The following is a 72,089-nucleotide window of genomic DNA, read 5'->3' as shown; positions in this document are numbered from 1 at the left end:
AATACAGCCAGACACATGAGGTGGCACAAAGAAGGGGTACGTGAGAATCCAAATGTCATGGCGCACCCAGCTGATACAGATGCATGGAAGGCACTAGATACTTTTGATTCCAGCTTTGCTGATGAAGTGTGGAATGTCCGCTTCGGTTTGGCAACAGATGGTTTCTCGCCATTCAATCTAACTGCAACGTCCTACTCATGTTGGCCCGTCTTTCCTGTTCCATACAACCTTCCACCAGCTCTTTGCATGAAATATGAATTTATTTTCTTGTGTCTTGTAATACCTGGTCCAGATCATCCTGGAACAAAGATCGATGTGATGATGAGACCCCTGATTAAAGAATTGAAAATTTTGTGGGAAGGAGTCGAGGCGTAAGATTGTTACAAGAAATAGAAGTTCAACCTGAGAGCCACGTTTTTGTGGTCTATTCATGATTTTATGTCTTATGGTATCTTTGCTGGATGGAGTTGTCATGGGATTTTGACATGTCCGATATGCGTTGAAGACACTTTATGCTTTCGACTAAAGTTTGGTGGAAAGATATGTTACTTCAATTGCCATAGATGTTTTTTGCCAGAGGATCACCCATTCAAGTTCGATAGGAACGCTTTTAAAAAGGACACGATTGTGACGAGGGGACCACCCAAGCGTCTTAGTGGTCCAGAGATTCTCACGAGACTTAATGATTTGAAACTAAACGAACATGGAAATCGTTTTGAAGGTTATGGAACCGAGCATAATTGGACTCACAAATGTGGTCTAGGGGAACTCCCTTGTATGAAAGCCTTGATTCTAATGCATAACATTGATGTGATGCACCAGGAACAAAATATGGGTGAAAGCATTATCAGCACTTGCATGAATATCACTGACAAAACAAAAGACAACCCTAAGGCTAGAAAAGACTTGGCCTTAATCTGTAGAAGACCAACAATGGAGATAGGAGAGAACCAGAAGAAGCCACGTGCTCCTTTTAGTATTAAACCTAAAAGGAAGAAACAATTGATGAAATGTTTGAAAAACTTAAAGTTCCCAGATGGTTACGCCGTGGGCTTTAGAAGGTCTGTGAATTTGAAGACGGGCAAGTTTTCCGGGTTGAAGAGTCATGACTACCACATAATAATGGAAAGACTTCTTCCAGTTATGTTTCGTGGTTTTGTAAAAAATGATGTCTGGAAAGCATTAGCAGAGCTAAGCTACTTTTATAGACATCTTTGTGCTAAAGAAATAAAGAAAGAGATGATGGAGAAGCTTGAGCAACAAATACCGATTTTGGTATGCAAACTTGAAAAAATATTTCCACCAGGTTTCTTCAATCCGATGCAACATCTACTTTTTCACCTACCATACGAAGCTAAGGTAGGAGGTCCTGTGCAGTATAGATGGATGTATCACATCGAAAGGACACTAAAGAAGCTACGTGCAATGGATGGTAATAAGAGACGAGTTGAAGGGTTCATCGCTGAAGAATTCAAATACAAAGAGATAGCATCGTTCACGGGCCTGTACTTTGTAGATGAACACAATGTCAATGCCCCTGCGTTACGGTATCATGTCGACGAGGCCCCTATCAGTGATATTGAAATTTTTCAATGGAGGGGCAAAACTGTAGGACCCAGCACAACATACTGTTTCACCAATGACGAATGGAAGACTGCTTTACTCTACATGTATAACAACATGGAAGAGATGAGTCAGTTTCTCCGATAAGTGTAAACTTAATTTTAGTCATTGCATTTCAATTTTTGTTGTTATACTAAAAGGTTTGTTTCCTTGTACTAACAGTGGATTTGATTCTCAAAATTGCATCTCTGGCTGTGAACGTGACGAGATTCGTCGAGAGGGAAAAGATGGGGGACCTAATTTCTTGTGTTGGTTTCGAGATTATGTAGATAAAAGTGACAATATACACCCGGACCTTCGACAATTATCCCTAGGGGCAGTAACTGCTAGACATTATGGTCGGTATGATGTCAACGGTTTTGGATTCCGTTCTACAAGGTTCGAAGATGATCATCCTCTAGCAGCCACGACAAATTCCAAAGTTGTAACTAGAGCTATCGATGATGAAGGGAAGGTGACTAATTATTATGGAGTCATTAATGATATACTCAAGTACAAGTTTTTTGGAGATAAACAACTCAAAGTGGTGTTCTTCGATTGTGATTGGTTTTCTCCAAATACAACGCGAGAAAACCAATATGGCATGGTGGAAGTCAAACACAACGATCGATTAAAAGGCCATGACACTATAATCCTTGCCCACCAATGCGAGAAGGTGTATTATATGACATATCCATCTAAGAAAAATGGTTTGGTTGATTGGAGGGTAGTGTATAAAGTTAATCCTCGTGAACGACTATATGCTCCTAGTGATGCTGGTTATGTTGAAAGTCAAATCGAGCAGGAAGTGGGAGCTGCTGAGATTTTCCAAGACGACGAACTTACCAACACATTTAATGTACAAACTAAAATGTTGGAAGAATCTTTATTAGGTGATCAAAATGATGTAGAGGTTCCTCCAAAAAGAAAACGAGTGATGAGAAAGAACAAAGCTACTTGGCGTCCATTGAATCAACGAAAGCAACTAGATCCTGATTTTGATTACGATTACGATTACGATTAACGAGTATGGATCATGATTTTATTGAATATTTTATATATATTTTTCATTTGTTCATTATTTTATTGTTGATTTGTGAACTAACTTGTTTTTGTTAAAATAGGATGTCAAAGAAAATGAGGTCTATTGCTCGTAGTTTGCTTGGGGCGAGGAGTAGCTCGAGGAGCAGCTCGAGGGGTGAGGATTCAGTTTTTTAGGGCACAGGTTCTACCATGAGCAGACGCAGAGCGCTGGCAGAACATTTGCCTCCACACGATGTAAGTTAGTTGTTAATTTACATTATTTGAGTTACTTAATATTGTATGATGTAAGTTACTTGTTTCATAGGATGCTGAAATTGAGGAACCAGTGGTAGATGATCATGCGAGAGATGATGATGAAGATGATGTGGGAGATGATGCTGGATACGATGCTGGTGGGTATTCCGCAGGCATGGATTCTAGGGCTAGTGGAGATTCAGCAGCTGGGTCTGGAACTTCTTGAGTTAGGAGACCGAGGAAGCTGCATTTTGTTGGACCACCTCCAGAGCTTCCACCCGAATCTCGGGTTTTGATAAAGCCTAGTGGAAAGTGAGTGACATATCTTTGCTTAATTGTTATTGAAAATTTATGTTTTCATTTCTACATTGTTTTCTGTTTGCAGGACTTGGATAGACGACTCGTTCACAGGCACAAGACACTACAGGCAGGTGAACATGGTCCTTGGTAATCTTGTTCGTCTGCACTGGCCTGGTCTTGTGACTTTGCTTAATGGCGAGTCTGTCCCCGCCACCACTTGGGAGCATTATCGCTATGGTGTCTGTAGAATGTTTGGCAACACACAGGCACTAGTTTGGGATGCATTCTGGGTATGAATTGTTTATACTAATTTAGTTATCCCATATATGGTTGCTTTTATGATAACACTATTTTTTGCAGAAACAGCACAAGTTGCCGGATGATGGATCATATGATATGAACGCTCGTTACATGTTTGAGTATAACGCGAACGATGTCGTTGCAGATGCAATGTACTATGCACGAATTTAGGCTATAAAGGCATGGTACAGAGCAAGTGCTTATGATCGACCGATGCCAAGTACCAAGGCCGAGTGGTCATCAATTTACCTTACGGAGGAGCAATACCTTGAGGTAAACAAGTTGTTGCATCTCATATCGCACGAATCCATGTATTTGCTTTATTGAAAAAAATTCATGTAGGTGTTGGTGCCGTGGATGGCCACCCGATCAGAGGGTTATCGGGGCTTGTGCAGATGGTGGGCTTCCCCTGAGTTTCGTGCCTTTTCCGAAAGGAACATGGGAATCCGTGGGACTGAGTCGTTCCACAACTACGGCGGCGATGGACATGTGCGCTTGGCTAAGCGAATGGTATGTCAAAGTATGTTGTAACTTTGAATTACATAGAAATGTTTCATTCTAACTTGTATGTACATGAAGTCAAATCCGGTCGTACGCCCACCGATGTTGAGGTGTATATGCAAGGGCATAGGGGTTCTGCTCCTCAGAATCCTTATGTTTTATGCACTCAGACGGCCACCGACCGTCTAGTGAGTTTTTGGTACTCTATTATGTGTTTGTCCATCAATTTGGTGATGCACTTATATTTGATATTGTTTGGCTTCAGGCTTCGTATGGGCAGGAGATGGTTCAACGACATGGACAGGAGTACGATTGGAGGAGCCAGCCAATCGACCCTCAGGCAGCATATGCTAGCGCAGGAGGACAAGCCCATGGACGGTGAGATTATTTGATTTGGATTTCAAAATTATCCTCATATGCTTGCGATTCAACTGAGCCCATGATTTACTATATAGGTGCATGGTTCACTCTTGTAGGTTGGGTATTTTTGATTCTACGATTGATTCTAGGGAGCTGAGATACCGTGGACGACAGTCCACATCGTCGTCTTCACAGTCGTCCCGTTCACGATCATCCGCCTAGGAGATAGAGCTTGCAGTATTGTGTCAATAGGCAGAGTATCGTCAATCAGTTTTGAGGGAACAATTAGAGTACCAGAGGCAACAAACTGAGTACCAGAGACAACAAGCTGAGTACCAGAAGAAGGACGACTATTATGCAAACCTCCAGGCCCAAAATCAAGCTCTTCTCTCGGTAAGTTGAAGTAACATTTTGTACATTATTTTGCAAAACACATGATGTGTATCTTATTTTCTCAACAATGGTTTGTATATAATTTTTAGCAACTAGCCCAACAAGCGGGCGTCCCGATGCCGATATATGGGATGCCGCCTCCGGACTTTGCACTGCCAATGCCAATGTTGGCGCCTCCACCTCTGCCTCTGTCACAATTCTCTATGGTATGTACACATATGCGTGTGTGTCATGTTCATAGATGTCTTATGTGTTTAAATGAACAACTGAGTGGTTACTATTTCATGTACTTGTGTTATAGGGATTTCAGACACTACCTGCTTCAGTTGCTGCACCTGGAGATGGGTCTTGTCAAGACGATGCATCACATTCTTGGGTGAACAACCTTTTCAACACGCAGAGTCCAGCAGGAGGAAGTGGCGATGGATGTGAGTGATAGTGATGTAAAACACTTGTTGCAACCATTCATGTGAAAGACTATCCGCTGAACAATGTCAGTTTGGATTTTGGACCTATATGTTGATGTAAAACACTTGTTGCAACCATTTGGAACTATATGTCGTTATGTTAAATTTGTGAATGTGAATACTTATGTGAGTATATTTGTGATTGTGAATACTTATGTGAGTATATTTGTGATTGTGAATGTGTATATGTGCATGAAATCTGTTTGTTTTTGCAAATGTCAGATTTTTTAAAATACAGAATTTTGCGCAATTTCTGGAATTTGTTATGTCTGACGGCCTAGCGTAAGCCGTCGGACATAAGGGCTTGTTATGTCCGACGGTTTATATTTAGGTCGTCGGACATAAGGGATTGTTATGTCCGACCGCCTAGCGTAAGCCGTCGGACATAATCGATGTGGGTCCCACAGTCGACAGGTAAAACGGTTGCCAACCGTTATCTCCGACGGTTGGTTGCGGCCGTCGGAGATACGTTATGTCCAACGGCGGTCGTCGGACATAACACTATTTCCGACGCATTACGTCCGGCGGCTAGAAACCGTCGGACATAACTAGAAGCCATCGGACATAAGCTACGTCCGACGGCTTAAGGCTTATGTCCAACGGCTTTGGCCGTCGGAAGTTAATTCGTTTACTGTAGTGGTTAGAGTTCCTAATATATAGGATATGGTTGTAACAGATAAGTACCAGATTAGATCTATCATGTAACCACCCACCTCCCAGCCTATATAAATACATGCCACCATAATACATCAAGCCATCAATCATAAACTTATCTTCTCTATAGCCTCGTGGCAGCACCGCTGCAATCCAAGCCACAGCAGCCCACCGATAGCTAAGCTCACAGCCATAAGCTGCTATGACCATCTCGTCGAAGTTTGAGTCCCGCCCAAACTCTAACGATAACTCTAGCAAGGAATTTCTCTCTGTCCGTTCATCTTCTCGGGCAACCCAGAACATCGTCGGTACCAGCTCGGAGAGAGCTTCGTCGTCGTGCTTCCGGTTCGTCGATCAGATCTTTGGTTCATCGTTAAAAAACCGAGATGACCAACAGCAATGCGTGATTAAAGGTCTTGATTAGAAGGTAACTTAGTGGTAGGTTAGGGGTCTTTCTCGCTTGATAAGTTTGATGCTTCCCACATGATAGATAACAACCACCATATTCCCTTTTACATGCAAGATTGCCATACAACACAAATTTAACGATAGGTACAATCATGATAAGTTGGCAACAGATAGGTCATGCATTTGTAAACAAACTTTTCCCATCTTTAACAAACTTAACTAACCAATCAGATTGCATCATGTCATCTATTTCTGTGCAGCCCTATTAATTTATTAAAAATGTAAAATCTTCTAGGTCAAATAATTTGTTTTAATCTGTTCAAGTTGTGTTAGGTTCATATTAATTTATACACACGTAGTAATAACATTGTTTTAATTATGCAACATGTTTTAATTAATTACTTACTTACTTATTTAATTAATGTTAATTAACTTGATAATCTAGTTAATCTAATTTATAGTTCTAACCTACGCATTTTATAAATAATTGTTAATGATTAATACCAACTCAAATATTTTAATTTAATACCTGCTTAATTTAAATGCAATATCTGTAAGATCCCATCTATTAGATTTATTACGTCTAAAATATCATTTTATCCATAAATTCTTTGTTTTAGCTCCGATTTTAATGGTTCTCGAACCTACGATCTCGTAGCGACGCGTAGGATATTCTTACGTTGTTTGTTCATATGCTTTGGTGTAATATTATCATACCCATTATTTGCTTGATTGTATGTATTGCTATGCATAGAAGTGAGGTCACAAGAAATCTGAAGACTAATTTGGTGAAGTACCTGGGAATCTCGAGTCTATGGCAAGTTGTGCCCTTGATCACTTTTCTCTACCTAATAATGTTCTTTGGTAATCACTATGACATGCTCTGGTTAATTTGATGGGACCTAATAGGTTTCCCTAGACTTGTTTATCTCACACCTTGTTTACCACTGAACTTTTGGGTAGTTATGCTATTGCTCTATCTGGTTTTGGGATTGATATTACATTATGATCATTTTCTAATTATACTGTTGTTTTAATTATTGTTCATGATAAGATCATTTTGTTAATTGGAACAGGTGCTTAACTTGAAAAACATGTGCTACCACACGTGGAATGTGACGCCCTTGGCTGACTAATTAGGAAAGCTAGTGGAGGACTACCTTACTCGAAAGGGGCAAGGGCAGTAGGGGAGTTGCGTATAGGGAGGTTATCGGGTCGATCTTGCTGTGATGGCTTTTCGGATGAGGAATTCCTATATTGCCCTTCCTACAAACTGTAGCGGGTTTTCTGAAGCTAGTGGAAATTTGTAAAGGCCTCGTAGTGGATCCCTAGCCATTCACCTCAGAAGTGTTTAAGGGTCTAGCTAACCCTAGCTAAACGGGATACATGACTTGTAGGTAAAGGGTGCAACCTCTGGAGAGTGTAAAACTGGTATATCAGTCGTGCTCGCGGTCATGAGCAGCTCAGGACTCTCGCATGATTAATTTATGGAAGTAAACTTAATCTGTCATATGCATTGCATCGCGGGTGTTATTATCAATTTTGAGCTCTTACTTAATTGGGTTGGTATCTACTTATACTTAGTAACTGCTAATAAAGTTTTGACCAACTTTAAAAGCAATGATCAGCTTTAACCATCTCCTTTGGTAAGCCTTACACTTCACATGAGCTCCCACCTTTTCTCATAAGATAACCAACTCCCCCTTTCTGATAAGATAACCATTCACACATAGGAGAGTTTTATGCAATGATAGGGCTCCTCTTTGTTATCAAGAGGGTTTTGATGAAAAAGATAATTTTAAAGGCTTAAAACTTTTTAGAACTAGTAGTGGTTGATCCAGTTGCTTTGGCCTTAAATTTCTACCCCTTTGGAATAAGAACCAAAATAGAGAAACTAATGACCTAACCTCATTGCCTCACAAAAAAATCTAATTAAAACCAAAGGCAATGAAGAACCAAGTGAATTTAAGACAAAGTATAATGATACCCTTTTAGCAGTGGAAGCGTCTTCCTTTGTCCAAATTGATATTTTCGCTTTGAATCCTCCTTTGAGACTACATAAACTCAACTCAAACAAAAGCATTAGTTCAAAGGGTCAAGTTGTAGCATATGCTCCCCCTCAGCAAATGCATCAATGCACAATGATTTGTGAGGTCAGGGGGATGACATTCTACCACTTGAACACCACATAAGCAATAATTATGAATTAAAGCATAAAGAACATGATCGAAGGCATAAAAGAGATGTATGCTATTGATCAATCGAAGTTTCGGGAATCTAAGACATTACTACATAGCTCACAAAACCTCCTCTCATCTGAAGGCTTGGTGAAGATATCAGATAGCTGGTGATCGGTGCTATCATGGCATATATCGATGTCTCCCCTTCGCTGGTGGTCTCTCAGAAAGTGATGCTAGATATTTATGTGCTTCGTATGGCTATGCTCAATAGTATTATCCACCAAGCGGATTGCACTCTCATTGTTACATAGGAGTGGGACATGCTCAGATTGTAGCCAAAGTCCCTGAGAGTTTGCCTCATTCAAAGTAATTGCTCACAACACTAGCATGTGGCAATATACTCGGCCTCGATGGTGGATAGGGCAGCAAAAGTTTATTTCTTTGAGCTCCAAGACACCAGAGACCTCCCTGAAAACTAACATGTTCATGATGTGCTTTTCTTATCTACCTTGCATCCGGCAAAGTCAGAATCGGAGTACCTAGACCCCTTTGGATACAGAGTTCGAGGTGAGGCGTGTGAACCAAATATCTCAAAATTCGCTTCACGGTCATAAGATGACATTCCTTGGGGTCGAATTAAAATCTAGCGCACATGCAAACAGAAAGCATGATATCTGGTCTACTTGCACATAAATAAAGCAAAGAACATATCTTAAACTGATATACCTTTTGATCTATGGACTTATTGTAACACCATGTCCACACCCGGACCGGCGGTACTTACTCCTAGTAGCTCTCTAGGATCATATATTGTCCCCACAGACCAACACAAGTCTTTTGTGCGCACTTTGTCCTGACTCATGCGTACCCGAGAAAACTTCCCGGTCAGTCACCCATCACAAATTACTCCAAGCCAAGCACACTTAACTTGGAGGTTTTTTTGAGATAGGCTTCCGAAAAACAAGATGCACCTTGTTGGTATGGATACTCTATTAATTCTATTAAGCCTTGGGCCAGGATATCATCATCCCAGGGGCCAGGATATTACAACCCACCCCCTTAGAAGACCGACGTCCTCGTCGGTCAACCCCAATCTAAGAACCTCCCCTCTTAGCCACATCTATGTGTCCAGTGTTGTCATATGCTATGCCATGTGACCACTCTAGGCCCACATGTGCCATGTGTCATATACCCGAACCTCTAACCAACACACGCCTGTGAAACCGCGAGGGTCAGCTCTGATACCACTTGTAACACCCCATCCACTCCTGGACCGGTGGTACTTACTCCTGGCAGCTCTCTAGGATCATATATTGTCCCCACAGACCAACATGAGTCTTTTGTGCGCACTTTGTCCTCCCTCATGCGCACCCGAGAAAACTTCCTGGTCGGTCACCCATCCCAAATTGCTCCAAGCCAAGCATGCTTAACTTGGAGGTTCTTTTGATATAGGTTTCCGAAAAAGAAGGTGCACCTTGTAAGTATGGATACTCTATTAATTCTATTAAGCCTTGGGCCAGAATATCACCTTCCCAGGGGCCAGGATATCACAACCCACCCCCTTAGAAGACCGATATCCTCGTCGGTCAACCGCAATCCAAGAACCTCCCCTCTTAGCCACGTCTGTGTGTCTAGTGTCATCATATGCCATGCCATATGACCACTCTGGGCCCACATGCGTCATGCGCCATATACTCGAACCCATAACCCACACATGCCTGTGAAACCGCGAGGGTCAGCTCTGATACCACTTGTAACACCACATCCACTACCGGACCGACGGTACTTACTCCTGGCATCTCTCTAGGATCATATATTGTCCCCACAGACCAACACTAGTCTTTTGTGCACACTTTGTCCTCACTCATGCACACCCGAGAAAACTTCCCGGTTGGTCACCCATCCCAAATTGCTCCAAGCCAAGCATGCTTAACTTGGAGGTTCTTTCGATATAGGTTTCCAAAAAAGAAGATGCACCTTGTTAGTATGGATACTCTATTAATTCAATTAAGCCTTGGGCCAGGATATCACCATCCCAGGGGCCATAATATCACACTTATCTCCCGCGTCGAGGTTCAAGTGTCTGTTTGTTCCCATCGGTGTCTTGATGGGCTTTGCATCCTTCATCCCGAACTTCTTGATGATGTCTTGCGTATACTTCATTTGGGATAAAAGGTGTCGTCCTTAAGCTGTTTTATTTAAAATCCGAGGAAGTAGGTCAGCTCGTCCATCATTGACATCTTGAATTTCTTCATCATCTTGATTAGTAGAACCAAATATAATATCATTGACATATATTTGACATATAAACAAATCACCATTACATGTCTTTGTAAAAAGAGTAGGATCAGCTTTCCCGACCTTGAAAGCAGTTGAAATGAGAAAATCTCTAAGGCATTCATACCATGCTCTTAGTACTTTCTTAAGCCCATAAAGCGCCTTAGAGAACTTGTAGACATGGTCAGGACATGTGTCGTCCTCGACACTAGGGGTTGCTCCACGTACACTTGCTCCTTGATTGGTAAGCGATTTTCACGTCTATTTGAAAAAGTTTAAACGAGTGGTGAGCAGCATAAACCACTAAAAGTCTATCTTTAATATCGGTCCATAGCTTGAACCGGTACTAAAATTTATCTTTAGTACTTGTTCAACTCTAACACCGGTACTAAAGTGAAATCTTTTAGTATTGGGTCATGCAACCATGACTAAAAGATTGACGCCTTTAATTTTGATTGTATAGTACCGTTTGGAATTTTGGTACCGTAGTCGGTTTTCAAATGGTACTGGTCGCATGTTCTTTAGTAGCGTATGGAAAGACATATGAAGGCATAAATTATTGTATGCGAATAATCCGGGTATGTTTCGGCCTTTCCTATGAAGCCAGTGATGATTAGTAAGATGACACGAAGGGAATAATTAACTTATTACGGATATTAAAAAGAAGTTGAGGCTGCATGGATATGAAAATATATTATATACTCTCTACGTTCTGAATTATTAGTCGTTTTGGTTTTCGTATAGACATAGATTCTGCTATACATGTATGTATACAGAAAACTACATACGTCACTACAGTAAACTAACAAACATCTGACAGAGACTGGAACCGATGTTAGGTGCCCTTGTAGCAAGTGTCGGAACATTAATTTCCTTGACAGGAGGACTATGTCGATACATATTTGCAAGAACGGTTATATGCCAGGCTATGAGGTGTGGGTGCACCACGGTGAGGACCCACCTCCTCGTATTGTATCGGAAGTTCAGTCACATGAAGAGGAGGACTACGATAGGATGGAAGAGATGCTTGACGATGTACGCCATGAGCTTCTAACCGTCGATTCCGAGAACCCCGGTCAACCCACCGAGTTTGAGGATCCAGCTACACCTGAGGTTCAGAAGTTCTTCGAGCTCCTTAAAGCTGCCGAAGAGCCGTTGCATGAGCACACAAAAGTGACCGTCCTTGTATTTGTGACTCGACTTATGGCTATTAAGTCTAAGTTTGCATTCTCAAACAACTGTTACAAGGAGCTTTTGAACTTGATCAGTGATGTACTTCCGGAGAATCACAAGATGCCAAAGGACATGTATCAGTCTAAAAAGTTGTTATCTAGGCTCGGTATGGACTACGAAAAAATCGATGTCTGTGAAAATAATTGTATGCTTTTCTGGAAGGAGACCACGGGTGAGAAGAAGTGTACTGTATGTGGTGAGCGTAGATTCGTTGAGGTTGAAAACGATGATGGTTTGACCGTGACTACGAAGATTGCACGTAAGCAGCTTCGTTACATGCCTCTCATACCTCGGTTGAAACGTTTGTTCATCTCCAAGAATACAGCCAGACACATGAGGTGGCACAAAGAAGGGGTACGTGAGAATCCAAATGTCATGGTGCACCCAGCTGATACAGATGCATGGAAGGCACTAGATGCTTTTGATTCCAGCTTTGCTGATGAAGTGCGGAATGTCCGCTTCGGTTTGGCAACAGATGGTTTCTCGCCATTTAATCTAACTGCAACGTCCTACTCATGTTGGCCCGTCTTTGATGTTCCATACAACCTTCCACCAGCTCTTCGCATGAAATATGAATTTATTTTCTTGTGTCTTGTAATACCTGGTCCGGATCATCCTGGAACAAAGATCGATGTGATGATGAGACCCCTGATTGAAGAATTGAAAATTTTGTGGGAAGGAGTCGAGGCATACGATTGTTACAAGAAACAGAAGTTCAACCTGAGAGCCTCGTTTTTATGGTCTATTCATGATTTTATGGCTTATGGTATCTTTGCTGGATGGAGTTGTCATGGGATTTTGACATGTCCGATATGTGTTGAAGACACTTTATGCTTTCGACTAAAGTTTGGTGGAAAGATTTGTTACTTCGATTGCCTTAGATGTTTTGTGCCAGAGGATCACCCGTTCAGGTTCGATAGGAGTATCAGAAGAAGAGGGATGAGTATTATGCAAGCCTCCAGGCCCAAAATCAAGATCTTCTCTCGGTAAGTTGAAGTAACATTTTGTAGCTTATTTTGCAAAACACATGATGTGTATCTTATTTGCTCAACAATGACTTGTATATAATTTGTAGCAACTAGCCCAACAAGCGGGCGTCCCGATGCCGACATATGGGATGCCGCCTCCGGACTTTGCACTGCCAATGCCAATGTTGGCGCCTCCACCTCCGCCTCCGCCTCCGTCACAATTCCCTATGGTATGTACACATATGCGTGTGTGACATGTTCATAGATGTCTTATGTGTTTAAATGAACAACTGAGTGGTTACTATTGCATGTGCTTGTGTTATAGGGATTTCAGACACCACCCGCTTCAGATGCCGCACCTGGAGATGGGTCTGGTCAAGACGACACAACACATTCGTGGGTGAACAACCTTTTCAATACGCATAGTCCAGCCGGAGGAGGTGGCGATGGATATGAGTGATAATGATGTAAAACACTTGTTGCAACCTTTCATGTGAAAGACTATCCGTCGAACAATGTTCATTTTGGATTTTGGACAACTATGTTGATGTAAACACTTGTTGCAACCATTTGGAACTATGTCGTTATGTTAAATTTGTGAATGTGATAACTTATGTGACTATATTTGTGAATGTGTATACTTATGTGAGTATATTTGTGATTGTGAATGTGTATATGTGTATGAAATCTGTTTTGTATTTGCAAATGTCAGATTTTTTAAAATTCAGAATTTTGTGCAATTTCTGAAATATGTTATGTTCGACGGCCTAGCGTAAGCCGTCGGACATAAGGTATATATTATGTCCGACGGCTTCAAACCGTCGGACGTAAGGTATGTGTTATGTCCGACGGCTTAAAACCGTTGGACATAACAGCAGTGGGCCCACAGGCGACGGTTAAAACGGTTGCCACGCCTTACCGTCGGAGATAGCTTATGTCCGACGGCCGCCGTTGGACATAACGCTATTTCCGACGCCTTATCCTCGACGGCTTAAAACCGTCAGAGATAGGTTAATACCGTCGGACATAACCTATCTCCGACGGTCGAAAACTTATGTCCGACGGCTTTAGCCGTCGGAAATTCTTCCGTTTACTGTAGTGCGTAGAAAACCGAAGCAACTTATAAATTGGAACAGAAAGTATCGATCCATTTAAAATTAATCATGGCGTGGAACTCGGCGAAATAAATGAAAACAACCGCTCAACTACATGGAAGCGTAAATCATTTTTGTGATACTTTTGGTTCAAATTTACACAGCATACATCATTAGCATATTAGACGCGCGCGTGACACATAGACTTGTCGTGTTTATATGGCAATCAATGATTGTGTGGCGAGAATCCCCAATACTGCAGCCATGCATGCATGCATATCATTTGTTTTGGAATGATTGCATACATGGCCAACAAATGGGCAAATTATATATTTGGACGTAAAGATGGAGTCAACACCTGTGACTACACGCAATTAATTATGCGAAATGGTTAATCATTGCACAAGTTACAACAACTGGTTAAGTCAATATTTTATTTTATTTTATTTATTTATTTCAGGAGGAAAATAAAACAATGTTGAATGTGATATATCCCTGTTGCTTGCTTGAAGGCACAATGCTGGTGTTTGTTAGTTGCTTGACAATAATTGTCATGATCACCACCTGCTGGTACTCATCTCTCTGGACACACCAAACATGTATCGTTGCCAAAAGTGAGGGGACACGACCACATGCTCAGATGATATGTTGTTCCAAATTAAAATCCTCAACTGTGCATCTGCTGCCTTTTCTCACAACATCACTACCCCTGCACCTATAGCCAAGACAATGACGTCACCTCTATATCACTGATCATAATATGTATGCACCATCATGACCTCCATCCTCCCACCACTTGTAGAGATGGCCCCGACAACGGACACGGTGCCCATTCATCGGTGCCTTGTTATTCCTGTACAGAACATGAATTACAAATACTTGCAAGTCATTTTAGTTATGTTTGGTTTGAGGTAAAAGTAGTATAATACATGGTGATACCGTCCCCTCAATTTTTTGGATAACGCCGCCACCAAAAAATTAATCTGATGTTTATCTCGTCCCCACGTGACTCTCATCCAAACACTATAAAAATTGTGACGTTTCCTTTCATCCATTTTTATACATCCAACCAAACATACTTAGTAAATGAATGTTAACCGGGAGAAGAGACCCCATCTGACTCGGCCATACCCTAATTGGGGAATGTCGATTCATAAGGTTGCAATTGTGACATGTGAACCCCCATCATTAAAAAGGTTGTTAGAATATGAGCTAACCACCAATGTCCCACATCAGACGCACCTTTCAACTGGCCCGATCTTTCAGAGTTCTATGTGGAAAGCAATTATGTGGTGTGTAAAGAGGGCAAGCCTTGCCAAGAACAAAAGGATGACGATATTGGGCGATGTTGGCAAATGTATGTGCTACTAGCAGTACTACTGCGGAAAAAGAAAAAGTTACTTGGGAGTCACCACGCACATCAGATCGGTGTGTGTCCGATCAAGTAGATGCGTCATGGGTGCGTAGGTGACACGAGGTGTGGGTGAGTGCAGTTGCCACAATCTTGGCCGCCACACATAGGGTCACCCGTACAAAACAGCTCTATGCCCGTGTTTGTTTCAATTGTTTACATGTCTGTCCACCAAAAGATACTGCTGACTATTAAATATTCAGCTTTTCAGCCAGTTTTTATAAAAATCGATTAGTTAAAAATCATCCAAAATCAACATAAACACATAATTCGTCAAGTCATTATATAGTAGGAATCCGTCAATTTCTAGATCATGAACCCTATAGATACATTCATCTCCTCCACAAGTAATCACAATGATAGTCAGATTCTCTCTTCAACCAGATTTTTTTCACAGCCAGATTCTCAGCAAAGCTAGTAAAAAAAGATGAACCAAACAAGCTCTATATGTATGCGGTGGTTCTGACTTTTAGACGCGGTTTCGATTATCAAACTCCGCGACACTTCTATCGACGATTTCTTATGAAAACTGCATGTAGAAATCATATTTCTAGTGACGGCAAATCCATGATTTCTACGAGCGGGTTTCTTAAGGAAGCGTCTATAGAATTTGATTTCTACATACGGTGGTTTTCTTAAAAACCGCCACTATAAATCATTTGTGTCTTGATTTTTTTCAGATTTTCAAATGACCTCGTATAGAAAAACCACCCAAAAAGGTGTAGATCTCTAAAAGTTATGAAACTTTGTAGTTGACAACTTTTTATTTGAAATCATGCATCTAAATTTGTCAAATTTAAAATGCAAATTTAGCAAATGAACTGGAATGGGAAAAGTGCCAAAATAAAAGTTATAGAACCTCAAAAGTTATGGAACTTTATAGTCGAAAACTTTTTTATTTGAATTCATTTATAGCCTCAAATAGTCAATTTATACTCGCATTATTCTAATATGTGGACAACAAAACTGTAATATAGATACAAAGTAAGTGATAGGTAGAGTGGTAGTGGGGTCTATATGTGAGGGTGGGGTCGGGGGTTTGATTCCCACCAACCGTGTAGCACGCGATTTTTGCATGAAAAAACTGCGACTTGCGACTTGACAGAGACAGACGGTGCCTGGGTGAGGCCTTGTCTAATTAAAATATTTTTTTGCTATTTTTAAAACATCTTTTATGTTTCCTGGAACAGACTGACAGTTGCCTTAACTGAACCATCATTAGAAATCGATTTTCACTAGTGATTCTTATTTACCCGTCTGTAAAAAATTATTTTCACGAGCGGTTTCGAAAAACATCAGTATAAATGGGTTTCGAACCACCTCTATGGAGCTTCTTTGTACTGGTGATGTTTGAAATAAGAAATAAGATAGGAGATTGAATATGAGAGTTGCGAATAGGGCTGGAAAAAAGCTCGAGCTCGACGAGCCAGCTCGGGCTCGCAGCTGCTTGGACCGGCTCGACGCTCAGAACGAGGCCGAGCCGAGAGCCTGTTTTTGTGGCTCGTGAAAAGAGCGAGCCAGCTCGGCTCGGCTCGCTGTAGCTCGCGAGCTGGCTCGTGGCTCGACGCAACAACAATTTGTTACATAAAATCTTAATTAACATATAATATTAGTGATGGTTAGACAATTCATTTATGTTATTTGAGATTACTTTACAAAAGTAATCTATTTTCTATATCATATTACTAATATATCAATTTCACTAATTTAAAATATATTATTTAAAATATTTTTAAGATTTTATATTATAATTTAGAGAGAAAATTCACGTTTATGGCTAGGCTCGTTGGCTCGGCGAGCCTGGAGCAAGCCGAGCCGAGCCGCTTTTTCAAGCTCGTAAAATGGATGAGCCGAGCCAAACTCGGCTCGTTGAGCTCGGCTCGTTTCCACCCTAGCTGCGGGAGAAGCCTTGAAAGGGAAATGTGCCCTTGGGCCATTTCTAAGTATTTTGGTGATTAAGTGCCAACACAAATGTTTAAGTGTTAAACAGTGCCAAATGGTGGATGAAGTGCGAATCAACACAAAGGTATGATTCTAGACTTAGTACATTGGTTTTTGTGTACTAACATATTTGTCTAAGTGCTAGAATCAGAGAAAAGACAAAAAGAAAATGACTTGGCTAAAGCAGCCAAGACTCTGCTCAGTCTGAGTGCGCCAGGCTGGCTTTGGTCAAACTGGCCGCTCTCGGGATTTCGTCAGCGGCGTACGGCTAAAAATCACCAGACTGTCCGGTGGTGCACCGGACTGTCCGGTGAGCCAACGGTCGGCTGCACAATCCGCGCGTGACGCGTGGCCGGGCCAACGGTCGGATGGGGGCACCGGACTGTCCGGTGTGCACCGGACAGTGTCCGGTGCGCCAACGGTTCTGAATCTTCAACGGTCGGCTGCGCCTATTTTGGAAGGCGATCTGCACCGGACAGTGAACAGTGCCTGTCCGGTGGTGCAACGGACTGTCCGGTGCGCCACCCGACAGAAGGCAAGAATTGCCTTCCCGGATTGCTTTCAACGGCTCCTAGCTGCCTTGGGGCTATAAAAGGGACCCCTAGGCACATGGAGGAGTACACCAAGCATAATCTAAGCATTCTTGATCATTCACACTCCGTCTTTGCGCACTCGATTGGCATTCTTAGTGATTTGAGCTCCGTTCTAGTGGTGAACCTTGTGTTATTCATTTGAGCTTAAGTCTTGGCTGTGTGTGTGTGAGTATTGCTGTGAATTTGTGTGTGTTGCTTACCTCTCTTACTCTAGTGCTTTCACTTTGATCCTTATTGTAAGGGCGAGAGACTCCAAGTTGTGGAGATTCCTCGCAAACGGGAAAGAGTAAAGAAAGAAGAACACCGTGGTATTCAAGTGGATCTTTGGATCACTTGAAAGGGGTTGAGTGCAACCCTCGTCCATTGGGATGCCACAACATGGACTAGGCAAGTGTTGGACTTGGCCGAACAACGGGATAAACCACTGTGTCTATCTGTGTTGATTTCTTTGTGGTTATCGTGTTTAGCAAGAACTCCTCTCTAGCCACTTGGCTTTATTGCTGTAACACTTAATCAAGTTTGTGGCTTTAAGTTTCAAGTTTTTACAGGATCACCTATTCACCCCCCCTCTAGGTGCTCTCAATTGGTATCAGACCCGTTCTCTTCACGAAAGGGACTAATCGCCCAAAGAGATGGATCCTAAGGGAAAGGGGATGGTGGTTAACGATAAAGAGAAGGAGTCCACCTTCAATGAGCCAAGAGACGATAAGCCCACTGACTCTGGCTCGAGTCACAAAAAGAAAGACGGGAAGAAGAAGAGGCTCATCAAAAAGATAGTCTACTACGACAGCGACGAGTCTTCTTCTTCCCAAAGAGACGACGACGACTGCGACGAGAAAAAGAAAAAGGTCAACTCAAACTTTTCTTTTGATTATTCTCGTATTCCGCATAACTCGAATGCTCATTTGCTTTTCATTCCTCTTGGTAAACCTCCACACTTTGATGGAGAGGACTACGGATTTTGGAGTCACAAAATGCGTAGTCACTTGTTCTCTCTTCATCCAAGTATATGGGAGATAGTAGAGAATGGAATGCATTTTGATAGTTCGGATAATCCCATGGTTATCATTGAACAAATTCACAAAAATGCACAAGCTACCACTGTTCTATTAGCATCCTTGTGCAGGGAAGAGTACCATAAGGTGAGCGGCTTGGATAACGCCAAGCAGATTTGGGACACCCTCAGGATCTCGCATGAGGGAAATGATGTCACCATGCTCACCAAGATGGAGTTGGTGGAGGGCGAACTGGGAAGATTCGCAATGATCAGGGGGGAGGAGCCAACCCAAACATACAATAGGCTCAAGACCCTGGTCAACAAAATAAGGAGTTATGGAAGCACGAGATGGACGGACCACGACGTCGTCCGGCTAATGCTAAGGTCCTTCACTGTCCTTGATCCTCATCTTGTAAACTCTATTCGTGAAAATCCTAGGTATACCAAGATGACACCCGAGGAAATACTTAGGAAGTTTGTAAGTGGGCGAATGATGATCAAGGAGGCGAGATATGTTGATGAGGCGCTAAATGGCCCAATGCCGATCCACGAGCCCCAAATCGTTGCTCTCAAAGCAACAAGTAGCAGGGAGGCACTACCTAGCAAGGTGGCACAAATTGAGGCGGTCGGGCTTAACGAGGAAGAAATGGCCCTCATCATCAAACGCTTCAAGACGACGCTAAAAGGTCGCAAGGAGCATCCTAACAAAAGCAAGATGAAGGAAAAACGCTCCTGCTTCAAGTGTGGTAAGTATGGTCATTTTATAGCAAATTGTCTCGACAATACTAATGACCAGGAGCAAGAGAAAGGCGGGAAGAAGGAAAAGAAGAAGGCCTACAAGAAGGCGAAGGGCGAGGCACACCTTGGCAAAGAGTGGGACTCTGATTGTTCGTCGTCCGACTCCGATGACGAAGGACTTGCCACCTCAGCCTTCAACAAGTCGTCGCTCTTCCCCAACGAGCGCCATACTTGTCTTATGGGAAAGGAAAAGAAGGTAATCACTAGAGAAACTCCTAAGTCCTCTACTTCTAGTGATGAGGAATCTAGTGATGATGAAATTGATTACATTAGCTTGTTTAAAGGATTAGATAGAGCAAAAGTAGAAAAGATCAATGAATTAATTGATGCTCTAAATGAGAAGGACAAACTTTTAGAAAAGCAAGAGGATCTTTTATATGAAGATCATGATAAATTTGTAAGTCTGCAAAAATCTCTTGCTTTAGAAGTTAAAAGGAATGAAATGCTTTCATGTGAATTATCTACTTGTCATGAGACTTTGGCTAGCTTAAGAAGTATTAATGATGATTTAAATGCTAAGCTAGAAGTAGCAAATAAATCTAGTTCTTGTGTTGAGCATGTTGGGATCTGCACTAGGTGTAAAGATTCTAATGTTGATGCTTGTAGTGAACATTTAATTTCTATTTCTAAATTAAATTATGAAGTAGCTAGTCTTAATGCCCAACTTAAGACTAGCAAAAATGATTTTGATAAACTAAAATTTGCAAGGGATGCCTACACGGTAGGCAGACATCCCTCAATTAAGGATGGGCTTGGCTTTCGAAGGGAAGCCAAGAACTTAACAAGTCAAAGGGCTCCTATCTCTGTCAAGGACAAAGGGAAGGCCCCTATGACTAATAGTGTTTAAAGGAATCATGCTTTCTTATATCATGATAGGAAATATTCTAGAAATGTTCATTATAATAGGAGTTATAATACTTTTGACTCTCATGCCATGATTGCTTCAAGTTCAAAATTTAATGGTAGATCTAGGAGAAATTTTGTGTCTCATGCTCCTAGGAAAGTGTATAATGGATCTACCACTGTTTTTCATTCTTGCAATGCTAAATTTGTTCTTTCATGTAAAAATGAAAAAGTGATTGCTAAAAAGGTGGGGGCCAAATGCAAAGGAGACAAGACTTGCATTTGGGTCCCTAAGGCTATTGTAACTAACCTTGTAGGACCCAACAAGAGTTGGGTACCTAAAACCCAAGCCTAATTTGCCTTGCAGGTTTATGCATCTGGGGGCTCAAGCTGGATTATCGACAGCAGATGCACAAACCACATGACAGGGGAGAAGAAGATGTTCACCTCCTACGTCAAGAACAAAGATTCCCAAGATTCAATCATATTCGGTGACGAGAATCAAGGCAAGGTTAAAGGTCTAGGCAAGATAGCTATTTCATCCGAGCACTCCATTTCTAATGTGTTTTTAGTAGAATCGCTCGGATATAACTTGTTATCCGTTAGTCAATTATGTAATATGGGTTACAATTGTTTATTTACAAACGTAGATGTGTCTGTCTTTAGAAGGAGTGATGGTTCATTAGCTTTTAAGGGTGTACTAGACGGCAAACTCTATTTAGTTGATTTTTCGAAGGAGGAGGCCGATCTAGATGCATGCTTAATCGCTAAGACTAGCATGGGCTGGCTGTGGCATCGTCGTCTAGCACATGTGGGGATGAAGAACCTTCACAAACTTCTAAAGGGAGAACATGTGTTAGGTCTAACAAATGTAACTTTCGAAAAAGATAGACCTTGTGCAGCTTGTCAAGCAGGTAAACAGGTGGGAAGCACTCATCACAACAAGAATGTGATGACTACATCAAGACCTCTGGAGCTACTACATATGGACATCTTCAGACCCGTCGCCTACCTTAGCATCGGGGGAAGTAAGTATGGTCTTGTTGTTGTTGATGATTTTCCCGCTTCACTTGGGTATTCTTTCTGCAGGATAAATCAGAAACCCAAGGGACCCTCAAGCGCTTTCTAAGGCGAGCTCAAAATGAATTTGAGCTCAAGGTGAAAAAGATTAGAAGCGACAACGGGTCCTAGTTCAAGAACCTTCAAGTGGAGGAGTACCTTGAGGAGGAAGGAATCAAGCATGAGTTCTCTGCTCCTTACACACCACAGCAAAACAGTGTGGTTGAGAGGAAGAACAGGACGCTTATAGACATGGCAAGGACGATGCTTGGAGAATTCAAGACGCCCGAGCGGTTTTGGTCGGAAGCTATCACTACACGACGGTTCACTTACAGCGACCTACGGTTGGTTGCTAAAACGGCCTTCAGCGACCTACGGTTGGTCGCTAAAAACTTTTAGCGACCCATAAGGATGGTCGCTGTAAGTGCCGTCGCTAAAGGCTTTAGCGACCGACATCTTTTTAGCGACCAACCGTCCGTTGCTAATATTGTATATTTAGCGACCAACCGTGGGTTGTTGTACTATAGATTTAGCAAACAACCGTAAGTCGTTATACTATACATTTAGCAACCAACAGAAAGTCGCCATTTTTACAGTTGCTATTAATAATAATATACATTTAATTAAGCACCACAAATCACAGATTTTTATACACAAATCATAAAGACATACACAGTTAATCAGTATACCACAGTCATAGATCCATCACATAAACACAAAAGCACCACAATTATATATTCACAAAAGCATCACAATTATAATATCATTCACAACTAGATCATTTACAGATAGCTAGCTAGATCATTCACAAAAGCTCTAGAGATGATCAGACACAAAAGCACCACAGCGACATCACTCCAGCTTGAAGCAGTTCAAAAGCCTACAACTACATCACTAATATTTCATATCACTCCAGCTATTGTTCCTTCAGAAGCTCATCTCCTTCAGAAGCTCACCTGCTTCATTCAGATTGTTTGCCCCCACCTTCTACGTGCAAGAGAGCCATAATGCATGCATGTGTTCCTAGCGCATCACCTCTTGCTGCTCCTCTTGTTTTTCTTCTCTGCATCATTGTTGGTCATCGCAATACGCCTGTTACCCCTCATCCGAAAAAGGTTTGGCTGACAACCCCACAGTACAAAGCAGAACACATGCAAGATTTATTTAGAAAAAGAAAGGGAGGAGAAACAAGGATAGAAACATCAGAAATATTATGACCATAATATGAACAAAAGTGAAACATAGGCATACCAACTCATACCTTCATCTTTCCGTCATGTGAAGAAGTCGTCCCCTTTTTAAGGTAGAAGAATGATCGAAGCTGTCACACCCGGTTTTAGAAGGCAAACCGAATGCGAACCATGTACGTGCCAGGATCAGTTATTCACGTACACAGCAGTTACATAACATGGACATCATCACACAGTGCTCAAAATAGTATTAAAAGGGAAATAATAGTCGATTACATCATACGTCTGAGACGTCCATATGGTCCTTACAATAAATCAAAGTGCGGAAAAGAAACGTAGATAACCGCGGCCATCACAGGCAGCCGACTGGGGGTTGCCGCTAACCCACGCCTAGAACTCGTCGTAGTCTTGGAACTCCTGGAAGTCTCCTTCCACAGCTTCATCTTCTCCCGAGCAGTGGTTGCAATGCTGACAACCTGGGGATGGGGGGGGTTTGGTGTGTAGAGCAATGGTGAGTACACATCAACATACTCAGCAAGTATCCTGTTTGGCTGTAGTGGACTAGCTTTATGTGGGGATAAGTCAAGCAGTTGCTTTTAGTTGGTTAGATTATTATTTACTAATAGAAAGCCAGGTTTTAGCATTAACCCAAGTTATTAGCCCGATGTACCCTTTCCAAACGGAAAGAATACCACTTACCAGCACCATAGTCATAACCAAAACCATCGATCTCATAGCCACCTGTACCACAATGTCTCTGATCAAGTACCACTAATCACTGGAGCTCCCTTGGCCGCTCATAACCGCGAGCACGGCTGATATATCAGTTTTCAAACACTCTACAGAGGTTGTGCACTTTACCCACAAGCCGTGATTCCCTCTTGCCTCGGGCCAATCAAACCCTTAAACACTACCAAGGTGAATAGGCAGGGTCTCACTATGTAGCCTTTACAAAGATTCCCCGGGGCTGTAGCCGCCCGTTAGGTTTCCTAAATGTACCGCACTCCTCCCCAAGGGACAAATCAACCTTGGCAGAGCGAGCCGCATACACCGAGCCCCATTGACGGCACGACGGCGAAGCGAACTACACCCCGGATCCTCTAATTATTCAGCTAAGGGCACCCCATTCCACCCTCATGGTTGCACTGTTTTCTCGGGCGGTCATCCATAGAACAGGTCCTTACGGAGAGGCACTCGAGAAACGGCTCGAGCCCCCTTAAAGGCCACAAGTACAACATCATAATAAGAGAAGGGAAAACAGCGTATCATAGATAATCTCATCATGTTCATTGATTAGAGTTGAGCAATAGCATAAAGCTAAACAATAATAATCCGACCCAAATAGGTAAACAAGGACATGGATAACAAAAGCTAGTCAATCCTTAAGTATAAATGTGTAATGCGGGAGGTGAATTAAAGAATGAATAGGACAGAGATAGGTCAAAGGACACTTGCCTCCACCAACCGACTGCTGCTCAGGGGCTTCTCCTGCGAGTTCTTCAGGTTCTCCGACCGGATCGTCCTCTATGCGAGCGCAAACACACATATATCCACACATTTAATACAAAAGAACAGTACATCATACAATAGAATGCAGTAAGTAAACAGACATTCCACGCGGGCTCGCGAGTACGGTTAAGAGAGAAAGAGAAAAAGACAGTCGAGAAACGATCACGTTACATGATTATAAATTAACCACTCGCCTAATGGAAGGAAATTTAATGTAGACACTATGTTTAGCATAAAGTAAAGTCATGTTTCATGTCTAATCATTATAAGCAGGTGGAGTTAAATAAAAAGGATGGTCGCGCGGCGAGACGCGCGACATAGCACTCTAAAACAAATTAAGAAGTTAACGACTCGTCGCGCGACCGAGCACGCAACGAGACACTTCGCCTTAGTTATGAGGAGACGTTAAGCGTCGCGCGACGAAACGCACGACGGCATACGTCGACTAAACTGAGTCCAAAGTGGAACGTCGCGTGAATACACACGCGGCGCTACACCTTAAACAACCTGAAATTAAAATGGATCATCGCGCGATGAAGCGCACGACGCAACACACAGATAGAATCTGAAATTAGACAAATCCATCGTGAACCGGCCAGGGGGGACACGGTCGGGCGTGGCCGGGACGGGGGTGGGGCGACCGGGCCGGGGCCGGGGCGGTTGAACCGGCCAGGGGGGGCGGTTGAACCGGCCAGGGGCGGCCGAGCTCGCCGGGAGGCGGGCGGCCGAGCCGGGGGCGGGGCGGGCGAGCGCCACGCGCAGGGGCCGGGGCAGGGGCGGGGCCGCGCCGCCGCGAGGGGAGGCCGGGCGGGGGCCGAGCGCCGCCGGGGAGGGAGGCCGGGCGGGGGCCGAGCGCCGCCGCGCGGGACCGGGGGGGGGGGGGGGGGGCGGGCAGGGGCGCCACCGCGGGCCGGGGTGGGGGGCCGCGCCGCCGCGCGCAGGGGGAAGGGCGGGGGCGCGCGCGGGCAGGGGGAAAGGGAGGGCGCGCGCGGGGGAAGAAGAGGAGGGAGAGGGAGAGGGAGAAGGGAAGGGGAGGGGAGCTCACCTCGGGGTCCAAAATCCGGTGATCGCCGTCTCCAAATCCTAGGGCACCACGGGGAGAGAGAGGTGGAAGAGGGAGAGGAGAGGTTGTTGCGCGGGAGATCCAAATGAGAGAGGGAGAGAGAGGAGGGGGCGCATGGGGGGGTTTGGGCGCCAGTGGCGCGCAGGGCCGGGCCGGACCGGGCCGGCTGGGCTGGGCTGGGCTAGGCTGGGTCGAGCCACTTCGCGGATTGAAAACCCACGACGAGCGCGGACCACTAAATGGAATTAAATCGCGAATCGAAATCCGGAACGGAACGAGACGAACACTCAACATCAGACAAAGAAATGTGCTTCGGCATGATGCAACACCCATGACACTTAGGTTTTGGTTTATACATGACACGGACACCTGTCGCTATACTGGTTTGAAATTGGGAAGGAGGAGCGAAACAAGAAAGAGAAAAGAGAGTAACGCCCGAATTTGGTGAGAGAAAAGAAGAAAAAATTCTACCCCCAAATTCAGGGCGTTACAAACCTATCCCCCTTAAAAGAATCTCGCCCTCGAGATTCAGGGTTGGCTAGCAAAGAGCTCAGGGTATTTAGCCATCAGGTCATCTTCACGCTCCCAAGTTGCTTCTTCCTCAGAGTGGTGATTCCATCTGACTTTGCACATTCTGATGGTCTTCCTTCGGGTGACTCGGTCTGCAACCTCAAGGATTTGCACTGGCTTCTCAACGTAGGTCAAGTCCTCTTGGACTTCAAGACCTTCCACTGGCAACTGCTCTTCTGGCACACGCAAGCACTTCTTCAACTGAGACACATGAAATACATCGTGCACAGCAGACAAATTCTCTGGCAAACTGAGCTGATAGGCCACTTTTCCTCGTCTTGCAAGAATCTGATACGGACCAATGTAGCGGGGTGCTAGCTTGCCTTTCGCTCCGAACCTTCTGACTCCTCTGATCGGTGACACTTTCAGATAGACAAAGTCTCCAACTTCGAAACTCAGCTCTCTTCTTCTTGTGTCTGCATAGCTTCGCTGTCTTGATTGCGCTACCTTCAGATTCTCTCGGACCATCTTGATGTTCTCTTCGGCTTCAAGCAAAATGTCTGGCCCAAACACCTGCTTTTCTCCAGGCTGATCCCATTGCAACGGAGTTCTGCAACTCCTTCCATAAAGCGCCTGAAATGGTGACATCTTCAAACTGGCCTGGTAACTGTTGTTATAGGAAAATTCTGCATAAGGCAATCGCTTGTCCCATCCAGACTGATCTTGCAACGCACAGGCTCTCAACATGTCTTCAAGAATTTGATTAGTCCTTTCGGTCTGGCCATCTGTCTGCGGATGATAAGCTGAACTGAAATTCAGATGCGTGCCCAAGGCTTCATGCAACTGCTGCCAGAAATGAGAGGTGAACTGTGTTCCTCTGTCTGACACTATCTTCTTTGGCACACCATGAAGACAAACGATCCGAGACATGTACAGCTCTGCCAATACGACACTGCTGTAGTTGGTCTTGACTGGTATGAAGTGGGCTGACTTGGTCAAGCGGTCCACTACTACCCAAATGGAATCGTAGCCGGCTCGAGTGCGAGGCAATCCGACTATGAAATCCATACCAATTTCATCCCATTTCCACTGAGGGATCTGCAACGGTTGCAACAATCCAGCTGGTCTCTGGTGCTCTGCCTTAATTCTTCGACAACTATCACACATAGCCACATGCTCTGCGATTTCTCTCTTCATTCCGTACCACCAGAATTTCTTCTTCAGATCCTGATACATCTTCTCACTGCCAGGGTGAATCGAATAGGCTGTCTGATGAGCTTCCTTGAGAATCAACTCCCGAATAGACTGGACATTGGGAACACACAAGCGGTCTTTGAACCATATCACGCCTTCTGCATCTTCTCGAAATTCTTTGCCTTTGCCTTCTAGAATCAGTCGCCGGATCTCACTGATCTTCTCATCATTCTTCTGCGCTTCTTTGATTTCTCGCTCCAAGGTAGGTTCCAACTCAACTGTGACTCCTCGCGAATTGTTCAGAAATCCGAGACTCAACCTGTCAAACTCCTTGGCCAACTCATAAGGCATCGGACGAGCGACCATCAGATTGACTTGACTCTTTCTGCTCAAAGCATCTGCCACTACGTTTGCTTTGTCTGGATGGTAATGAATCTCCAACTCATAATCTTTGATCAACTCTAACCACCTTCGTTGCCTCATGTTCAACTCTGACTGAGTGAATATGTACTTCAGACTCTTGTGATCTGTGTAAACATCGCATTTCTGTCCATACAGATAGTGCCTCCATGTCTTCAGTGCGTGAACCACTGCTGCCAACTCCAGATCATGGATTGGGTAGTTCTTCTCATGAACCTTCAGCTGTCGGGACGAGTAAGCCACAACTCTTCCCTCTTGCATCAACACACATCCCAAACCTGTGTAACAAGCATCACAATACACCGAGAAGGGCTTGTGCACATCAGGCAAGACTAGGACAGGCGCTGTAGTCAACTTCTCTTTCAGCGCTCCAAAAGCCTCTTGACATTTCTGGGTCCACTTGAACTCAACTTTGTTGCCTAGCAACGCTGTCATTGGTTTCGCAATCTTCGAAAACCCTTCAATGAATCGCCGATAATATCCGGCCATTCCAATGAAACTCTTGATTCCTCGAGCATCCGTTGGCGCCTTCCAGTTCAAAATGTCTGCCACTTTCTTCGGATCCACAGCCAATCCTTCTTTGTTGATTATGTGACCCAAGAACAGGACTTCACTGATCCAGAATTCACACTTGCTCAACTTTGCATACAACTGGTGCTCTCGCAATCTCTGCAACACCATCTTCAAATGATCTGCGTGCTCTTCTTCGCTTTGAGAATAAACCAGAATGTCATCAATGAATACCACCACAAACTTATCGAGATAATCCATGAATACACTGTTCATTAAGTTCATGAAGAACGCTGGAGCATTGGTCAAACCAAAAGACATCACTGTGAACTCATACAAACCATACTTGGTAATGAATGCCGTCTTCGGAATGTCCGAAGGTTGGATCCTGAGTTGATGATAACCTGACCTCAGATCAATCTTGGAGAACACACTGGCTCCTCTCAACTGGTCGAACAGATCTTCTATTCTGGGCAAGGGATACTTGTTCTTGATCGTGACTTCATTCAAAGCTCGATAATCGATACATATCCTTTTGGTGCCATCTTTCTTCTCCACAAACAAGACAGGAGCGGCCCAAGGCGAGGTGCTTGGCCGAATGTAACCTTTCTCTGACAGCTCATCAATCTGCTTCTTAAGCTCAACCAACTCTGGTCCAGATATTCTGTAAGCTCTCTTAAAGATAGGGGCGGTTCCAGGAAGAAGCTCTATGGCAAACTCAACTTTCCGCTCTGGTGGCATACCTGGTAAGTCCTTTGGAAACACATCCGGGAACTCAGACACAACCTTGATACTCTCAATTGGGTCTGCTTCACTGCTATCAACAGCTAGCTGATAACAACTTCCTTTCTTTGGCTCAGGCGGGACTAACTCAGTCACCACTTCCTCTCCTAGTGGAGACACCAACTTGATTGTCCTTTTATCACAACTGATAACTGCCTGGTACTTATCTAGCCAATTCATCCCTAGGATGACATCTATTCCCTGAGTACGCATTACTATAAGGTTGGCGGGAAACGCTATCCCCCTTATTTCCACACTTATATTCAAACAAATGCTATCGGCTCGAATTCTACCACCGGCTGAGTCAATTTGAATGGGGGTTGACATGGTAGTAATTGGAAGATTATGTGCTTCTACCCATGATGCAGTAATGAAAGAATGCGTTGCTCCAGTATCAAATAACACTTCTGCAATATGGGAGTCGACTGGGAACATACCTACTATCATGCCGGGGGTCTCCTGAACTGCTTCAGCCTCCAAGTGGTTCAGTCTTCCATGATTATAGCGCGGCTGAGAGCGGTTGCCTGCTCCTGGCTGAGGCACATTCTGCTTTGCTGGGGCATTGGGGCCTGACTGCTGCTGGGCTGCCTTCTTCGGACATTGCATCACCCAGTGGCCTTGCTCTCCACAGTGGAAACATGCTCTGTTTCCAACCTGAGCTGGTGCTGCCTGACTGTTCTGCTGGCTTGCTGGGGCAGGAAGACGAGGTGCTTGCTGATTCTGCCTCTGAAACTGACCTCCTGACTGATTGCTCTGACGGTTCTGATACTGATGCTGAGGATACTGCCTTTGGAATTGCTGATGTTGCTGAGGTGGACGCTGGTTCTGCCTGAACTGCTGAGGTTGATTGCCTGAGAAACGAGGACGGCTGCTACTTCCAGGCTGGGGTCCACTGATCTTGCGCTTACGATCCTCCATCTCCTTACGCTTTCTCTCTGTCATGATTGCTCTGTCAATCAGGTGTTGAAATGTCGGGAAGGTGTGATTCATCAGTTGGTACTGAAGAGGGTCAACCAAGCCTCTCAGGAAACGGTACTGTCGCTTGGCGTCGGTGTTGACATCTTCAGGAGCATAGCGAGACAGCTGCAGAAATCTGTCCCGGTATTCACTGACAGACGATGACCCTTGTTTGAGAGCCAGGAACTCCTCCTTCTTCACTGTCATCAGACCTGCCGGAACATGGTACTGACGAAAGCTTCCTCTGAACTCTTCCTAGGCGATGGCGTCGGGGTGGGCATGGGTGGCGAGGTAAGACTCCCACCATGACTGGGCTGCTCCTCTCAACAGACGGGGACCATACAGGACTTTCTCCCTGTCATCGCACTGAGCGGTATGCAACTCCCGCTCCACAGTGCGCAGCCAGTCTTCAGCATCCATGGGGTCAGAAGAATGAGCGAACGTTGGTGGATGACCTCTCATGAATTCAGCACGTTTGTCTCTGGGCATCTGAGGCATCTGAGGCTGAGGTGGGGCCTGCTGCTGCTGCTGAATGGCGGCCAGAGTCTGACCGATGGCTTGAACCGCCTGAGTCTGCATCAGAAACATTTGCTCGATGGACATCGGGGGCGGGGGTGGCAGGTGCTGCTGCTGAGGCACCTCCTCCTGTTGAGCGGCTTGCTCCTGCTGAGCATGCCTTCCTCCTCTGCGCCTGTTCTCTGACATCTGCAGAATGCAACCACACATCAGAACTGATCTGGCAAATCTTGCAGCATAAGAAAAGAGTATAGAATTCTTCAACAGCACTGAGCAGATGAGCATCTTCACCGATCTCCAACACAGACCACACAGCCTCTCAGATAAAGAGGAAAGTGGAATAAAAGGTTTCCCAACTATATAACTAACTCCATTAACATAATAGGTAAACCAAAATGTAGGGGATACCCACACTCTGGTGACAATCATTACAAAGATCCAAACCAAACATAGTTCATCATGACAAACATAAATTCACAGGATATAGCAAACTACCCTGTCTAACTAAGACTAACTAAGACCGAGACTAACGCTAAGACTGAAGCTTCTATGTATATATTTCGTATTAATTACAAGATCCAACTCTAACGAGCTATGGTTCTAGATTTATCTTGGTCTTGCAGTCGGGATTGCCATAAGACTGGTGTCCACGCCGAGGTGAGCGGTACGGGTGTTGAGTCCCGACGGGAGCGGGGGAACCACCATCCAGGTGACGACGTTCCGCGCGCTCAGCCCGCAGCAGGGCGATCTCAGCACGAGCCCTACTCAGCTCGTCTAATGCATGGTCCAGCTCCGTGTTTAGCACGGCGGCTAGGTTGACTGTGCTGCTCAACCTAGGACTGCCCTCACCGACAGGTGAGACAATCACGCCTCCTGTGCTGCCAGATGGACGGTGGGGGTAATACTTCAGGTCAAGACCGTCAGCTACCCCACCGAAAATCGAGCAGTAGTGCGAAAGCGCACGCCGTGCAGCATCTTGCATGGCTGCCTCAGCTGAGTCCCGCTCAGAGATGGAATAGTGCTCTGAGCAGGCCTCCGCACCCTAGAGACTGTTCTCCGGGCGGCGCACCAAGCAGGTTGCCTCCCAGCGGTCCGGGTAGACCCCGCGACTGTGCTGGTAGACCACACAGCGATACTCGATGGACCAAGTACGCCGGTTAAGTGCCCGACGTAGCAGGGTGTCGAGCGCATCATGGAAGTGACACCCGCGAGCAGCGTCGCGAGTGATGGGTCGAGCAACCCATCCTTCCGGCTCAGGGTTAGCAGAGAAGTCGGTGTCGTGGCTCGAGCTGTCGTCGCCACCTCCGTCGTCTGGGTCTCCTCCAGCAGCTACTCTAGTGGCTGGGGCGCCCAGTGGTGGTGCAGGGGGCGCCTCCAGGGGAAGCACGGGGGAGCAGCTCCTCACAGACTCTATCTCCTGTTGGAGCGAGAAGGAAGAGCCCTGCTGCTCCTGTCGTCGACGTTCCTGCTCCTCATGCAGGCGGTGGTGCAGTCTCTCCAAGTGGCTGGACTGTCCGGCCACGGGACGGCGAAGCGGACGCTCAGCAAGGCGGGAGGGTAAGAAGGGGATGACGGACTTTCGTGCAGTGTGTCTAAGTCGAGCCATCTACAAAAGACATCGCAAGCAAAAGGGTGAGAACAGAATTAATATGACCAGCAAATAATGAATCATAAGTAAATGAAGGATTAGAATAAAACACAATTTTCAGCAAGGTATATTATATAGTAGAACATAGGTTTGGTCGGTATGACCAACTTTTGAAGGGATATCAAAGTCAAGGCAGGGACAGAGGTCTATAGTCCTTAGAACGACCATTCTATTCTAGGTTAGCGGTCCTACAGTCAGCACGGCTTTGATACCACTTATGTCACACCCGGTTTTAGAAGGCAAACCGAATGCGAACCATGTACGTGCCAGGATCAGTTATTCACGTACACAGCAGTTACATAACATGGACATCATCACACAGTGCTCAAAATAGTATTAAAAGGGAAATAATAGTCGATTACATCATACGTCTGAGACGTCCATATGGTCCTTACAATAAATCAAAGTGCGGAAAAGAAACGTAGATAACCGCGGCCATCACAGGCAGCCGACTGGGGGTTGCCGCTAACCCACGCCTAGAACTCGTCGTAGTCTTGGAACTCCTGGAAGTCTCCTTCCACAGCTTCATCTTCTCCCGAGCAGTGGTTGCAATGCTGACAACCTGGGGATGGGGGGGGGTTTGGTGTGTAGAGCAAGGGTGAGTACACATCAACATACTCAGCAAGTATCCTGTTTGGCTGTAGTGGACTAGCTTTATGTGGGGATAAGTCAAGCAGTTGCTTTTAGTTGGTTAGATTATTATTTACTAATAGAAAGCCAGGTTTTAGCATTAACCCAAGTTATTAGCCCGATGTACCCTTTCCAAACGGAAAGAATACCACTTACCAGCACCATAGTCATAACCAAAACCATCGATCTCATAGCCACCTGTACCATAATGTCTCTGATCAAGTACCACTAATCACTGGAGCTCCCTTGGCCGCTCATAACCGCGAGCACGGCTGATATATCAGTTTTCAAACACTCTGCAGAGGTTGTGCACTTTACCCACAAGCCGTGATTCCCTCTTGCCTCGGGCCGATCAAACCCTTAAACACTACCAAGGTGAATAGGCAGGGTCTCACTACGTAGCCTTTACAAAGATTCCCCGGGGCTGTAGCCGCCCGTTAGGTTTCCTAAATGTACCACACTCCTCCCCAAGGGACAAATCAACCTTGGCAGAGCGAGCCGCATACACCGAGCCCCATTGACGGCACGACGGCGAAGCGAACTACACCCCGGATCCTCTAATTATTCAGCTAAGGGCACCCCATTCCACCCTCATGGTTGCACTGTTTTCCCGGGCGGTCATCCATAGAACAGGTCCTTACGGAGAGGCACTCGAGAAACCGCTCGAGCCCCCTTAAAGGCCACAAGTACAACATCATAATAAGAGAAGGGAAAACAGCGTATCATAGATAATCTCATCATGTTCATTGATTAGAGTTGAGCAATAGCATAAAGCTAAACAATAATAATCCGACCCAAATAGGTAAACAAGGACATGGATAACAAAAGCTAGTCAATCCTTAAGTATAAATGTGTAATGCGGGAGGTGAATTAAAGAATGAATAGGACAGAGATAGGTCAAAGGACACTTGCCTCCACCAACCGACTGCTGCTCAGGGGCTTCTCCTGCGAGTTCTTCAGGTTCTCCGACCGGATCGTCCTCTATGCGAGCGCAAACACACATATATCCACACATTTAATACAAAAGAACAGTACACCATACAATAGAATGCAGTAAGTAAACAGACGTTCCACGTGGGCTCGCGAGTACGGTTAAGAGAGAAAGAGGAAAAGACAGTCGAGAAACGATCACGTTACATGATTATAAATTAACCACTCGCCTAATGGAAGGAAATTTAATGTAGACACTATGTTTAGCGTAAAGTAAAGTCATGTTTCATGTCTAATCATTATAAGCAGGTGGAGTTAAATAAAAAGGATGGCCGCGCGGCGAGACGCGCGACATAGCACTCTAAAACAAATTAAGAAGTTAACGACTCGTCGCGCGACCGAGCACGCAACGAGACACTTCGCCTTAGTTATGAGGAGACGTTAAGCGTCGCGCGACGAAACGCACGACGGCATACGTCGACTAAACTGAGTCCAAAGTGGAACGTCGCGTGAATACACACGCGGCGCTACACCTTAAACAACCTGAAATTAAAATGGATCGTCGCGCGACGAAGCGCACGACTCAACACACAGATAGAATCTGAAATTAGACAAATCCGTCGCGCGGCGAAGCGCACGACGCAGCACGCTAATTAACAAATAATCACCGCGAGCGCGAGCGAGCGGGGACACGGTCGGGCGAGGCCGGGACGGGGGTGGGGCGACCGGGCCGGGGCCGGGGCGGTTGAACCGGCCAGAGGCGGCCGAGCTCGCCGGGAGGCGGGCGGCCGAGCCGGGGGTGGGGCGGGCGAGCGCCACGCGCAGGGGCCGGGGCAGGGGCGGGCGCCGCCGCGCGCAGGGGCCGGGGCAGGGGGCGGGGCCGCGCCGCCGCGAGGGGAGGCCGGGCGGGGGCCGAGCGCCGCCGGGGAGGGAGGCCGGGCGGGGGGGCCGAGCGCCGCCGCGCGGGACCGGGGAGGGGCGGGCAGGGGCCCCGCCGCGGGCCGGGGTGGGGGGCCGCGCCACCGTGCCGCCGCGTGCAGGGGGAAGGGCGGGGGCGCGCGCGGGCAGGGGGAAAGGGAGGGCGCGCGCGGGGGGAAGAAGAGGAGGGAGAGGGAGAGGGAGAAGGGAAGGGGAGGGGAGCTCACCTCGGGGTCCAAAATCCGGTGATCGCCGTGTCCAAATCCTAGGGCACTACGGGGAGAGAGAGGTGGAAGAGGGAGAGGAGAGGTTGTTGCACGGGAGATCCAAATGAGAGAGGGAGAGAGAGGAGGGGGCGCATGGGGGGGGGGGGGGGTTGGCGCTAGGGGCGCGCAGGGCCGGGCCGGACCGGGCCGGCTGGGCTGGGCTGGGCTAGGCTGGGTCGAGCCACTTCGCGGATTGAAAACTCACGACGAGCGCGGACCACTAAATGGAATTAAATCGCGAATCGAAATCCGGAACGGAACGAGACGAACACTCAACATCAGACAAAGAAATGTGCTTCAGCATGATGCAACACCCATGACACTTAGGTTTTGGTTTATACATGACACGGACACCTGTCGCTATACTGGTTTGAAATTGGGAAGGAGGAGCGAAACAAGAAAGAGAAAAGAGAGTAACGCCCGAATTTGGTGAGAGAAAAGAAGAAAAAATTCTACCCCCAAATTCAGGGCGTTACAGAAGCTTTTTCCCAAAATCTAATTGTGAACACATAATTTAATAGAATGAAAACATGCTAAAATCATCGTGGCTATAATAGTAGCACCATAGGTAAGAAACATAGACTTGGAATTCTGATACGAAATATTAAAAAGGGAGCAATTGTACAGAATCTCGACTTTTTTCAAGCAACTACGAAAAATATATAAGCAGACTGCTAGATTAATTGTTCTTTTGTTTAGAAAGCAAAGGCAATTGATTTAGTCATCGAGAAAACAGAGACCATGCAGTCAGTACACATCCATCTATAATTAGTAATTTCATACAAAATGAAGAGCAACCAAGGAAGGAAAATAAGACTATTCAACACAATTGCCAAATAAATATATAAAGACAAGGGGACTGTGATACTTGATTATAGGGTAGTAGGGCACCTAGTTTGCTCAATCGGCTAGGAAGAATAGTGTTGAGTTGAAAGGGAAATGTGCCCTTGGGCCATTTCTAAGTATTTTGGTGATTGAGTGCCAACACAAGTGCTTAAATGTGAATCTATGCTCATGGATGAACAAAGTGCAAATCAAGAGCAAAGGTATGTTTCTAAGTCTTAGTACATTGGTATTGTGTACTAATATACCTGTCTAAGTATGAGAAACAGGAAGAAGAGGAAAAGAGAAGATTTGGCTGTGTACAGCCAAAAGGCTGTTTCGGTCTGGTGCACCGGACAGTGTCCGGTGCGCCAGGCTGCCTCGGGCGAACTGGCCGCTCTCGGGAATTCGCCGACGGCGTACGGCTAAAATTCACCGGACTGTCCGGTGTACACCGGACTGTCCGGTGAGCCAACGGTCGGCCGGGCCAACGGTCGGCCGCGCGATCTACGCGGGACACGTGGCCGAGCCAACGGTCGGAAGGGGGCACCGGACTGTCCGGTGTGCACCGGACATGTCCGGTGCGCCAACGGCTCCCGCATCTGCAACGGTCGGCTTCGCTATTTAAGGAAGGGAATCGGGCACCGGACAGTGTCCGGTGTGCACCGGACTGTCCGGTGCGCCCGACGACAGAAGGCAAGGATGGCCTTCTGGATTTGTTCTCAACGGCTCCTAGCTGCCTTGGGGCTATAAAAGGGACCCCTAGGCGCATGGAGGAGTACACCAAGCATTCCTACAACATTCCTAAGCACCAAGACATCGATTCCACGCATTTGGTTCATTGTGATAGCATCTAGAGCTCTTGTTGAGTTGTGAACTCATTGAGTTGTGTTGCGAGCTCTTGTTGCGACTTGTGTGCGTGCTGTTGCTCTGATTTTGAGTCTTGTGTGCGTTGCTAGTTCTCCCTTACTCCGTATTTCTTTGTGAATCTTAAGTGTAAGGGCGAGAGGCTCCAAGTTGTGGAGATTCCTCGCAAACGGGATATTGAAAGGCAAAGCAAAACACCGTGGTATTCAAGTTGGTCTTTGGACCGCTTGAGAGGGGTTGATTGCAACCCTCGTCCGTTGGGACGCCACAACGTGGAGTAGGCAAGCGTTGGTCTTGGCCAAACCACGGGATAAAACACTGTGTCATCTCTGTGTTTGATCTTGAAGCGTCCCGATCCTTTTGGGACTCAAATGTGAAACAATTACTAGTCCCAGGAGGCTAGTAACCACATTCCTTACTTCAAATAGTACAGAGTTTAGATAAAGTTATTACAATACCGGGGTACAAGCTCTAGAGAGAGAGCCAAATAGAGAAGCGTAGGAGGAAAAATACACTAGCCCAAGCCACAGGCAGAACTGGGTGCAGACACAGCCCTCTTAATCAAGCATAGCAGAAAAGAAGTCCTCGGCTGCTGAAAAACATAAATAAATCTGGGTGAATACACTAGGTATTCCGCAAGCCCACCCCGCTCCCGTAGAGAGAAAGAGACCTATGATGTACATGCTCAATTTGGTGGAGTTGTAGTCGCTCATCATTTTCTTAGAGAGAGGCAGTTGCTTGAAGGTTTTCCCGTGGTATTACCAGTAACCAAAAACTCAACCACCACTGAGCTTTCTGCTCCCGTGGCTTCATTTTCTTTTTCAAAACCCATTTAAACACACCTTTTCCTTGATAAGAAACTTAGAGAAAAAGTGCTAATTGCCATACCACACCAGACTCATCCATACCAGTGGACACGGACTATTCGAATAGGTTTCAACTCTGCGCAGAGGGGTACACTTTACCCACTAGCCCGGTTTCTGCGATCTCACCGTCGCGAGACCCGAATGCCGGATCTCTTTCCTTACTCGTGCATCCTAACCTTAACGGTTATCCGGAAGGAGTCAGGCCACCACCATGCCCAAACCGGACAAAACTTTCCCCCTCCTTATCCTCCCGGTGCTCCCCAGCCTTCTTAACCCTGGGGTCGGACCACACGAGTTCGGATTGAGTGACTGCCCACACAGTCTCGAGTGGTTGTACGACAAAGGAGTACAGGTAGTGAAAATGACAAACCGGTCCTTACATGAGGGGACAATCCTTCTGCTCACGCCTAAACCAGCTGAGCCAACACCTTAGGCCCTCCCCTAAACCAGGGAGTCCCTGATCATCCCACTCTCAAGGTGATGAGGGTGAGTACCCCTCATCGCATAACTTTTCAGAAAGAGGTTTTATTTGAAGAAACACTTTGCCCTACTTCCAGATCCACATTTCGTAATCGGAAATAATATGTTAATGCGGGCCATCTCTTACTCACAATGCAATATTCCCCCGTGATTCCTGGCCTAGGTAGTAGTAGAGAGAATAGGAAATTTATGCATCAAGGGAAGGATGGACTTGCCTTCGTCGAAGCTTTCCTGGCACAGAAGGCCTACTTCCGGAAGTTCGGGCTCTGGTCCCTCTTCCGGGGCTACGGGTTCCGGATCAACGATCCCCGCTTCTTCTAGGAAAACAGGCAATAAAACAATACATCAACAGGGATTTACAAATTATAGTGTGTCATTTTCTAACATCATTGTTGTATGAGATCTTTAGAAATTATTTGGATAATTTTTGGTGCATAAAATATTGAAGAATACTAATTAAATGGGAAAAGGGGGTGAAAAAGAAAAAGAGAAGGGAATCCCTCCTATCTGGGCCGGGGGCATGAATTTTGGCCCACCCTGGGCGCGAGCGCGCGCTGAGGCGCTTTCGGCCCAGCGGCGGCCCACGAGCGGGGAGAACGGCGCGGCCGTGGGGGGGTGACGGCGTCGCATAGGGCCCACTTGCCAGCGAGAGGGGGGGGTGGAGAAGGAACGGCGTTACGGTTGACGGGGGGGTGAACCGGCCGTCCGCGGGGAGGACTCGGCCGCCGGTGGGCTCGGCGGCGGTTCGCCGCCGGTGGCCTGGTTCTTGGGCAATGTGTAGGCGCCTTAGTGTGGGGAGGGGATGGCGGACCTAGAGGTGGGCTCAATTTGGTCAGAGGAGGTCGGAAGGGGGCTGCCCGCGGGGAGGTGGCGGAGCTTCGCGGCGGGGTTGCCGTCGGTGAGCTCTGGGCGAGCAATCGGGGTGGGGGAGTGGTGTATTGCGTTTGCGGCAAGGTGAGGAAGCTGCTAGTCTAACTCAATCGCTTGCTGGGCTAACAGAGAGGGAGAGAGAAGAGGGGGAGGGACTCACCGGAGAGGGGGAAGACGACGGCGCTTCGCGAATTGGGCTCGGGCGAGGGGAGGAGGGTAGTGGTCGAGGCTGGTGCGAGGAAGAAGGGGCTCGAGGCGAGCTTTTTATAGGCGCGCGGGGGCGAGGGGAGCGGTGGAGCTCCCTGACTCCGGCGAGCTTCCCGGTGCCGCCATTAATGGCGCACAGCGCCGCCGAGGGGACGCTACGGCGGGGCGGTACTGGCGAGGACGCTGGTCAAGGGGAGGAGGACGGAGCGGTGCCAAACTTTCCTGTGCGGCGAGGAGACGGCGGTGAAGCGACGGCGGGGAAGGGACGGCGGGGCGTCGTATGCGGGGAGGACGACGAAGTGGCTAACCGGTGGGGCCGGTCTGCCAGTGGGAGCGAGCGCGCGAGAGAGGGCGGCTGGCAGGTGGGGCTGGCTTGTCAGCGAGAGAGAGAGGGAGCGTGGAACGGGCTGGCGCGCGTGCGGAGGCAGGCCGGGAGTGGGCCGAAAGAGGAGGAGCGCGGGCGCGGGAGGGGGGGGAGTCGCGGGTTTGGGCCGAGAGTCGGCCCAGCAGGGCAGGGAGATGGTTTTTTTTCCTTTTACTTTTTACTTTTCAAACCCCATTCCCCTTTTTCTTTTGAATAAAAATATTTTGTAGATACTCTAAGTGTTTAGAAAATATAATCTAAGTGAGGTGCTTTGTGATCAAACAAAATGTATGCATATGATGAAGGAAAATTTAGTGGAGGACTTTAGAATTAGAGGATGGAGGGAGGGGTAAAAGGTGGATTAGGGTTTCAAACCTAGATTGGGATTTTTGGGATGCTACAAACCTACCCCACTTAAAGGAATCTCGCCCTCGAGATTCAGACGGGGCTCGAGAAAAGGTAAGGGTATTCCTTCCTCAGAGAGTCCTCACTTTCCCAGGTGGCTTCCTCTTCCCCATCTCTGCTCCACTGAACCTTACAGAGCTTCACTTCTGAATTGCGGGTCCTTCTGACCGCTGAGTCGAGAATCTTCACTGGCTTTTCTCGGTACTGGAGATCTTTTTGAATCTGAATTGCTTCTGCCTCGATACGGGTTTCTGGTACTTTTAGACATTTGCGGAGTTGATACACATGGAACACATTGTGAATATCTGACATGGATTCTGGTAGCTCAAGACGGTAAGCCACAGGTCCTATTCGGGAGATGACCGGTAAGGACCGACGAAACGGGGTGTTAGCTTTCCTTTCATCTGAAACCTCTTGACACCACGCATTGGGGAAACCTTGAGATAAACAAAATCTCCTTCCTCAAATCTGAGTTCCCTTCGCCTATTGTCTGCGTAACTCTTCTGTCGACTCTGAGCTTCAAGTAACCTTCTGCGGATCAAAGCAACTTTTTCTTCGGCTTCTTTAACAAAGTCGGGTCCTTCTAGTGTCCTTTCCCCTACATTGGACCACATTAGGGGAGTCTGGCATTTTCTTCCATAAATACCTTATTCATGAGGTTCATGAAAAAGGCGGGTGCGTTGGTTAGTCCAAATGGCATCACTGTGAACTCATATTGCCCATATCTGGTGACGAATGCAGTTTTCTGAATGTCTGCCTCTTTGATTCTCAGTTGGTGATACCCTGACCTGAGGTCTATCTTGGAGAAGTATTTGGCTCCTTGTAGTTGGTCGAAGAGGTCATCGATCCGAGGGAGAGGGTACTTATTCTTGATTGTAACTTCGTTCAAGGATCGGTAATCAATACACATCCTCATACTCCCATCCTTTTTGGTAACGAAAAGAACAGGTGCTCCCCAGGTAGACGATCTGGGACGGATGTACCCTTTTTGTTGTAGTTCCGAAATCTGAAGCTTCAATTCTGCCAACTCAGTGGGGGCCATGCGGTATGGTCTCTTTGCAATGGGTGCAGTGCCGGGTATGAGATCTATATAGAACTCTACTTCTCTTTCTGGTGGCATCCCGGGCAGCTCTTCTGGAAATACATCTTCAAATTCCTTGATTACAGACATGCTTTCTACTGCCAGATTAAATATCATTGGGTCATTTGCGGGCGGTTGGGCTTGACAGGAAACTGCCTTTCCTTGGTGATCTATGAGAAGAACAGTCTTGCTTGCGCAGCTGATAACACCCTTGTGCTTAGCTAGCCAATCCATTCCTAGGATTACATCAATTCCTTGGGATGGCAAGATGGTTAAGTCTGCCAGGAACACTACCCCACTCAAAAGAATTCTGACTTGGGAACACCTGAGTTTGCACAGGAGGTCTGACCCCGGGGTTCGGGTGACCAAAGGGATAGCTAGAGGTGTAGAGGGTATGCCATGCTTCTCCACAAACTTAGCGGCTATAAATGAGTGGGATGCTCCTGAATCAAAAAGCACAGAAGCGGGAGTAAATTCAACGAGGAACTCACCGAGCACTACTCCCGGGGCTTGCTGGGCTTCCTGCGCGTCGACGTGGTTGACCCGGGCCCTGCCCTGGTACTGAGTCCTGCTCTGCTGGCTGTTGGAAGGGAGCGCCTTGGAGGTTGGTGCTGACGGAATCTTGGGGCCATTCACCGAGTTGGAGTAGGTTGGTCCTGGTGCCTTCAACTGGGTGCAGTTGTTTTTGAAATGACTGGGGTCCCCGCAGTGCCAACAGGCGTTTGCTGGCGGCTGGTTGCTTGCAACGGAAGGTGCCTAATGGGAGCTCTGACTTTGTTGACTGAAGCGCGATGGAGAGGGTCCAGATTGTTTATGGAAGCTTGGACCCCTGGGTGGGAGCCCAAAGGGTCGAGCTCTCTGGTGACGTTCTTGCTGTTGTGCTCGGAGGACCTGGAACTTTCTCTTGATGTGCCCTTTTTCTTCCTCTTTTGCTCTCTCCACTTGAATAGCTTTGTTGGAGAGGTGAGAGAAGCTGTGGAAGTCCTGGCTGGCGAGGATGGTCTTAAGCTCGGGTCTTAACCCTCTCAGAAAACGAGCCATCTTTCTGGCCTCGGTGCTGACATCCTCGGGCGCGTAGCGGGCCAACTCTGTGAACTTGTGCACATATTCACTGACTGTTCTTCCGCCTTGGGTTAGCTCCCGGAACTCATCCTCCTTGAGTTGAACTATCCCCTGGGGTACGTGGTGCTCATGGAAGGCTGCTTCAAATTCTGCCCATGTGGCGTCTCTGATGGCTTCACTGAAAGTGTCCCACCATGCTAAAGCCATTCCTGAAAGCTGATGAGCTGCCAGCTGAACACGTTGATTCTCAGGACAAGCGATGGCTTCCAACTTCCTCTTGATTGTGCGAAGCCAGTCATCTGCATCGAGGGGATTGCTGGACCCCGCGAACGTGGGCGGCTTCAGTCTCAGAAATTCTCCCATCCTGTCCTGGGGCCTTCCACCGCCTGGGCGCTGGTTCTCCAGACTTCGAGTGAGGACTTCAATGAGTCTGGTTTGATTGGCCAGAATTTGGGCTAGGTCTAGTGGTAGTTCTGGAGGTGCGGGGAGGTGGGTCTCACCCCCTTCTCCGCCAGCCTCTCCCTCAGCTCCTAGAGGAAGTCTTGCTCCAATCCCGGAGGTGGTAGGCGTGGTTCTATCCGAAGCCATCTGCCATGGGAAGAGAGTCGCTATTATGCACATGCCATTTTTTTACTAGTTATTTTATTCATTACATCAAGCCATTACATTACATAGCACACCACTACCACAAGCTTATTACACACGAGTGCTACCTAGGGTACCCCTGAACTCTTTCTCTAAGGTGTCCCCAAATTCCAAGAGAAGGTCATCAAGGCTGGCCAGGGACATGTCCTCGGGGTCGGACTGGTTCCTGGGAGGGTTCTCTTCCTGCTGCTCGGTCTGACATCCTTGGCTTTTGGTCTTCTTGCGGGTTTTTCTTGCGGGGGCGAGCTTCTTCAGTTTCTTGTCGTAGTCCAATTTGAGGGTGCGGTAAGCTTCACGGGTATTAGCCTCTTCGCCTTCAGCTAGCGAGAGGCTCTCTTGAAGGGACGCTTTTTCTTCTGAAAGTTCCCTGACTTTCTGCTCCAGGCTTTCCACCTGGGAGGTTAGGGAGGTGCAGTGGAGGGCGAGGTCATCATATTGGTTATCAAGGGTATGAAGGTATCCTGCCATGTATACAATGGTGGGATCATTCTCAATAGGATCTCCTCCTGATAGGGCCTGAAGTCTTTTCCTCCAGGTGGGGGTATTCTTGTTGCTGGGTGGAAAGTAGCGAAGGGGGGTTTCAATGATTACTTTGTTGTAGTTCTGACATAGCTGTCGGAGGGCTTTTCGGGCGACATTCTGGCAAGCATCTAGGAAATGGGCTCCGGTAAAAGTGACTTGGAAGGAACGTTGGTTGGGATAGCTTTGGCTTTCCCCCAGGTAGACTGCCATAGAGCATCTCATTATTCCGCCCTCGATATGCTCCGTCCAGACGTATTCCGGCTTCTTACGGATTCCCATGCGGAGCGCACAGCTTCGCAAGAGGCGTGGGAACCCTTCCACTTCCGAGCAGTAGGATGACTTAATGGCCAGAGAGGCTTCCATCTGGAATAGGAAAAGAAGGGTCTTGTTAAAATCGGGGAAGGGAAGAGAAAACTTTTCTTGAGGTAAGAGGTATTTTCTTTTTAGAGTAAGTTTTAGGGTTAGGGCTGCGACCTACGGCCAGTCCTATGGGCTCTGATACCACCTGAAGCGTCCCGATCCTTTTGGGACTCAAATGTGAAACAATTACTAGTCCCAGGAGGCTAGTAACCACATTCCTTACTTCAAATAGTACAGAGTTTAGATAAAGTTATTACAATACCGGGGTACAAGCTCTAGAGAGAGAGCCAAATAGAGAAGCGTAGGAGGAAAAATACACTAGCCCAAGCCACAGGCAGAACTGGGTGCAGACACAGCCCTCTTAATCAAGCATAGCAGAAAAGAAGTCCTCGGCTGCTGAAAAACATAAATAAATCTGGGTGAATACACTAGGTATTCCGCAAGCCCACCCCGCTCCCGTAGAGAGAAAGAGACCTATGATGTACATGCTCAATTTGGTGGAGTTGTAGTCGCTCATCATTTTCTTAGAGAGAGGCAGTTGCTTGAAGGTTTTCCCGTGGTATTACCAGTAACCAAAAACTAAACTGCCACTGAGCTTCCTGCTCCCGTGGCTTCATTTTCTTTTTCAAAACCCATTTAAACACACCTTTTCCTTGATAAGAAACTTAGAGAAAAAGTGCTAATTGCCATACCACACCAGACTCATCCATACCAGTGGACACGGACTATTCGAATAGGTTTCAACTCTGCGCAGAGGGGTACACTTTACCCACTAGCCCGGTTTCTGCGATCTCACCGTCGCGAGACCCGAATGCCGGATCTCTTTCCTTACTCGTGCATCCTAACCTTAACGGTTATCCGGAAGGAGTCAGGCCACCACCATGCCCAAACCGGACAAAACTTTCCCCCTCCTTATCCTCCCGGTGCTCCCCAGCCTTCTTAACCCTGGGGTCGGACCACACGAGTTCGGATTGAGTGACTGCCCACACAGTCTCGAGTGGTTGTACGACAAAGGAGTACAGGTAGTGAAAATGACAAACCGGTCCTTACATGAGGGGACAATCCTTCTGCTCACGCCTAAACCAGCTGAGCCAACACCTTAGGCCCTCCCCTAAACCAGGGAGTCCCTGATCATCCCACTCTCAAGGTGATGAGGGTGAGTACCCCTCATCGCATAACTTTTCAGAAAGAGGTTTTATTTGAAGAAACACTTTGCCCTACTTCCAGATCCACATTTCGTAATCGGAAATAATATGTTAATGCGGGCCATCTCTTACTCACAATGCAATATTCCCCCGTGATTCCCGGCCTAGGTAGTAGTAGAGAGAATAGGAAATTTATGCATCAAGGGAAGGATGGACTTGCCTTCGTCGAAGCTTTCCTGGCACAGAAGGCCTACTTCCGGAAGTTCGGGCTCTGGTCCCTCTTCCGGGGCTACGGGTTCCGGATCAACGATCCCCGCTTCTTCTAGGAAAACAGGCAATAAAACAATACATCAACAGGGATTTACAAATTATAGTGTGTCATTTTCTAACATCATTGTTGTATGAGATCTTTAGAAATTATTTGGATAATTTTTGGTGCATAACATATTGAAGAATACTAATTAAATGGGAAAAGGGGGTGAAAAAGAAAAAGAGAAGGGAATCCCTCCTATCTGGGCCGGGGGCATGAATTTTGGCCCACCCTGGGCGCGAGCGCGCGCTGAGGCGCTTTCGGCCCAGCGGCGGCCCACGAGCGGGGAGAACGGCGCGGCCGTGGGGGGGTGACGGCGTCGCATAGGGCCCACTTGCCAGCGAGAGGGGGGGTGGAGAAGGAACGGCGTTACGGTTGACGGGGGGGTGAACCGGCCGTCCGCGGGGAGGACTCGGCCGCCGGTGGGCTCGGCGGCGGTTCGCCGCCGGTGGCCTGGTTCTTGGGCAATGTGTAGGCACCTTAGTGTGGGGAGGGGATGGCGGACCTAGAGGTGGGCTCAATTTGGTCAGAGGAGGTCGGGAGGGGGCTGCCCGCGGGGAGGTGGCGGAGCTTCGCGGCGGGGTTGCCGTCGGTGAGCTCTGGGCGAGCAATCGGGGTGGGGGAGTGGTGTATTGCGTTTGCGGCAAGGTGAGGAAGCTGCTAGTCTAACTCAATCGCTTGCTGGGCTAACAGAGAGGGAGAGAGAAGAGGGGGAGGGACTCACCGGAGAGGGGGAAGACGACGGCGCTTCGCGAATTGGGCTCGGGCGAGGGGAGGAGGGTAGTGGTCGAGGCTGGTGCGAGGAAGAAGGGGCTCGAGGCGAGCTTTTTATAGGCGCGCGGGGGCGAGGGGAGCGGTGGAGCTCCCTGACTCCGGCGAGCTTCCCGGTGCCGCCATTAATGGCGCACAGCGCCGCCGAGGGGACGCTACGGCGGGGCGGTACTGGCGAGGACGCTGGTCAAGGGGAGGAGGACGGAGCGGTGCCAAACTTTCCTGTGCGGCGAGGAGACGGCGGTGAAGCGACGGCGGGGAAGGGACGGCGGGGCGTCGTATGCGGGGAGGACGACGAAGCGGCTGACCGGTGGGGCCGGTCTGCCAGTGGGAGCGAGCGCGCGAGAGAGGGCGGCTGGCAGGTGGGGCTGGCTTGTCAGCGAGAGAGAGAGGGAGCGCGGAACGGGCTGGCGCACGTGCGAAGGCAGGCCGGGAGTGGGCCGAAAGAGGAGGAGCGCGGGCGCGGGAGGGGGGGGAGTCGCGGGTTTGGGCCGAGAGTCGGCCCAGCAGGGCAGGGAGATGGTTTTTTTTCCTTTTTCTTTTTACTTTTCAAACCCCATTCCCCTTTTTCTTTTGAATAAAAATATTTTGTAGATACTCTAAGTGTTTAGAAAATATAATCTAAGTGAGGTGCTTTGTGATCAAACAAAATGTATGCATATGATGAAGGAAAATTTAGTGGAGGACTTTAGAATTAGAGGATGGAGGGAGGGGTAAAAGGTGGATTAGGGTTTCAAACCTAGATTGGGATTTTTGGGATGCTACAGATCTCTTGTGGTATTGTGTTTTGTTGAGACTCCTCTCTAGCCACTTGGCAATTATTGTGCTAATACTTAACAAGTTTTTGTGGCTATATTTTTCAGTTTTCATAGGATCACCTATTCACCCCCCCTCTAGGTGCTCTCAATTGGTATCGGAGCCGTTCTCTTCAAGAAAGGGACTAACCGCCCGAAGAGATGGATCCTAAAGGCAAGGGGATGGTGATCAACGACAAGGAAAAGGAGTCCTTCGTCAACGAGCCAAGGGATGACAAGTCCAACGACTCGGGCTCGGGCCACAGACGCAAAGATGGGAAGAAGAAGAAGACAAGACGCATCAAGGAGATCGTCTACTACGACAGCGATGAGTCTACTTCCTCCCAAAAGGACGACGACCACAACGAATACGAGAGAAAGAAACCGGTCAATTCGAACTTTTCTTTTGATTACTCTCGTATTCCTCAAAGTACTAATGCTCATTTATTATCTATTCCACTTGGTAAACCTCCTCATTTTGATGGAGAGGACTACGGATTTTGGAGTCACAAAATGCGTAGTCACTTGTTCTCTCTCCATCCTAGCATATGGGAGATTGTAGAAAGTGGAATGCACTTTGATAGTACGGATAGTCCCATGTTTATTAATGAACAGATTCATAAAAATGCACAAGCTACTACTGTGTTGCTAGCCTCTTTGTGCAGGGACGAGTACCATAAGGTGAGCGGCTTGGACAATGCCAAGCAGATCTGGGACACACTCAAGATCTCTCATGAGGGGAACGATGTCACCTTACTCACCAAGATGGAGTTGGTAGAGGGCGAACTTGGACGGTTCGCAATGATAAGGGGCGAGGAGCCAACTCAAACATACAACCGGCTCAAGACCCTTATCAACAAAATAAGGAGCTACGGAAGCACGCGATGGACGGATCACGACGTCGTCCGCCTAATGCTAAGGTCCTTTACTGTTCTTGATCCTCATTTGGTGAACAATATTCGTGAAAATCCTAGGTACACCAAGATGTCGCCCGAAGAAGTACTTGGGAAATTCGTTAGCGGGCGAATGATGATCAAGGAGGCAAGATACGTGGACGACGCCTTGAATGGTCCTATCAACGAGCCGCAACCCCTTGCTCTCAAGGCAACGAGGAGCAAGGAGGCGCTACCGAGCAAGGTGGCGCAAGTTGAGGCGGCCGGGCTAAATAATGAGGAGATGGCCCTCATCATTAAGCGCTTCAAGACGACGCTTAAAGGACGCAAGGGACAGCCAAGCAAGACCAAAGCCAAGGGGAAGCGCTCGTGCTTCAAATGCGGTAAGATTGGTCATTTTATTGCTAACTGTCCCGACAATGATAGTGACCAGGAACACGGGAGCAAGAGAGAAAAGAAGAAGCATTACAAGAAGGCCAAGGGCGAGGCACATATCGGAAAGGAGTGGGATTCGGATTGCTCCTCCTCCGACTCCGACAATGAAGGACTCGCCGCCACTGCCTTCAACAAGTCATCCCTCTTCCCCAACGAGCGTCACACATGCCTTATGGCAAGGGAGAAGAAAGTAAGTAATCTAAACAATGTCACTTATGATTCTTCTAGTGATGATGAGTCTAGTGATGAAGAAATAGATTACTCTAGTTTGTTCAAGGGAATGGATAGAACTAAAGTAGATAAGATTAATGAATTGATTGATGCCTTGAATGAAAAAGATAGACTCTTAGAAAAACAAGAGGATCTTTTATATGAAGAGCATGACAAATTTGTAGAGGCTCAAAAATCTTATGCTTTAGAAGTTAAAAGAAATGAAGTGCTTTCTAGTGAATTATCTTCTTGTCATGAAACCATTGCTACTTTAAAAGGTGTTAATAATGATTTAAATGCTAAACTAGAAGTGGCTAGTAAATCTAACTCTTGTGTAGAACATGTTATGGTTTGCACTAGGTGTAAAGATTTTAATGTTGATGCTTGTAGTGAACACCTAGTTTCAATTTCTAAATTGAATGATGAAGTGGCTAGTCTTAATGCCCAACTTAAGACTAGCAAAGGCGAATTTGATAAATTAAAATTTGCAAGGGATGCCTATACGATTGGTAGACATCCCTCAATTAAGGATGGACTTGGCTACAAAAGGGAAGCCAAGAACTTGACAAGCCATAAGGCTCCCATCTCCGCCAAGGAGAAAGGGAAGGCCCCTATGGCTAGTAGTGTGCAAAAGAACCATGCCTTTATGTACTATGATAGAAGACAACCTAGAAATGCTTATAGGAGTTGTAATGCATATAATGCCTTTGATTCTCATGCCATGTTTGCTTCTAGCTCTTCTTATGTGCATGATAGAAATGTTGGTAGGAGAAATGCTGTTCATAATATGCCTAGGAGAAATGTTGTTAATGTTCCTAGGAAAGTAAATGAACCTTCTACAATATATCATGCTTTGAATGCTTCCTTTGCAATTTGTAGAAAGGATAGAAAGGTGATTGCTAGGAAATTAGGGGCAAAATGCAAGGGTGATAAAACTTGCATTTGGATCCCTAAGACAATTGTGACTAACCTTGTAGGACCCAACAAGAGTTGGGTACCTAAGTCCCAAGCCTAAATTTGCCTTGCAGGTTTATGCATCCGGGGGTTCAAGCTGGATTATCGACAGCGGATGCACAAACCATATGACGGGGGAGAAGAAGATGTTCACCTCCTACGTCAAGAATAAGGGTTCCCAAGATTCAATTATATTCGGTGATGGGAATCAAGGCAAGGTAAAAGGGCTAGGTAAAATTGCAATCTCCAATGAGCATTCTATCTCTAATGTGTTTTTAGTGGAGAGTCTTGGATATAATTTGCTATCTGTTAGTCAATTATGTCATATGGGATATAACTGTCTATTTACAAATGTAGATGTGTCTGTCTTTAGAAGAAGTGATGGTTCACTAGCTTTTAAGGGTGTATTAGACGGCAAGCTCTACTTAGTTGATTTTGCAAAAGAAGAGGCCGGTCTAGATGCATGCTTAATTGCTAAGACTAGCATGGGTTGGCTGTGGCATCGCCGCTTAGCACATGTGGGGATGAAGAACCTTCACAAGCTTCTAAAGGGAGAACACGTGATAGGTTTGACTAACGTACAATTCGAAAAAGATAGACCTTGTGCAGCTTGTCAAGCAGGTAAACAGGTGGGAGGAGCGCATCACAGCAAGAATGTGAGGACCACTTCAAGACCCCTGGAGATGCTGCATATGGACCTCTTCGGACCCGTCGCCTATCTAAGCATAGGGGGAAGTAAGTATGGTCTAGTTATTGTTGATGACTTTTCCCGCTTCACTTGGGTGTTCTTTTTGCAGGATAAGTCTGAAACCCAAGGGACCCTCAAGCGCTTCCTAAGGAGAGCTCAAAATGAGTTTGAGCTCAAGGTGAAGAAGATAAGGAGCGACAACGGATCCGAGTTCAAGAATCTTCAAGTGGAGGAGTTCCTTGAGGAGGAAGGGATCAAGCACGAGTTCTCCGCTCCCTACACACCACAGCAAAATGGTGTGGTAGAGAGGAAGAACAGGACGCTAATCGATATGGCGAGGACGATGCTTGGAGAATTCAAGACCCCCGAGTGTTTCTGGTCGGAAGCCGTGAACACGGCTTGCCACGCCATCAACAGGGTCTACCTTCATCGCCTCCTCAAGAAGACTTCGCATGAGCTACTAACCGGTAACAAATCCAATGTATCTTACTTTCGTGAATTTGGGAGCAAGTGCTACATTCTAGTAAAGAAGGGTAGAAATTCTAAGTTTGCTCCCAAAGCTGTAGAAGGGTTTTTGTTAGGTTATGACTCAAATACAAAGGCGTATAGAGTCTTCAACAAATCATCGGGTTTGGTTGAAGTCTCTAGCGACGTTGTATTTGATGAGACTAATGGCTCTCCAAGAGAGCAAGTTGTTGATCTTGATGATGTAGATGAAGAAGACGTTCCAACGGCCGCTATGCGCACCATGGCGATTGGTGATGTGCGACCACAGGAACAATTGGAGCAAGATCAACCTTCTTCCTCAACAACGGTGCATCCCCCAACTCGAGACGATGAACAGGTTCATCAAAAGGAGGCGTGTGATCAAGGGGGAGCACAAGATGATCAAGTAATGGAGGAAGAAGCGCAACCGGCACCTCCAACCCAAGTTCGAGCGGTGATTCAAAGGGATCATCCCGTCGACCAAATTTTGGGTGACATTAGCAAGGGAGTAACTACTCGATCTCGATTAGTTAATTTTTGTGAGCATTACTCCTTTGTCTCTTCTATTGAGCCTTTCAGGGTAGAGGAGGCCTTGCTAGATCCGGATTGGGTATTGGCCATGCAGGAGGAACTCAACAACTTCAAGCGCAATGAAGTTTGGACACTGGTGCCTCGTCCCGAGCAAAATGTTGTGGGAACCAAGTGGGTGTTCCGCAACAAACAGGACGAGCACGGGGTGGTGACGAGGAACAAGGCTCGACTTGTGGCAAAAGGTTATGCCCAAGTCGCAGGTTTGGACTTTGAGGAGACATTTGCTCCTGTGGCTAGGCTAGAATCAATTCGTATCTTGCTAGCATATGCCGCTCACCATTCCTTCAGGTTGTTCCAAATGGATGTGAAGAGCGCTTTCCTCAACGGGCCAATCAAGGAGGAGGTGTACGTGGAGCAACCCCCTGGCTTCGAGGATGAACGGTACCCCGACCACGTGTGTAAGCTCTCTAAGGCGCTCTATGGACTTAAGCAAGCCCCAAGAGCATGGTATGAATGCCTTAGAGACTTTTTACTTGCTAATGCTTTCAAGGTTGGGAAAGCCAATCCAACTCTGTTCACTAAGACATGTGATGGTGATTTGTTTGTGTGCCAAATTTATGTCGATGACATAATATTTGGTTCTACTAACCAAAAGTCTTGTGAAGAGTTTAGCAGGGTGATGACGCAGAAATTCGAGATGTCAATGATGGGCGAGTTGAACTACTTACTTGGGTTCCAAGTGAAGCAACTCAAGGACGGCACCTTCATCTCCCAAACGAAGTACACGCAAGATCTGCTAAAGCGGTTTGGGATGAAGGACGCCAAGCCCGCAAAGACTCCGATGGGGACCGACGGACACACCAACCTCAACAAAGGAGGTAAGTCCGTTGATCAAAAAGCATACCGGTCAATGATAGGGTCTTTACTTTATTTATGTGCTAGTAGACCGGATATTATGCTTAGCGTATGCATGTGTGCTAGATTTCAATCCGATCCTAAGGAGTGTCACTTAGTGGCGGTGAAGCGAATTCTTAGATATTTGGTTGCTACGCCTTGCTTCGGGCTCTGGTATCCAAAGGGGTCTACCTTTGACTTGGTTGGATACTCAGACTCCGACTATGCTGGATGTAAGGTCGATAGGAAGAGCACATCGGGGACGTGCCAATTCTTAGGAAGGTCCCTGGTGTCATGGAACTCTAAGAAACAAACTTCTGTTGCCCTATCCACCGCTGAGGCCGAGTACGTTGCCGCAGGACAGTGTTGCGCGCAACTGCTTTGGATGAGGCAAACCCTCACGGACTTTGGCTACAATCTGAGCAAAGTCCCACTCCTATGTGATAATGAGAGTGCTATCCGCATGGCGGAAAATCCTGTTGAGCACAGCCGCACAAAGCACATAGACATCCGGCATCACTTTTTGAGAGACCACCAGCAAAAGGGAGATATCGAAGTGTTTCATGTTAGCATCGAGAACCAGCTAGCCGATATCTTTACCAAGCCTCTAGATGAGAAGACCTTTTGCAGGTTGCGTAGTGAGCTAAATGTCTTAGATTCGCGGAACTTGGATTGAATTGTAGCATACTTGTGTTTATGCTTATGATCATGTTCCTTCTGCATTTTGTTGCTTATTGTGGTGCTCAAGTTGTACAAACACTCCCTGGACCTCACAAGTCCGTTGCAAAGTGATGCACATGTTTAGGGGGAGATGTGTTACAACTTGACCCTTTGAGACTAACCATGTGTTCGAGTTTGATAATTTAGTCTCGAAGGAGGATTGAAAGGGAAAAGGTGGACTTGGACCATGAAAGACTTCCACTGCACTCCGATGAGAGGGTAACTTATTCCAAGTTCATCTCATAAACTCTTATTGCCATTTGATCTTAATTGAAGACTTTGGTGAGGCAATGGGGTTATAGGGCCAAGATTGATCCCGTTTTGGTGGTTGATGCCAAAGGGGACGAAAATAAAGGCCAAAGCAATAAATGGATCAGCTACCACTTGAGAAACTTTGAAAACAGTAGGATAGAGCTTTTGGTTAGCTTTTAGTTTGTCAAAACTCTTGCATTGTCTCTTTTGTCAAAAGTTGGCCTCTTGTGGGGAGAAGTGTTGATTATGGGAAATAGGGGGAGTTTTTGAAATCTTTGATCAATCTCTTTTGGAATGACTCTATTTATGCTTCAACATGTGTGTTTGACTTAGAGATAGAGATTTGAGTTTGATTTGCAAAAACAAACCAAGTGGTGGCAAAGGATGATCCATATATGCCAAATTGAATCAAAATGAATTTGAGTTTTTATTTGAAGTGATATTGCACTTGTTCTAGTTGCTTTATGTCGTGTTGGCATAAATCACCAAAAAGGGGGAGATTGAAAGGGAAATGTGCCCTTGGGCCATTTCTAAGTATTTTGGTGATTGAGTGCCAACACAAGTGCTTAAATGTGAATCTATGCTCATGGATGAACAAAGTGCAAATCAAGAGCAAAGGTATGTTTCTAAGTCTTAGTACATTGGTGTTGTGTACTAATATACCTGTCTAAGTATGAGAAACAAGAAGAAGAGGAAAAGAGAAGATTTGGCTGTGTACAGCCAAAAGGCTGTTTCGGTCTGGGGCACCGTACTGTCCGGTGGTGCACCGGACAGTGTCCGGTGCGCCAGGCTGCCTCGGGCGAACTGGCCGCTCTCGGGAATTCGCCGACGGCGTACGGCTAAAATTCACCGGACTGTCCGGTGTACACCGGACTGTCCGGTGAGCCAACGGTCGGCCGGGCCAACGGTCGGCCGCGCGATCTGCGCGGGACACGTGGCCGAGCCAACGGTCGGAAGGGGGCACCGGACTGTCCGGTGTGCACCGGACATGTCCGGTGCGCCAACGGCTCCCGCATCTGCAACGGTCGGCTTCGCTATTTAAGGAAGGGAATCGGGCACCGGACAGTGTCCGGTGTGCACCGGACTGTCCGGTGCGCCCGACGACAGAAGGCAAGGATGGCCTTCTGGATTTGTTCTCAACGGCTCCTAGCTGCCTTGGGGCTATAAAAGGGACCCCTAGGCGCATGGAGGAGTACACCAAGCATTCCTACAACATTCCTAAGCACCAAGACATCGATTCCACGCATTTGGTTCATTGTGATAGCATCTAGAGCTCTTGTTGAGTTGTGAACTCATTGAGTTGTGTTGCGAGCTCTTGTTGCGACTTGTGTGCGTGCTGTTGCTCTGATTTTGAGTCTTGTGTGCGTTGCTAGTTCTCCCTTACTCCGTATTTCTTTGTGAATCTTAAGTGTAAGGGCGAGAGGCTCCAAGTTGTGGAGATTCCTCGCAAACGGGATATTGAAAGGCAAAGCAAAACACCGTGGTATTCAAGTTGGTCTTTGGACCGCTTGAGAGGGGTTGATTGCAACCCTCGTCCGTTGGGACGCCACAACGTGGAGTAGGCAAGTGTTGGTCTTGGCCGAACCATGGGATAAAACACTGTGTCATCTCTGTGTTTGATCTCTTGTGGTATTGTGTTTTGTTGAGACTCCTCTCTAGCCACTTGGCAATTATTGTGCTAATACTTAACAAGTTTTTGTGGCTATATTTTTAAGTTTTCACAGGATCACCTATTCACCCCCCCCCCTCTAGGTGCTCTCATGAGTGCTACTGCTTCTGATGAGACCGAAGCCTGAGTGATCTGCTACTTTTTTTTGTGACAATGCACTTCAAAGTACCACCCAATAATGGTGTCAGTTATATGAAAATGTAGTTCAAACTTCAAAGGCTGACAGCAACCAATTCATAGCAGAGAACGACCAACCCAACTGCAAGCATTTTTATGCTAAACTGGATGTATGAACCTATTGGTATGTTGCTGTTTTAAATCTGTGTACAACTAAATCCATGCAAGCTACTTGTTGGTAAGTTGATATGTCGCTATCAAAACTGAAAACATCAATATGTGAATCTATGTTAAAATGATGTTGTCTATTACTGAACAAATGTTGCACTCAAAATTGAAAAATAGTCCATTCCTGCAAAATAGTTAGTTGGTTGAATGTTTTGCACTGAATAATGGTTGACAACAACCTATTTGTATGGTGTTAGCTCTGCCTCCAAGGATCCCTCATTTCCCCGCGGCTCGCATCTGGCGATGGCGCATCCACCAGGGCAGGTTGGCGATGGAGGAGAGGCGTCCATGGGAGGAGAAACAGCAAACAAAACTTCAGACATGTAATCAAATGACATGTAAGAAACAGCAAACAAAACTTCAGAGATGGAGGAGAGGCGTCCATAACCAGATGACACCATGGAGCACTGCTATTTGCCCAAGAGAGGAGGAACATGTAAGAATTAAGCAGATCATTTTTTAATAAATGAAAGCAACAAAACTTTAAATGGCACTCACAAGATCTGTGCGAATTCTTCAGACATGTACCATTTAAAGATGGGAATTTAAATGGTCTAATCACGGTATTCACAAATTATAAAATTAACCAGCCCAGTTGTAAGACGCATACAAAATCAAATGATGCAATGGTCTAACCTCTAGGAGAGTGTTGAACATATGACCACCAAATTCATGTGATTCATGGTACATTCCCTGCAGTAGAAACATCATATTCAACAAATGGTTAGTCAATAGCCGACCTCAGGCGCCATCCAGTATGGAGTGTCGACCACAGAAGAGTGTTGATGTCAGCTTCAGTCAATTTAGTGGCAACTCCAAAATCAGCAAGTTTGACAAGACCCTAAACAAGCAGGGTTCACAAATGAAATTATGTAGAGAAAACATATTACTGCTATGTTTCTATTGCAAGTTTAGAATTAAGGGGGATACACACTTCATAATAACAATTCATCTTCCCAAAATCTACGCTAGCACACTATTTGTCCATGGTTTTATCTCTAGGATGCCCCTTTATTTCTTTCTTTTTAACTGCATCAGTCATGTGACTACATGTTTTCATGGTTTTATGCTTCCAGTTATGGTATTAGAAGGTTACTTCCAAGTTCCAAGACAAGTTTAACAACATTCAGATTTCTAGGCGCTTCAAGATTTCTTTTACCAAATTCAATGATTGAAACAAAGAAAAAAGGAGGGAAATAATATACAGCCATTAACCTCTTTGGTACTCAGTATATTTGCGCCCTTGATATCTCTATGAATGACACCTTGTTCATGCAGATAAACAAGACCTTCCAACACCTGGTCATATAATAACTGAAATCAGATAAAAGTAGTAGCATACACATATACCTGTCCAAGCACACTCCATACCATGTATCATCACAAATTATTTTAATTACATGCCTACCAAATAATATTCATACGTAACTTGCAATTTAAACCTAAAGCTCACATCATACAATCAAAGAATCAATTTAATCACACTATGCATATGCATCCACCTTACACGCTACTAACAAGGATGGCGAAAGAGCTCACCATACTAAACCAAATAACGGAAACGACGACGATTCAATCTCAATCATTCCGTCGAGCGCTAGGTGTGTGATGCGCGAGAGCTTTCTTTATTCTTCTCCACCCAACTGCCTCAGGTGTTTCTCCTCTGCAAAAATCACACGCATACGCACACACATATATAAATGATTAGCATTTAATTAATCGGCGTCGAATACATGTGCCGGAGAGAAATAAACACAAGGAGAAGAACGGGTCCTCACCGGGATTCGACGACATCGTGACCGGGGCTGTCTAAATGGGCAGACGACGACGTGTGTCATGGCTGCGCAGATCGACGGCGTGTGTTGGGGCTGCGCAGATCCGGGGCGGAGCTCGCTGCGGTATTTCATCGAGCACTTGGCGAGCGTCACGGGTATGGGTTTGGCACTGGTATGATGCTGCAGCAAGAAGGGAAAGAGGAGACATCCGGTCTAGTGGCGTGGATGTTGGAGCAGGGAGCTCACGAAGCTGAAATGCACAGGCGACATGCTAGCGACGCAGGGAGTGGTGGCCGGCATGGAGGGGAGCAAGGACGAGATGGAGGTCGAAGATGGCAGCTTGACGATGACGGCGCAGCCCGTCGAGCCCTGGTAAGTGAGGACAACGAGTTTGGGAAGGAGCTCATCTACCTCGACAACGGCAAGGGCTAGAGCAGGGACCACCATGCTGTTGGAGGGAGTCCGATGGAGATCAACAGGGCACAACCCTGGCGCCTGCATCGGGTCACGACATGGGGAAGGGCTAGAGCTGGACTGAGCGTGGTTGGGAAGGAGATGGGAAAAAAACAGGGGCGTCGGCGCTAGGGACTGGACGTCGAGCAGAGGGACAACGACGCGCGGTGCTGGGCGAGCCCACCACGGCGCAGCGAATCGGAGGCAGAGGATGCAGCCATGCGCACGGAGGAGCAGAGGATGGGCAAGCTCGGACCTTCCTGGTGGCCAGCGAGCTGAAGAAGATGAAGCTAGGGCGGTACATGGAGTCCAGGGCGAGCACGTCTGGGGTGCTCGGCATGGAGGCAAAGGAAGGGCGGTCAGCATTGGGGAGGCAGAAGATGGCGGCTGGAGGGAATCACCTGAGGGAGGGGGCGGCGTGGAAGGATCTAGGGTGAGGGAGAAGAGGCTGGGGCGGTGGATGAAGAAAACCAGCTATTTTTCTCTCCCAATTCTTGTAACAAATAAATATGGAGGCTGTTTGTTTCCACGTTTTTAGCCATTCATCTATTCACAACGGAAATGGATAACATCGTTTGCTGTTCGGTACGACCAGAATGTTAGAACTAATCTTGTTATTTAGGTGTTAATGTTTAAGTAAGTGTGTTAGGTACTGACCGAGCTGCCAATTGGTGTGGGATGCTGGTAGAGCAGTGATGCGTGTGTGTGCGTTTTGTGCGGAAACAACTGTATATGGAGGAGAGTAAATTGAATTTTTCCTTTATTTCATTTCTTTTCAAGAGTATAAATATAGATATGAATATAATCAATGTTCTAGGGGTACGTTTCGTGGCGGGATGTAAATAGATTGGACTAAAATGATTTCGGCTTTGATATTAGAGACAGTTCAGACAGAGGAAGACAGATACAATGCCAACAACGTGATAAGCGAAAATAATTGGGACAATTTAGACAGATGGAGACAGACACGATATCAAAATCGTGATAAACGAGGATGATTAAAATTTAGTGATATTTACATTCACAGCTATCACGTGTTAAAGTCCGCACTCATGTCGAGCAGACGATAAACACCTGGGGTGTTACAGGGTCGTGGCGTCGGTGACCGTCGGGAACCACACGAGCAGCAGCCGACGGCGGCTGCGTACTGGATTGAGATGTGGAATAGAACGTGGATAGGGTTTTTTTTATCCTGTTCTCGGCATACTAGAATAGAACGTGGGGCATCTGTAAGTAAATAAGAAAAAAAACTAGCAAAGTAGACAGCAAAACTAAGCGTAGTCTAGTTGGTTATGTCATTCATGTTTGAGTCAAAATAGATTCAAGGTTCCAAACCTTAAAATCATTTTTTACAATTCGTTTTCTTTTCCATAATTCATTTTTTCTTTTCTACAATTCTTTTTTTTCTTTACTACAATTTAGCGATCAATGTTTACTTGTTTTAATTAATTTTTAGTCACTAACATCTACAGGTACGTTCAGGCTATAAGATTTGATAGTGATCCTTGCTCTATAGCGACCCACCGCTAGTCCCCGACGACATCTATAGCGACCAACCATAAGTTGTTAAATTTCTAGACTTTTAGCGACCAACCGACCGTTGTTACAAAAGGATTTAGCGACTGACCGTGGGTCCCTAACCTTTAGCAACCAACAGTTGGTACCTAATAAGGGTCGCTAAAGATCAACCGTAGTGTAGTGTATGAACACAGCTTGTCACGCCATAAACCAGGTCTACCTTCATCGCCTCCTCAAGAAGACGTCATACGAGCTTCTAACCGGTAACAAACCCAACGTTTCATATTTTCGTGTATTTGGGAGTAAATGTTATATTCTAGTGAAGAAAGGTAGGAATTCAAAATTTGCTCCCAAAGCCGTAGAAGGGTTTTTGTTAGGTTATGACTCAAATACAAAGGCGTATAGAGTCTTCAACAAATCATCGGGTTTGGTTGAAGTCTCTAGCGACGTTGTATTTGATGAGACTAATGGCTCTCCAAGAGAGCAAGTTGATCTTGATGATGTAGATGAGGATGATGTTCCAACGGACGCAATTCGTACCATGGCAATTGGAGACATGCGACCACAGGAACACAAGGAGCAAGATCAACCTTCTTCCTCAATGATGATGCACCCCCCAACTCAAGATGACGAACAGGTCCCTCAAGAAGAGGCGTGTGATCAAGGGGGAGCACAGGATGTCGAAGATGAGGAGGAAGAAGTACCACAGGCCCCTCCAACTCAAGTTCGAGCGATGATTCAAAGGAATCATCCCGTCGACCAGATTTTGGGTGACATTAGCAAGGGAGTAACCACTCGCTCTAGATTAGCTAATTTTTGTAAGCATTACTCTTTTGTCTCTTCTATTGAGCCTTTCAGGGTAGAAGAGGCCTTGCTAGATCCAGACTGGGTGTTGGCCATGCAGGAAGAGCTCAACAAATTCAAGCGAAATGAAGTTTGGACACTGGTGCCTCGTCCCAAGCAAAACATGGTGGGAACCAAGTGGGTGTTTCGCAACAAACAAGACGAGCACGGGGTGGTAACAAGGAACAAGGCACGACTTGTGGCAAAAGGTTATGCCCAAGTCGCAGGTTTGGACTTTGAGGAGACTTTTGCTCCTGTGGCCAGGCTAGAGTCGATTTGTATTTTGTTAGCCTATGCCGCTCACCATTCTTTCAGGTTGTTCCAAATGGACGTGAAGAGCGCTTTTCTCAACGGGCCAATCAAGGAGGAGGTGTACGTGGAGCAACCCCTGGCTTTGAGGATGAACGGTACCCCGACCACGTGTGTAAGCTCTCTAAGGCGCTCTATGGACTTAAGCAAGCCCCAAGAGCATGGTATGAATGCCTTAGAGATTTTCTAATTGCTAATGCTTTCAAGGTTGGGAAAGCCGATCCAACTCTTTTTACTAAGACTTGTGATGGTGATCTATTTGTATGCCAAATTTATGTCGATGACATAATATTTGGTTCTACTAACCAAAAGTCTTGTGAAGAGTTTAGAGGGTGATGACTCAGAAATTCGAGATGTCGATGATGGGCGAGTTGAACTACTTCCTTGGGTTCCAAGTGAAGCAACTCAAGGATGGTCTACACGCAAGATTTGATCAAGCAGTTTGGGATGAAGGACACCAAGCCCGCAAAGACTCCAATGGGAACCGCGGACACGTCGACCTCAACAAAGGAGGTAAGTCCGTTGATCCAAAGGCATACCGGTCTATGATAGGGTCTTTACTTTATTTATGTGCTAGTAGACCAGATATTATGCTAAGCGTATGCATGTGTGCTAGATTTCAATCTGACACAAGGGAGTGTCACCTTATGGCCGTTAAGCGAATTCTTAGATATTTAGTTGCTACGCCTTGCTTCGGGATCTGGTATCCAAAGGGGTCAACCTTTGACTTGATTGGGTACTCAGACTCCGATTATGCTGGATGCAAGGTTGATAGGAAGAGTACATCAGGGACGTGCCAATTCTTAGGAAGGTCCCTGGTGTCTTGGAGTTCTAAGAAACAAACTTCTGTTGCCCTATCCACCGCTGAGGCCGAGTATGTTGCCGCAGGACAGTGTTGCGCGCAACTACTTTGGATGAGGCAAACCCTCCGGGACTTTGGATACAATCTGAGCAAAGTCCCACTCCTATGTGATAATGAGAGTGAAATCCGCATGGCGGATAATCCTGTTGAACACAGCCGCACTAAGCACATAGACATCCGGCATCACTTTTTGAGAGACCACCAGCAAAAGGGAGATATCGAAGTGTTTTATGTTAGCACCGAGAACCAGCTAGCCGATATCTTTACCAAGCCTCTAGATGAGTCAACCTTTTGTAGGCTGCATAGTGAGCTAAATGTCTTAGATTCGCGTAACTTGGATTGACTTATAGCATACATGTGTTTTATGCATTTGATCAAGTTCCTTTATGCATTTATGAGATTTGTTGTTTAATGTATGGTGCTCAAGTTGTACACATGATCCCCGGACCTCACAAGTCCATGTGCAAGTGATGCACTTATTTACGAGGAGGCATGCCACAACTTGACACTTTGAGACTAACCTTGTGTTTGAGTTTACTTGTTTTAGTCTCAAAAGTGGATTGAAAGGGAAATGTGGACTTGGACCATGCAAGATTTCCACTGCACTCCGATGAGAGGGTAACTTACTCCAAGTTCATCTCCATGCTCTTTTTGCCTTTTTACTCTTAATTGAAGATTTTGGTGAGGCAATGGGGTTAAAGGGCCAATAATGATCCCGTTTTGGTGCTTAATGCCAAAGGGGGAGAAATTAAGGCCAAAGCAAGCAATGGATCAGCTACCACTTGAGAATTTTGAAAATAGTAGAGTTAGAGTTTTGGTTTTGTCAAAATACTCTTATTGTCTCTTATTGTCAAAAGTTGGTCTCTTGTGGGAGAATGGTTGATTATGGAAAAAGGGGGAATTTTTGAATTCTTGATCAATTTCTCTTGGAATACCTCTCTTTATGTCTCAACAAGTGGGTTTGACTTAGAGATAGGAAATTGAAGTTGATTTGCAAAAACAAACCAAGTGGTGGCAAAGAATGATCCTAATATGCCAAATTTGAATCAAAAACAATTCTTCTTCTTATTTGCATTGATGTTGCACTTCTATGTGTTGCTTTTTGTTGTGTTGGCATAAATCACCAAAAAGGGGGAGATTGAAAGGGAAATGTGCCCTTGGGCCATTTCTAAGTATTTTGGTGATTAAGTGCCAACACAAATGTTTAAGTGTTAAACAGTGCCAAATGGTGGATGAAGTGCGAATCAACACAAAGGTATGATTCTAGACTTAGTATATTGGTTTTTGTGTACTAACATATTTGTCTAAGTGCTAGAATCAGAGAAAAGACAAAAAGAAAATGACTTGGCTAAAGCAGCCAAGACTCTGCTCAGTCTAGGTGCACCGGACTGTCCGGTGGTGCACCGGACAGTGTCCGGTGCGCCAGGCTGGCTTTGGTCAAACTGGCCACTCTCGGGATTTCGTCGGCGGTGTACGGCTAAAAATCACCGGACTGTCCGGTGGTGCACCGGACTGTCCGGTGAGCCAACGGTCGGTCGAGCCAACAGTCGGCCGCACAATCCACGCGTGACGCGTGGCCGGGCCAACGGTCGGATGGGGGCACCGGATTGTCCGGTGTGCACCGGACAGTGTCCGGTGCGCCAACGGCTCTGAATCTTCAACGGTCGGTTGCACCTATTTTGGAAGGCGATCTGCACCGGACAGTGAACAGTGCTTGTCCGGTGGTGCACCGGACTGTCCGGTGTGCCACCCGACAGAAGACAAGAATTTCCTTCCTGGATTGCTTTCAACGGCTCCTAGCTGCCTTGGGGCTATAAAAGGGACCCCTAGGCGCATGGAGGAGGACACCAAGCATTCTTGATCATTCACACTCTGTCTTTGCGCACTCGATTGGCATTCTTAGTGATTTGAGCTCCGTTCTAGTGGTGAACCTTGTGTTATTCATTTGAGCTTAAGTCTTGGATGTGTGTGTGAGTATTGCTGTGGATTTGTGTGTGTTGCTTACCTCCCTTACTCTAGTTCTTTCACTTTGATCCTTATTGTAAGGGCGAGAGACTCCAAGTTGTGGAGATTTCTCGCAAACGGGAAAGAGTAAAGAAAGAAGAACACCCTAGTATTCAAGTGGATCTTTGGATCACTTGAAAGGGGTTGAGTGCAACCCTCGTCCATTGGGACGCCACAACGTGGACTAGGCAAGTGTTGGACTTGGCCGAACCACGGGATAAACCATTGTGTCTATCTGTGTTGATTTCTTTGTGGTTATCATGTTTTGCAAGAACTCCTCTCTAGCCACTTGGCTTTATTGGTCTAACACTTAATCAAGTTTGTGACTTTAAGTTTCAAGTTTTTACAGGATCATCTATTCACCCCCCTCTAGGTGCTCTCAAGCCTTCCATGTAAAAAAATTAATACAATATTTTGCAATGAATATTTGTGTGGGGATTATTTTTGCTTATACATATGAGAATGGGAAAAAGGGTGTTGGTCGTACACGTAGAATAATATGTACAATTCAATTCCTACCTTTTCATTTTTGTCAACCTTTGCAAGTGTGAAGTGCATTATTGTGTTTTGGATTGCCTGTTTGGGCTCAAGTGGACATCCTGCTGTCTGTTGCCACCCCCTCTATATGTATGGGTGTCCATCCTCCTCATCTCTCTCCCCCTCTCCTCCTCTAGCTTCTCCTTCTCTCTCTCTCCTTCCTGGACCATTCTCTCTATCTCCTTTCTCTCTCTACACATACTCAGACGAGCAGAAGCAGCTAGGGACACCATAGGCAAACTACTTCAGCAAGAAATTAAACTATCTCCTACGCAAGATCAGAAGAAACTGTGTATGGAGCAAGAAGAGGTTGGCCTCGCCCTGGGCCTCTCCCTCGGCTCCGGCCACCACCACCAGGAGCTCAAGCCCCAACATCCGTCGCATCCGTGTGCGGCGTTGTTGGAGCCTTCTCTGTCGCTCAGCGGCCCGGCGACCAAGGATGATGGCCCGACCGCACCGGTGAGGAGGTTCGCTGCCGTGAAGAGGGAGCTGCAGACGATGGAGGGGAACGACGACGAGGCCACCGGCAGGGTACTTGTCTACTCAGTGGCGTCGTCGGCGGTGGTTACTGCCGACGACGACGAAGGGTGCAACAGCAGCCGGAAGAAGCTGAGGCTGTCCAAGGAGCAGTCGGCGCTGCTGGAGGACCACTTCAAGGAGCACAGCACCCTCAACCCTGTAAGTCCTGTCCTGCTAGGCAGAAGTAGAACATATTATTAGGTTTAATTAGCGCTTCTGATGTCATTTTTTTTGGCTCGTGTTGTGCTTGTGCATAACGCATCTGAGCAGAAGCAGAAGGCTGCTTTGGCCAGACAACTGAACCTGAGCCCAAGGCAAGTGGAGGTTTGGTTCCAAAACAGAAGAGCCAGGTTAGTCATCACTCATATATTCACCTCAAAATCCATATCTCCTTTCAGTTTTTTTTCGTTCCATCATATATTCTTCGTCCCCAATTATTCTTAATATCTATTCCTAAAAAATCATTCAGAAATTAAACACATATATAATTACTTTTTAACAACGAATTATCTTAAGTACGTACTATATGATCTATTGGATATATATATAAAAACTATCCTGATGTGTTCTCCATGCAGAACCAAGCTGAAGCAGACAGAAGTGGACTGCGAGATTCTCAAGCGCTGCTGCGAGACGTTAACAGAGGAGAACCGGCGTCTCCACCGCGAGCTCCAGCAGCTCCGCGCCCTCAGCCACCCGCACCCCCACCCGGCTGCCTTTTTCATGCCCACCGCCGCTGCCGCTGCGCTCTCCATCTGCCCCTCCTGCCAGCGCCTTGTTGCCACCGGAGCATCTGCCGCCGCCGCAACCACCGCCGGTGCAGATAATAAGCCTAAGGCGGGCGGCCCCGGCGGCCGAGCGCCACACGTGTTCAGCCCTTTCACCAATTCTGCCGCCTGCTGAACACGCATACATATGTATATACATGCATGCGCACACATACATATATACGTATTTTTCTTTAGCGCTAGCCACGCTCTATCATTCATCGATGGTCATCTACTAGCTAGATAGTAATTGGTTCACTAGATGGCATATATTCCTGTCCCCTCCCCCCTTAATTCATTAGCTTTGTTTTTTCACAAGCTAATTAATGAATTGATAGCGGCGTCGCGTGAGGACGATGGAGCACCACGCATGCATATGATTCTAGTAGCAAAAACAAGAGATATATGTCTTGTTTAATTTGGTGTTGCTTCTGCTTAGTATAGTGCCCACTGCTGGTGCTGTAGCTGTAGCTTTAATTAGTAGGTGTTCCTGATGGATTTCCTCTTGTATTAGTTAACTGTCAGTCAGGGAATAGTAATGATGACAGCATGACACCACATACACATCCCAGTTTATTTGGATGTGGATCCATGTATATATGCACATGCCACATGACGGATCTGTTTCAACAATTAAATACTATATTGATTTGTCTTCAGAAGTTTTGCATATATATCTTTGTGGGCAAGGAAGCTCCCTGATGAAGGGACAAGAACTGGCATTTTGCATTTTGTAATCCATTTCCTGTTTCCTAGCCGCGAAAAAAGTCGACATCGAGGACTTGACAAACACAAATAGAAGTTTATATATATAGTCCTTACATGTTATATGATGAGGGAAAACAGTAGAATAATAGTAATATATTTCCGTTTCAGATATTCAGGAACGATATATATACCAGAAAACGAGCTTGTTCGTTTGTACAGGAATGCAATAGAAATTGTTCCAACGGATCAAATCTTATATGTATAAATTAGATAATAAATCCAGCTAGGAACATATTGATTCCAGCCAAAGATTTCGTGAAAACCGAACAGGCCCTTGGTCTTTATACAAGCATGTACGTAACTTTGATTCAGGGCAGCTAATAACTAGTACACGTTTTATTAATGATATAATAAGCTAATAAGAGAAGAAGCACAGATTGGGCTGTGAGCAAAGCAAAGACACGAAATAATCGTGATATACCAAATTAAAGGAGGTTGGCGGTGGTGGTTTAACTCTCTGGAGACATGCATTGTATGCCTGTATGGGTGTGTGCATGCATGCCGGGGACACAGGCAAGCAGTGATCTTTCTGTTGACACACACACACCATCCGGGCTCCGCCTGCAGCCTCCAGATGTCTTGGCAATTTCTTGATGACTCCGTCACCTAGACATCTCGATCTGGCATTGGCTTCTCTTCTAGTGTCTCCATGACGACACCATCTGTCCTTGAGTACTCACAGTCACAGCAAACTCAACTTGTTGTTGGACAGTACGTGCAAACTTTGTATGGGAAGGCAGCTCACACTATTGAGATGCAGTGATGCTTTTTAAAACTTTATTTAATTATAAGACACTGAGAGGGACATCCATATCCATGCATACGGATGTCTAGTGTTTGGGTGTGTGGTGAAAAGTCTTAATAGGTTGGATTCAAGGAAGAAGGGATGAAGGTTCACAATGATGGGTAAGTCAGCGAGTGATGGCTCACGTTAGTGCACATTATCGGGAATCATCACTACGTTGTACACACTCCTACAGGAGAGGAGACTTTATCAACGTTGACTGTAAAGTAACTCTAAGGTGGGTGCCACGACGCTATCGCACGCCCACGTGGCACAACCAACCGGTCCGTATGGCTCGCCATGGTACCAGCGTCGGTCGGCTCCCTCACGCAGTCGTCAAGGCTACCGACCAGCCACAAGAGCCTGTACTAACCGCGCGTTGGGACCACGTTGGTCGATACCGACCTAGCCATTGTTGCCATGATCGGTAATGGCTGCATCTTGCCACATGACACATTCTGATTGTTTCACTCCATTTTGATTTTTATTTAAAAATGGAACCTAGTATATAAATAGTGGAGTGTTTGAGCTCATTCACAAAACCCACACTTCAAATTTCTCTACACCGCATACTACTCTCCATTTTGACACATTCTGATTGTTTCACGCCTTTGTATTTGTTTCACTCCATTGGAATCAAGCGTTGTTGTGATGTCTTCGTCCAGCTCGGACATCGACATGGCCTAAGGAGAGTTGGTCGAGTTGTTGCGTCAAAATATAATGTAGCAGGTGGCGGAGATTGCCTCTGATCTTCCACGTTAAGGAGGAGACCGAGGCAACATCGGAGATATACATCGACCACGAGCGTATAGCCACCCACGTCCGATTGATGCAAGACTACTTCCACGACCCACACATCTATCCATGGCTCTACTTTCGTCGAAGGTACATCATACGAAGGATCCTCTTCCTTCACATTTTAGAGAGATTGTGTAACACCCCTGGTGTTATTAGAATTAAAACTTGGCATGGCATCATATGCATTGACATCTTTGTGTTGTAATACACCTAGAATGCATTTACTAGAATAAAAAACAATCTAAATTTGATGATGTGATCAGTAGGGATCAGAAAACCTAGTTTGAGAAACTTTAGTTTAACCCCAAAAGTGGATTTTGTAATCTGGAAATGTTTTGCCAAAAGTCAAAATATCAAAGTCATAGAGTTTTCCAAACCAAACAACTTTCATGTGTAGAGAATTCCAAGTTTTATAGCAAAAAGGTGGAGAAAAGCTCACAAGTAGTTTTGACCCAGGGTTGGATTTCTGAAAATGTTAGCAACTAGCTGTATTTGGACTCTTATAATTTTCAATCCATGGACAGTTTGAAGATGGTCCCTATAGCAAAGTTGTGGAGCCACACTTGGTGCACAAATTTGATTTAGTTGTCCAAACCTAAAACCATATGGAACTGCTCGTAAAACTTGCCCAAAGGTGGTATGTCAGTAGCTAAATTTCAGACACTGAATTCTGAAAACTGAAGAATTTATGTTCTGAAGCCACTTTGGAAGTGAAAGGGAAATAGGGTTAACCTTTTTCCACAATTAATTTTGGTGGTTGAATGCCCAACACAAATATATGGACTAACTAGTTTGCTCTAGAATACATGTTCTACAGGTGCACAAAGGTTCAACATAAACCAATAAATGTTCAAGTTAGGGATCCAATTCAAAGGAGCAAAAGAAACTTGAGTGTGCTGTGAACTGGCGCACCGAACTGTCCTGTGTACCACCGGATAGTGTCCGGTGCACCATGTCCGTACGAAGATAAACCAGCCACTCTCGGGAAAACTGAGTCGTGCTCCGCTATAATTCACCGAACTGTCCGGTGTGCCAGTGGAGCAACGGCTACTCGCTACAACGGTCGACTGCAAAAGCGGATGACAGATGAACAGTGCGCGCAGAGTCAGAGCCTCAGAGTCAGAGGCGCATCGGACAGTGAACAGGACCTGTCCGGTGTTGCACCGGACTGTCAAGTGCCGCATGAGGACAAAGCCTCCAACGGTCGACCGAGCTCCAGACCCTAACGTTTGGGTGACGTGGCGGCGCACTGGACATCCTATAGTGCCTGTCCGGTGCGCCCATCCACTGGAGCCTTCCTCAACGGCTACTTGGTGGTTGAGGGCTATAAATACCCCCCTACCACCACAACTCCAAGCATCCAACTTTTCTGAAGTTCTCATTCAATACAAGAGCTAGTGCATTCACTCCAAGACACATTTCCAAAGATCAAAGCCTCTCCAAGTACCAAATTCATTCCAACCACCTAGTGACTTGAGAGAGAGTGTGTTCGTGTTCTTTTGCGCTCTTGTTGCTTGGATCGCTTTCTTCCTTCCTCATTCTTGTTTCAAAGTGACTTGTAATCAAAGCAAGAGACACCTAAGTGTGTGGTGGTCCTTGCGAGGTCTAAGTGACCCGTTTGATTAAGGAGAAAGCTCACTCGGTCTAAGTGACCGTTTGTGAGAGGGAAACGGTTGAAAGAGACCCAGTCTTTGTGACCACCTCAACGGGGACTAGGTTCTTTAGAACCGAACCTCGGTAAAACAAATCACCGTGTTCATTCGCTTGTTTTCCATTTGTTTTGTTTTCCCCCTCTCTCCCGGACTTAATTTAAGTTCTAATGCTTACCCCGGCTTGTAGTGTGTGTTTAAAGTTGTAAATTTCAGATTACGCCTATTCACCCCCTCTAGGCGACTTTCAGGAAGCCTATTAGTGGCTAATCCATGATGTTCTAGACTTGGAGTATTATAACAAAGTGTAAGGCCACATGTTGGTGTATAACTTTGATTAAGTATCATACCCCCAAAACTATATAGAGCTGGTAGAAACATTGGCCCAAAGATCCTATACTCTAATCTGAGTTCCCAGACTTAGTACATATTCAGGCTCTGAAATTGTGTGTTTGGGAAAACTTTGAAACTCTATACTATTCTATCCATAGGGTTTTGGTTATTGACCATTATGTCAAAGTTTTAGAGTATCTATCAGGGCACAAGTTTATTTAAGGTAGATGGGTTGATACTACATAAAAGGTGGAGAGAAAGATGCTCGAAGATGGCCTGTCAAACTTTGATTTACTCTGAAGATACATGGCAGTGCTGATCACCCAACATTGGATGCATTCTGTGCTTGCTCCACTAAGCAAATGGCTTAGATCACTATAACAAAGTTGAAACTCTTATATTGGGGAACAAATCTCTTATAAAGGGTTGGACGTAGTGTTGTTCAGAACATGGAGTAATATGTGTTCAAAGTTTCTCTTTCAAACCAATCGAAAGGGGGATTCTAATTGAAGCAGTAACTAAACAAGATTGAGTTCAGTGCACCTGTCGTCGATGTCCCTCCGCCATGATTCGAACACGATTGAAAGATTCATGCTGCGGCTGCTGGGATAGCACAAAAGGGTAAAAGATCTAGGCGCATGGATATGCTCGGGTTGATCACAAGTGAATTTACTGTATCCACTTGCTTGAGCCATCATGGTAGCTTCCTTTAAATTGAGCTTACCCTCAGTCCCGCCTCTCCGTTACACGCCTAAACCACCCTTTATTCTCTCTGTTCCACCGTTGGTAGCCAAGAACACCGGGTTTTTCCCCGTCGGTGGTCACCAGCGCCGTCAAGTGGTACATCACCGTGGCTAACACTTTCTAAGGTTGGTCATGTTTGTTTGGCTTGCGTTTTGTGGTCTTTATATCATGGTGGTGCTCACACGCCTTTTGATTTAAACACTACTGCCACCGGTTAATCGGAACGCCACCGTGCCAGCAGTGACTGCCTCCATGGACCCCATTCGCGTGGACTGACCAAACCATATCTTTCCCCAGCCAAACCTTGTAAGCATCGTGTCCTTACTGGTCCAATGAAACTTTTTGTGTCATTAGATTGAATGCTACCGTGTTTAACTCCTCGGTATACCTCGGTAGAGTCCCGGTATCCGCCACCATCGCGACCAGTAGGGCTTGAGGTCATTTCAGTGCGATTAACCAAGGGAGAAACTTGGACTGAGTTTGTGTATCACGTTGGTGTGCTTGGTTTCACAGGAGAAGGTCATCGGTGGTGAGTCCTTGCGGATGACCCAGGTGTTCGACCTGGAACCATCGGTGTCGCAGTCGGTGACAATACCTTGTAAAAGTAGGAAAACCTAGGGTTCCTAACGCGATGTCAGTGAAAGAAAGGAACAGGGTGTTAGGCACAAATAAGTTATGTTGAGCTGCGAGGGTGTTAGCGCAAAATGGACACGCGGGCGTGGGTGGCTGGCGCGGGGCCGTTTTCCTATGCACCCGTGGGTCGAGCTTAAGGTTTCGGCCGAGTACTGTTGGTAGTTTTCTTTTTTTCCTTTTTGGTAGCAAGTTGCAAAATTCATCATAAATTGTAGGAAACTGCAACAATTACCAAACCTATTTTGTAGAGTCCACAAAATTGTGTAGTTTCTATTAAAATTATTCTTAGGATTTTGCAGCAACAAGAAAATTCTTTGTCATTTAAAAGTACAATTAGGATGCTTGAAGGAATTTTAGAAAATAAAACCATAGGTCGAAAAATCATAACAAATTGTGGAAAAATTATTTACCACTAAATTAACACCTAGTCAAAATTAAATCTATTTGGAGTTAGATTCTCTAGAGAACCTTGGAATAGCTAAATAGGGAGAATAAAATCCATAAAACTTTATATTACCCTATACTCAAAAGAAGGTTAAACCATATAAATTGATGGACCACAAGTTTAGTAAACTTAAGTATGTTTAGTTCTCTGGTTTTCCTCAGTAAATTCAAATTGGCTACTTTTAGCAAGTGTCTAATTATGAAGGTATATGGATAAACTTGTCATGTGATCATTTAAGAATAATTATGTTTTATCTACCTCTCCCTTGTGAGAATTTGCATGACATATCATTACATGAGCATTCATATACTTGTGATTGACTTGTAGAACACATAGAAGAAGAAATTGAAGTGGAAGTGGAAGAGGAACCAGTTCCTCAATCCGAAGCATCTCCAACTAAAGGTGTCCCTGAAGGTCCTTCTGAAGGTGCTCCAGTAGGTTTTACTGCCAACTGCAACATTTTGGTAGAAGAGCTTGACTCTCATCCTCATCAAGGCAAGCCCCGGTGCATTTTCCACCTCCTTGTTGTTTTAAAACTTTTATCACTTATATGCTGCATTAGGTGATAGGAGTTGTGTGAATAAACAATTGATGCATTACCTTTCTGTGATCTATTCATTATCATCCTTGATACCTGATTTGAAAAGCTAGGCATGCTTAGTATGCTTGTAGATTAGGAACAAAATGTTTTGATGTATGAATCATGTTTTTACAAAGAAAAAGGGCTTGGAATGATGAAGGTATCAAAGGCCTTGATGACTTCATCATTCAAGCAGGGTACCTCTCACAAGTACAAGGTTTTGAGGAATAATTTAAAATGAGACTAGAGATTGAACAGGAAAGTTCGCCCTTTGTGTTAATTAAAAACCATAACGAATACCAGAAAGGTCGGCCTGTAATGGGTAAGCTTAGCCTCATGCCTCATCATGGGTAAGCTTAGCCTCGGCTAGACCAAAGCCAGAAAGGTCGGCCTGCAATGGGAGTGGAGACATGGCGGGAGTATCGTGTATCCACCTGGAAAGTGGCTGGACGGTGGGGTACTGAGCTCTCGGTTGGTGGGGACCCGTTCTGGTCTTGAGAAACCCATGTGCGAGTTGACATATGCAAGGGTTAAGTGCTACATATGTCGTGTGGTTGGAGATCCCCAGCTGGGTATTAATCGATTCAAATCGCCGTTACTTCTCAGATATGAAGACTGGATCACTGCCCTGCATCGTAGTTAACAATTATAACAAGAATTGTGTTATGTAAAAGAAAGCTAGATTAGGCCTAGTGAATGAACAAGATCTGCTCCATCTAGAGCAAGGTAAGAACTTATCGTGGAAAATAAAAGCTGGCCTAAGGACCAAGTAATAGTAAGCTCTTATGCAAACTTGAGTCATTGAACATTGATGACCTTTAGCTTGATTCCCAAATCAACCAGCATATCATTGAGAGTCTTTTCTTTAGTCAGGTCAGTCTTACTGAGTAATTGTGTACTTAGGGTTTTATTCCCTATGTTGTTGCAGGAGAAGTTCTTAACACGTTTGAGTTCTGTTAAGCTCACTCTGGATATCTTTTACTTACATTGTGTGTATGTGTTCTTGTGGGAAGATGACATCTTCCCAAGTGATGTAATAAGTTAGCACTTTGACTCTACCTCGGGCATGTAATAATGAACACTACTTGGTTTGTAAACTTAAAAGTTTGCTAATGTGTATTATTTTATTATAAAGTCTTTCGCTCAACTCCATTGTTTAAGTTTATGTTCATGTATGATTATTGTAATATTCACAACTACAGGTGAATGATCCTTGGAAATGAACAAGTTCATCAAAACTCGGCACCCCAAGTAAGTTATCTGATTCACTTACATATCCATCCAAGGCCTTGAAGGCAAGGATTGGTGTACGTGGGCCCGATAATTTAGTTGGGTTGTGACAGATTGGGTGAGCACTCCCCCTACTTTACTCTTCCAACTGAATCACTCAACCAAAACATTTTCTTCATCCATCAGAAG

At 46.0% G+C, this 72,089-nt stretch overlaps 1 protein-coding gene across 1 annotated transcript; it reads left to right on the top strand.

The window, feature by feature from the left end:
- Positions 1 to 62,769: 62,769 nt before the first annotated feature.
- Positions 62,770 to 64,594, top strand: LOC107275244 (Homeobox-leucine zipper protein HAT3). Its single transcript, NM_001320548.1, has 3 exons — positions 62,770 to 63,328; positions 63,440 to 63,519; positions 63,748 to 64,594. Exons 1-3 carry the CDS (start codon positions 62,945 to 62,947, stop codon positions 64,070 to 64,072), a joined length of 789 nt encoding a protein of 262 aa, NP_001307477.1. The 5' UTR covers positions 62,770 to 62,944; the 3' UTR covers positions 64,073 to 64,594.
- The last annotated feature ends 7,495 nt before the right edge of the window (positions 64,595 to 72,089 follow it).

This window comes from Zea mays, chromosome 1 (assembly GCF_902167145.1).
Source record: "Zea mays cultivar B73 chromosome 1, Zm-B73-REFERENCE-NAM-5.0, whole genome shotgun sequence".
Classification (NCBI taxonomy): domain Eukaryota; kingdom Viridiplantae; phylum Streptophyta; class Magnoliopsida; order Poales; family Poaceae; genus Zea; species Zea mays.
Note: the sequence above shows the minus strand (reverse complement) of the source record. Positions and strands in the feature narration are given on the sequence as shown.

What these genes read in the sequence shown, in the direction of transcription:
- LOC107275244 (NM_001320548.1), top strand. Translation starts at nt 62,945, where the DNA reads ATGGAGCAAGAAGAGGTTGGCCTCGCCCTGGGCCTCTCCCTCGGCTCC. An exon ending in AGCACAGCACCCTCAACCCT is followed by an intron (nt 63,329 to 63,439) that starts GTAAGTCCTGTC and finishes GCATCTGAGCAG; the next exon opens with AAGCAGAAGGCTGCTTTGGC. An exon ending in TTCCAAAACAGAAGAGCCAG is followed by an intron (nt 63,520 to 63,747) that starts GTTAGTCATCAC and finishes TTCTCCATGCAG; the next exon opens with AACCAAGCTGAAGCAGACAG.